The sequence below is a fragment of the Schistocerca cancellata genome, chromosome 3 (assembly GCF_023864275.1).
Source record: "Schistocerca cancellata isolate TAMUIC-IGC-003103 chromosome 3, iqSchCanc2.1, whole genome shotgun sequence".
Lineage (NCBI taxonomy): Eukaryota > Metazoa > Arthropoda > Insecta > Orthoptera > Acrididae > Schistocerca > Schistocerca cancellata.
The window spans coordinates 960,138,010-960,210,098 of NC_064628.1; positions in this window are offsets into that span (position 1 = coordinate 960,138,010).

The window sequence follows — 72,089 nt, forward strand, 5'->3', positions numbered from 1 at the left end:
AATGTATTGAATCGGGACGCAATTTGAGTGATCCATCGTCATTAGGTGGCCCTGAACGTTACAATTCATTATCAGTTTTTCGTCCGATTCGAAAATCTTTGACTCACAGCAGAACGGCCATAAGGTGCCCGAGGCAGCAATAGACCCATGGAGACAAGTCTGCTGGAGGACGATGTATTGAATCAGAACGCAATTTGAGTGTTCCATCGTCATTAGGAGGCCCTGAACGTTACAATTCACTATCAGTTTTTCGTCCGATTCGAAAATCTTTGACTTACAGCAGAACGGCCATAAGGTGCCCGAGGCAGCAATAGACCCATGGAGACAAGTTGGCTGGAGGACGATGTATTGAATCGGGACGCAATTTGAGTGATCCATCGTCATTAGGTGGCCCTGAACGTTACAATTCACTATCAGTTTTTCGTCCCATTCGATAAACTAGACTCACAGCAGAACGGCCATAAGATGCCCGAGGCAGCAATAGACCCATGGAGTCAAGTCGGCTGGACGACGATGTATTGAATCGGGACGCAATTTGTGTGGTCCATCGTCATTAGGTGGCCCTGAATGTTACAATTCACTATCAGCTTTTCGTCAGATTCGAAACTCTTTGAGTCACAGCAGAACGGCCATAAGGTGCCCGAGGCAGCAATAGACCCATGGAGACAAGTCTGCTGGAGGACGATGTATTGAATCGGGACGCAATTTGAGTGTTCCATCGTCATTAGGAGGACCTGAACGTTACAATTCACTATCAGTTTTTCGTCCGATTCGAAAATCTTTGACTCACAGCAGAACGGCCATAAGGTGCCCGAGGCAGCAATAGACCCATGGAGACAAGTCTGCTGGAGGACGATGTATTGAATCGGGACGCAATTTGAGTGTTCCATCGTCATTAGGAGGACCTGAACGTTACAATTCACTATCAGTTTTTCGTCCGATTCGAAAATCTTTGACTCACAGCAGAACGGCCATAAGGTGCCCGAGGCAGCAATAGACCCATGGAGACAAGTCGGCTGGAGGGCGATGTATTGAATCGGGACGCAATTTGAGTGATCCATCGTCATTACGTGGCCCTGAACGTTACAATTCACTATCAGTTTTTCCTCAGATTCGAAAATCTTTGACTCACACCAGAACGACCATAAGTAGCCCGTGGCAGCAATAGACCCATGGAGACAAGTCTGCTGGAGGACGATGTATTGAATCGGGACGCAATTTGAGTGATTCATCGTCATTAGGTGGCCGTGAACGTTACAATTCACTATCAGTTTTTCGTCCGATTCGAAAATCTTTGTCTCACAGCAGAACGGCCATAAGGTGCCCGAGGCAGCAATAGACCCATGGAGGCAAGTCGGCTGGAGGACGATGTATTGAATCGGGACGCAATTTGAGTGTTACATCGTCATTAGGAGGCCCTGAACGTTACAATTCACTATCAGTTTTTCGTCCGATTCAAAAATCTTTGACTCACAGCAGAACGGCCATAAGGTGCCCGAGGCAGCAATAGACCCATGGAGACAAGTTGGCTGGAGGACGATGTATTGAATCGGGACGCAATTTGAGTGATCCATCGTCATTATGTGGCCCTGAACGTTACAATTAACTATCAGTTTTTCGTCCCATTCGATAATCTAGACTCACAGCAGAACGGCCATAAGGTGCCCGAGGCAGCAATAGACCCATGGAGACAAGTCTGCTGGAGGACGATGTATTGAACCGGGACGCAATTTGAGTGTTCCATCGTCATTAGGAGGCCCTGAACGTTACAATTCACTATCAGTTTTTCGTCCGATTCGAAAATCTTTGACTCACAGCAGAACGGCCATAATGTGCCCGAGGCAGCAATCGACCCATGGAAACAAGTCTGCTGGAGGACGATGTATTGAATCGGGACGCAATTTGAGTGATCCATCGTCATTAGGTGGCCCTGAATGTTACAATTCACTATCAGTTTTTCGTCCGATTCGAAAATCTTTGACTCACAGCAGAACGGCCATAAGGTGTCCGAGGCAGCAATAGACCCATGAAGACACGTCTGCTGGAGGACGATGTATTGAATCGGGACGCAATTTGAGTGATCCATCGTCATTAGGAGGCCCTGAACGTTACAAATCACTATCAGCTTATCGTCCGATTCGAAAATCTTTGACTCACAGCAGAACGGCCATAAGGTGCCCGAGGCAGCAATAGACCCATGGAGACAAGTCGGCTGGAGGACGATGTATTGAATCGGGACGCAATTTGAGTGATCCATCGTCATTAGGTGGCGCTGAATGTTACAATTCACTATCAGTTATTCGTCAGTTTCGAAAATCTTTGACTCACAGCAGAACGGCCATTGGGTGCCCGAGGCAGCAATAGACCCATGGAGACAAGTCGGCTGGAGGACGATGTATTGAATCGGGACGCAATTTGAGTGATCCATCGTCATTAGGTGGCGCTGAATGTTACAATTCACTATCAGTTATTCGTCAGTTTCGAAAATCTTTGACTCACAGCAGAACGGCCATAAGGTGCCCGAGTCAGCAATAGACCCATGGAGACAAGTCGGCTGGAGGACGATGTATTGAATCGGGACGCAATTTGAGTGATCCATCGTCATTACGTGGCCCTGAATGTTACAATTCACTATCAGTTTTTCCTCAGATTCTGAAATCTTTGACTCACACCAGAACGGCCTTAAGGTGCCCGAGGCAGCAATAGACCCATGGAGACAAGTCTGCTGGAGGAGGATGTATTGAATCGGGACGCAATTTGAGTGATTCATCGTCATTAGGTGGCCGTGAACGTTACAATTCACTATCAGTTTTTCGTGCGATTCGAAAATCTTTGACTCACAGCAGAACGGCCATAAGGTGCCCGAGGCAGCAATAGACCCATGGAGACAAGTCGGCTGGAGGACGATGTATTGAATCGGGACGCAATTTGAGTGTTCCATCGTCATTAGGAGGCCCTGAACGTTACAATTCACTATCACTTTTTCGTCCGATTCGAAAATATTTGACTCACAGCAGAACGGCCATAAGGTGCCCGAGGCAGCAATAGACCCATGGAGACAAGTGTGCTGGAGGACGATGTATTGAATCGGGACGCAATTTGAGTGATCCCTCGTCATTAGGTGGCCCTGAACGTTACAATTCACTATCAGTTTTTCGTCCGATTCTAAAATCTTTGACTCACAGCAGAACGGCCATAAGGTGACCGAGGCAGCAATAGACCCATGGAGACAAGTCTGCTGGCGGACGATGTATTGAATCGGGACGCAAATTGAGTGTTCCATCGTCATTAGGAGGCCCTGAACGTTACAATTCACTATCAGTTTTTCGTCCGATTCGAAAATCTTTGACTTACAGCAGAACGGCCATAAGGTGCCCGAGGCAGCAATATACCCATGGAGTCAAGTCGGCTGGAGGACGATGTATTGAATCGGGACGCAATTTGTGTGTTCCATCGTCATTAGGTGGCACTGAATGTTACAATTCACTATCAGTTTTTCGTCCGGTTCGAAAATCTTTGACTCACAGCAGAACGGCCATAAGGTGCCCGAGGCAGCAATAGACCCATGGAGACAAGTCTGCAGGAGGACGATGTATTGAATTGGGACGCAATTTGAGTGTTCCATCGTCATTAGGAGGCCCTGAACGTTACAATTCACTATCAGCTTTTCGTCAGATTCGAAAATCTTTGAGTCACAGCAGAACGGCCATAAGGTGCCCGAGGCAGCAATAGACCCATGGAGACAAGTCTGCTGGAGGACGATGTATTGAATCGGGACGCAATTTGAGTGTTCCATCGTCATTAGGAGGCCCTGAACGTTACAATTCACTATCAGTTTTTCGTCCGATTCGAAAATCTTTGACTCACAGCAGAACGGCCTTAAGGTGCCCGAGGCAGCAATAGACCCATGGAGACAAGTCTGCTGGAGGAGAATGTATTGAATCGGGACGCAATCTGAGTGAGCCATCGTCATTAGGTGGCTCTGAACGTTACAATTCACTATCAGTTTTTCGTCCGATTCGAAAATCTTTGACTCACAGCAGAACGGCCATAAGGTGCCCGAGGCAGCAATAGACCCATGGAGGCAAGTTGGCTGGAGGACGATGTATTGAATCGGGACGCAATTTGAGTGATCCATCGTCATTAGGTGGCCCTGAACGTTACAATTCACTATCAGTTTTTTGTCCCATTCGATAAACTAGACTCACAGCAGAACGGCCATAAGATGCCCGAGACAGCAATAGACCCATGGAGTCAAGTCGGCTGGAGGACGATGTATTGAATCGGGACGCAATTTGTGTGGTCCATCGGTATTAGGTGGCCCTGAATGTTACAATTCACTATCAGTTTTTCGTCCGATTCGAAAATCTTTGACTCACAGCAGAACGGCCATAAGGTGCCCGAGGCAGCAATAGACCCATGGAGACAAGTCTGCAGGAGGACGATGTATTGAATCGGGACGCAATTTGAGTGTTCCATCGTCATTAGGAGGCCCTGAACGTTACAATTCACTATCAGTTTTTCGTCCGATTCGAAAATCTTTGACTTACAGCAGAACGGCCATAAGGTGCCCGAGGCAGCAATAGACCCATGGAGGCAAGTTGGCTGGAGGACGATGTATTGAATCGGGACGCAATTTGAGTGATCCATCGTCATTAGGTGGCCCTGAACGTTACAATTCACTATCAGTTTTTTGTCCCATTCGATAAACTAGACTCACAGCAGAACGGCCATAAGATGCCCGATTCAGCAATAGACCCATGGAGTCAAGTCGGCTGGAGGACGATGTATTGAATCGGGACGCAATTTGTGTGGTCCATCGTCATTAGGTGGCCCTGAATGTTACAATTCACTATCAGTTTTTCGTCCGATTCGAAAATCTTTGACTCACAGCAGAACGGCCATAAGGTGCCCGAGGCAGCAATAGACCCATGGAGACAAGTCTGCAGGAGGACGATGTATTGAATCGGGACGCAATTTGAGTGTTCCATCGTCATTAGGAGGCCCTGAACGTTACAATTCACTATCAGCTTTTCGTCAGATTCGAAAATCTTTGAGTCACAGCAGAACGGCCATAAGGTGCCCGAGGCAGCAATAGACCCATGGAGACAAGTCTGCTGGAGGACGATGTATTGAATCGGGACGCAATTTGAGTGTTCCATCGTCATTAGGAGGCCCTGAACGTTACAATTCACTATCAGTTTTTCGTCCGATTCGAAAATCTTTGACTCACAGCAGAACGGCCTTAAGGTGCCCGAGGCAGCAATAGACCCATGGAGACAAGTCTGCTGGAGGAGGATGTATTGAATCGGGACGCAATCTGAGTGAGCCATCGTCATTAGGTGGCTCTGAACGTTACAATTCACTATCAGTTTTTCGTCCGATTCGAAAATCTTTGACTCACAGCAGAACGGCCATAAGGTGCCCGAGGTAGCAATAGACCCATGGAGACAAGTCGGCTGGAGGACGATGTATTGAATCGGGACGCAATTTGAGTGATCCATCGTCATTACGTGGCCCTGAATGTTACAATTCACTATCAGTTTTTCCTCAGATTCGAAAATCTTTGACTCACACCAGAACGGCCTTAAGGTGCCCGAGGCAGCAATAGACCCATGGAGACAAGTCTGCTGGAGGAGGATGTATTGAATCGGGACGCAATTTGAGTGATTCATCGTCATTAGGTGGCCGTGAACGTTACAATTCACTATCAGTTTTTCGTCCGATTCGAAAATCTTTGACTCACAGCAGAACGGCCATAAGGTGCCCGAGGCAGCAATAGACCCATGGAGACAAGTCGGCTGGAGGACGATGTATTGAATCGGGACGCAATTTGAGTGATCCATCGTCATTAGGTGGCCCTGAATGTTACAATTCACTATCAGTTTTTCGTCAGATTCGAAAATCTTTGACTCACAGCAGAACGGCCATAAGGTGCCCGAGGCAGCAATAGACTCATGGAGACAAGTCTGCTGGAGGACGATGTATTGAATCGGGTCGCAATTTGAGTGATCCATCGTCATTAGGTGGCCCTGAACGTTACAATTCTCTATCAGTTTTTCGTCCCATTCGATAATCTAGACTCACAGCAGAACGGCCATAAGGTGCCCGAGGCAGCAATAGACCCATGGAGACAAGTCTGCTGGAGGACGATGTATTGAATCGGGACGCAATTTGAGTGATCCATCGTCATTAGGTGGCCCTGAACGTTACAATTCACTATCAGTTTTTCGTCCGATTCTAAAATCTTTGACTCACAGCAGAACGGCCATAAGGTGCCCGAGGCAGCAATAGGCCCATGGAGACAAGTCTGCTGGCGGACGATTTATTGAATCGGGACGCAATTTGAGTGTTCCATCGTCATTAGGAGGCCCTGAACGTTACAATTCACTATCAGCTTTTCGTCCGATTCGAAAATCTTTGACTCACAGCAGAACGGCCATAAGATGCCCGAGGCAGCAATAGACCCATGGAGACAAGTCGGCTGGAGGTCGATGTATTGAATCGTGACGCAATTTGAGTGATCCATCGTCATTAGGTGGCCCTGAAAGTTACAATTCGCTATCAGTTTTTTGTCAGATTAGAAAATCTTTGACTCACAGCATAACGGCCATAAGGTGCCCGAGGCAGCAATAGACCCATGGAGACAAGTCTGCTGGAGGACAATGTATTGAATCGGGACGCAATTTGAGTGATCCATCGTCATTAGGTGGCCCTGAACGTTACAATCCATTATCAGTTTTTCGTCCGATTCGAAAATCTTTGACTCACAGCAGAACGGCCATAAGGTGCCCGAGGCAGCAATAGACCCATGGAGACAAGTCGGCTGGAGGACGATGTATTGAATCGGGACGCAATTTGAGTGTTCCATCGTCATTAGGAGGCCCTGAACGTTACAATTCACTGTCAGTTTTTCGTCCGATTCGAAAATCTTTGACTTACAGCAGAACGGCCATAACGTGCCCGAGGCAGCAATAGACCCATGGAGACAAGTTGGCTGGAGGACGATGTATTGAATCGGGACGGAATTTGAGTGATCCATCGTCATTAGGTGGCCCTGAACGTTACAATTCACTATCAGTTTTTAGTCCCATTCGATAAACTAGACTCACAGCAGAACGGCCATAAGATGCCCGAGGCAGCAATAGACCCATGGAGTCAAGTCGGCTGGAGGACGATGTATTGAATCGGGACGCAATTTGTGTGGTCCATCGTCATTAGGTGGCCCTGAATGTTACAATTCACTATCAGTTTTTCGTCCGATTCGAAAATCTTTGACTCACAGCAGAACGGCCATAAGGTGCCCGAGGCAGCAATAGACCCATGGAGACAAGTCTGCAGGAGGACGATGTATTGAATCGGGACGCAATTTGAGTGTTCCATCGTCATTAGGAGGCCCTGAACGTTACAATTCACTATCAGCTTTTCGTCAGATTCGAATATCTTTGAGTCACAGCAGAACGGCCATAAGGTGCCCGAGGTAGCAATAGACCCATGGAGACAAGTCTGCTGGAGGACGATGTATTGAATCGGGACGCAATTTGAGTGTTCCATCGTCATTAGGAGGCCCTGAACGTTACAATTCACTATCAGTTTTTCGTCCGATTCGAAAATCTTTGACTCACAGCAGAACGGCCATAAGGTGCCCGAGGCAGCAATAGACCCATGGAGACAAGTCGGCTGGAGGACGATGTATTGAATCGGAACGCAATTTGAGTGATCCATCGTCATTACGTGGCCCTGAATGTTACAATTCACTATCAGTTTTTCCTCAGATTCGAAAATCTTTGACTCACACCAGAACGGCCTTAAGGTGCCCGAGGCAGCAATAGACCCATGGAGACAAGTCTGCTGGAGGAGGATGTATTGAATCGGGACGCAATTTGAGTGATTCATCGTCATTAGGTGGCCGTGAACGTTACAATTCACTATCAGTTTTTCGTCCGATTCGAAAATCTTTGACTCACAGCAGAACGGCCATAAGGTGCCCGAGGCAGCAATAGACCCATGGAGACAAGTCGGCTGGAGGACGATGTATTGAATCGGGACGCAATTTGAGTGATCCATCGTCATTAGGTGGCCCTGAACGTTACAATTCACTATCAGTTTTTCGTCCGATTCTAAAATATTTGACTCACAGCAGAACGGCCATAAGGTGCCCGAGGCAGCAATAGACCCATGGAGACAAGTCTGCTGGCGGACGATGTATTGAATCGGGACGCAATTTGAGTGTTCCATCGTCATTAGGAGGCCCTGAACGTTACAATTCACTATCAGTTTTTCGTCCGATTCGAAAATCTTTGACTCACAGCAGAACGGCCATAAGATGCCCGAGGCAGCAATAGACCCATGGAGACAAGTCGGCTGGAGGTCGATGTATTGAATCGTGACGCAATTTGAGTGATCCATCGTTATTAGGTGGCCCTGAAAGTTACAATTCACTATCAGTTTTTTGTCAGATTAGAAAATCTTTGACTCACAGCATAACGGCCATAAGGTGCCCGAGGCAGCAATAGACCCATGGAGACAAGTCTGCTGGAGGACAATGTATTGAATCGGGATGCAATTTGAGTGATCCATCGTCATTAGGTGGCCCTGAACGTTACAATTCATTATCAGTTTTTCGTCCGATTCGAAAATCTTTGACTCACAGCAGAACGGCCATAAGGTGCCCGAGGCAGCAATAGACCCATGGAGACAAGTCTGCTGGAGGACGATGTATTGAATCGGGACGCAATTTGAGTGCTCCATCGTCATTAGGAGGCCCTGAACAATACAATTCACTATCAGTTTTTCGTCCGATTCGAAAATCTTTGACTTACAGCAGAATGGCCATAAGGTGCCCGAGGCAGCAATAGACCCATGGAGGCAAGTTGGCTGGAGGACGATGTATTGAATCGGGACGCAATTAGAGTGATCCATCGTCATTAGGTGGCCCTGAACGTTACAATTCACTATCAGTTTTTCGTCCCATTCGATAAACTAGACTCACAGCAGAACGGCCATAAGATGCCCGAGGCAGCAATAGACCCATGGAGTCAAGTCGGCTGGAGGACGATGTATTGAATCGGGACGCAATTTGTGTGTCCATCGTCATTAGGTGGCCCTGAATGTTACAATTCACTATCAGTTTTTCGTCCGATTCGAAAATCTTTGACTCACAGCAGAACGGCCATAAGGTGCCCGAGGCAGCAATAGACCCATGGAGACAAGTCTGCAGGAGGACGATGTATTGAATCGGGACGCAATTTGAGTGTTCCATCGTCATTAGGAGGCCCTGAACGTTACAATTCACTATCAGCTTTTCGTCAGATTCGAAAATCTTTGACTCACAGCAGAACGGCCATATAGTGCCCGAGGCAGCAATAGACCCATGGAGACAAGTCTGCTGGAGGACGATGTATTGAATCGGGACGCAATTTGAGTGTTCCATCGTCATTAGGAGGCCCTGAACGTTACAATTCACTGTCAGTTTTTCGTCCGATTCGAAAATCTTTGACTCACAGCAGAACGGCCTTAAGGTGCCCGAGGCAGCAATAGACCCATGGAGACAAGTCTGCTGGAGGAGGATGTATTGAATCGGGACGCAATTTGAGTGATCCATCGTCATTAGGTGGCTCTGAACGTTACAATTCACTATCAGTTTTTCGTCCGATTCGAAAATCTTTGACTCACAGCAGAACGGCCATAAGGTGCCCGAGGCAGCAATAGACCCATGGAGACAAGTCGGCTGGAGGACGATGTATTGAATCGGGACGCAATTTGAGTGATCCATCGTCATTACGTGGCCCTGAAAGTTACAATTCACTATCAGTTTTTCGTCTGATTCGAAAATCTTTGACTCACACCAGAACGGCCTTAAGGTGCCCGAGGCAGCAATAGACCCATGGAGACAAGTTGGCTGGAGGACGATGTATTGAATCGGGACGCAATTTGAGTGATCCATCGTTATTACGTGGCCCTGAATGTTACAATTCACTATCAGTTTTTCCTCAGATTCGAAAATCTTTGACTCACAGCAGAACGGCCATAAGGTGCCCGAGGCAGCAATAGACCCATGGAGACAAGTCGGCTGGAGGACGATGTATTGAATCGTTACGCAATTTGAGTGATCCATCGTCATTAGGTGGCACTGTATGTTACAATTCACTATCAGTTTTTCGTCAGTTTCGAAAATCTTTGACTCACAGCAGAACGGCCATAAGGAGCCCGAGGCAGCAATAGACCCATGGAGACAAATCTGCTGGAGGATGATGTATTGAATCGGGACGCAATTTGAGTGTTCCATCGTCATTAGGAGGCCCTGAACGTTACAATTCACTATCAGTTTTTCGTCCGATTCGAAAATCTTTGACTCACAGCAAAACGGCCATAAGGTGCCCGAGGCGGCAATAGACCCATGAAGACAAGTCGGCTGGAGGACGATGTATTGAATCGGGACGCAATTTGAGTGATCCATCGTCATTACGTGGCCCTGAACGTTACAATTCACTATCAGTTTTTCGTCCGATTCGAAAATCTTTGACTCACAGCAGAACGGCCATAAGGTGCCCGAGGCAGCAATAGACCCATGGAGACAAGTCGGCTGGAAGACGATGTATTGAATCGGGACGCAATTTGAGTGATCCATCGTCATTAGGTGGCCCTGAAAGTTACAATTCATTATCAGTTTTTCGTCAGATTCGAAAATCTTTGACTCACAGCAGAACGGCAATTGGGTGCCCGAGGCAGAAATAGACCCATGGAGACAAGTCTGCTGGAGGACGATGTATTGAATCGGGACGCAATTTGAGTGATCCATCGTCATTAGGTGGCCCTGAACGTAACAATTCACTATCAGTTTTTCGTCCGATTCGAAAATCTTTGTCTCACAGCAGAACGGCCATAAGGTGCCCGAGGCAGCAATAGACCCATGGAGACAAGTCTGCTGGAGGACGAGGTATTGAATCGGGACGCAATTTGAGTGATTCATCGTCATTAGGTGGCCGTGAACGTTACAATTCACAATCAGTTTTTCATCCGATTCGAAAATCTTTGACTCACAGCAGAACGGCCATAAGGTGCCCGAGGCAGCAATAGACCCATGGAGACAAGTTGGCTGGAGGACGATGTATTGAATCGGGACGCAATTTGAGTGATCCATCGTCATTAAGTGGCCCTGAACGTTACAATTCACTATCAGTTTTTCGTCCGATTCGATAATCTAGACTCACAGCAGAACGGCCATAAGGTGCCCGAGGCAGCAATAGACCCATGGAGACAAGTCTGCTGGAGGACGATGTATTGAATCGGTACGCAATTTGAATGTTCCATCGTCATTAGGAGTCCCTGAACGTTACAATTCACTATCAGTTTTTCGTCCGATTCGAAAATCTTTGACTCACAGCAGAACGGCCATAAGGTGCCCGAGGCAGCAATAGACCCATGAAGACAAGTCTGCTGGAGGACGATGTATTGAATCGGGACGCAATTTGAGTGATCCATCGTCATTAGGAGGCCCTGAACGTTACAAATCACTATCAGCTTTTCGTCAGATTCGAAAATCTTTGACTCACAGCAGAGCGGCCGTAAGGTGCCCGAGGCAGCAATAGACCCATGGAGACAAGTCGGCTGGAGGACGATGTATTGAATCGGGACGCAATTTGAGTGATCCATCGTCATCAGGTGGCCCTGAATGTTACAATTCACTATCAGTTTTTCGTCAGATTCGAAAATCTTTGACTCACAGCAGAACGGCCATAAGGTGCCCGAGGCAGCAATAGACCCATGGAGACAAGTCTGCTGGAGGACGATGTATTGAATCGGGACGTAATTTGAGTGATCCATCGTCATTAGGTGGCCCTGAACGTTACAATTCACTATCAGTTTTTCGTCCGATTCGAAAATCTTTGACTCACAGCAGAACGGCCATAAGGTGCCCGAGGCAGCAATAGACCCATGGAGACAAGTCTGCTGGAGGAGGATGTATTGAATCGGGACGCAATTTGAGTGATCCATCGTCATTAGGTGGCCCTGATCGTTACAATTCACTATCAGTTTTTCGTCCGATTCGAAAATCTTTGACTCACAGCAGAACGGCCATAAGGTGCCCGAGGCAGCAATAGACCCATGGAGACAAGTCTGCTGGAGGACGATGTATTGAATCCGGACGCAATTTGAGTGTTCCATCGTCATTAGGAGGCCCTGAACCTTACAATTCACTATCAGTTTTTCGTCCGATTCGAAAATCTTTGACTCACAGCAAAACGGCCATAAGGTGCCCGAGGCGGCAATTGACTCATGGAGACAAGTCGGCTGGAGGACGATATATTGAATCGGGACGCAATTTGAGTGATCCATCGTCATTACGTGGCCCTGAATGTTACAATTCACTATCAGTTTTTCATCAGATTCGAAAATCTTTGACTCACAGCAGAACGGCCATAAGGTGTCCGAGGCAGCAATAGACCCATGGAGACAAGTCTGCTGGAGGACGATGTATTGAATCGGGACGCAATTTGAGTGATCCCTCGTCATTAGGTGGCCCTGAACGTTACAATTCACTATCAGTTTTTCGTCCGATTCGAAAATCTTTGACTCACAGCAGAACGGCCATAAGGTGCCCGAGGCAGCAATAGACCCATGGAGACAAGACTGCTGGAAGACGATGTATTGAATCGGGACGCAATTTGAGTGTTCCATCGTCATTAGGAGGCCCTGAACGTTACAATTCACTATCAGTTTTTCGTCCGATTCGAAAATCTTTGACTCACAGCAGAACGGCCATTAGGTGCCCGAGGCAGCAATAGACCCATGGAGACAAGTCGGCTGGAAGACGATGTATTGAATCGGGACGCAATTTGAGTGATCCATCGTCATTAGGTGGCCCTGAAAGTTACAATTCATTATCAGTTTTTCGTCAGATTCGAAAATCTTTGACTCACAGCAGAACGGCCATTGGGTGCCCGAGGCAGAAATAGACCCATGGAGACAAGTCTGCTGGAGGACGATGTATTGAATCGGGACGCAATTTGAGTGTTCCATCGTCATTAGGTGGCCCTGAATGTTACAATTAACTATCAGTTTTTCGTCAGATTCGAAAATCTTTGACTCACAGCAGAACGGCCATTGGGTGCCCGAGGCAGCAATAGACCCATGGAGACAAGTCTGCTGGAGGACGATGTATTGAATCGGGACGCAATTTGAGTGATCCATCGTCATTAGGAGGCCCTGAACGTTACAATTCACTATCAGTTTTTCGTCCTATTCGAAAATCTTTGACTCACAGCAGAACGGCCATAAGGTGCCCGAGGCAGCATTAGACCCATGAAGACAAGTCTGCTGGAGGACGATGTATTGAATCGGGACGCAATTTGAGTGATCCATCGTCATTAGGAGGCCCTGAAAGTTACAAATCACTATCAGCTTTTCGTCCGATTCGAAAATCTTTGACTCACAGCAGAGCGGCCATAAGGTGCCCGAGGCAGCAATAGACCCATGGAGACAAGTCGGCTGGAGGACGATGTATTGAATCGGGACGCAATTTGAGTGATCCATCGTCATTAGGTGGCCCTGAATGTTACAATTCACTATCAGTTTTTCGTCAGATTCGAAAATCTTTGACTCACAGCAGAACGGCCATAAGGTGCCCGAGGCAGCAATAGACCCATGGAGACAAGTCTGCTGGAGGACGATGTATTGAATCGGGACGTAATTTGAGTGATCCATCGTGGCCCTGAACGTTACAATTCACTATCAGTTTTTCGTCCGATTCGAAAATCTTTAACTCACAGCAGAACGGCCATAAGGTGCCCGAGGCAGCAATAGACCCATGGAGACAAGTCTGCTGGAGGAGGATGTATTGAATCGGGACGCAATTAGAGTGATCCATCGTCATTAGGTGGCCCTGAACGTTACAATTCACTATCAGTTTTTCGTCCGATTCGAAAATCTTTGACTCACAGCAGAACGGCCATAAGGTGCCCGAGGCAGCAATAGACCCATGGAGACAAGTCTGCTGGAGGAGGATGTATTGAATCGGGACGCAATTTGAGTGATCCATCGTCATTAGGTGGCCCTGATCGTTACAATTCACTATCAGTTTTTCGTCCGATTCGAAAATCTTTGACTCACAGCAGAACGGCCATAAGGTGCCCGAGGCAGCAATAGACCCATGGAGACAAGTCTGCTGGAGGACGATGTATTGAATCCGGACGCAATTTGAGTGTTCCATCGTCATTAGGAGGCCCTGAACCTTACAATTCACTATCAGTTTTTCGTCCGATTCGAAAATCTTTGACTCACAGCAAAACGGCCATAAGGTGCCCGAGGCGGCAATTGACTCATGGAGACAAGTCGGCTGGAGGACGATATATTGAATCGGGACGCAATTTGAGTGATCCATCGTCATTACGTGGCCCTGAATGTTACAATTCACTATCAGTTTTTCATCAGATTCGAAAATCTTTGACTCACAGCAGAACGGCCATAAGGTGTCCGAGGCAGCAATAGACCCATGGAGACAAGTCTGCTGGAGGACGATGTATTGAATCGGGACGCAATTTGAGTGATCCCTCGTCATTAGGTGGCCCTGAACGTTACAATTCACTATCAGTTTTTCGTCCGATTCGAAAATCTTTGACTCACAGCAGAACGGCCATAAGGTGCCCGAGGCAGCAATAGACCCATGGAGACAAGACTGCTGGAAGACGATGTATTGAATCGGGACGCAATTTGAGTGTTCCATCGTCATTAGGAGGCCCTGAACGTTACAATTCACTATCAGTTTTTCGTCCGATTCGAAAATCTTTGACTCACAGCAGAACGGCCATTAGGTGCCCGAGGCAGCAATAGACCCATGGAGACAAGTCGGCTGGAAGACGATGTATTGAATCGGGACGCAATTTGAGTGATCCATCGTCATTAGGTGGCCCTGAAAGTTACAATTCATTATCAGTTTTTCGTCAGATTCGAAAATCTTTGACTCACAGCAGAACGGCCATTGGGTGCCCGAGGCAGAAATAGACCCATGGAGACAAGTCTGCTGGAGGACGATGTATTGAATCGGGACGCAATTTGAGTGTTCCATCGTCATTAGGTGGCCCTGAATGTTACAATTAACTATCAGTTTTTCGTCAGATTCGAAAATCTTTGACTCACAGCAGAACGGCCATTGGGTGCCCGAGGCAGCAATAGACCCATGGAGACAAGTCTGCTGGAGGACGATGTATTGAATCGGGACGCAATTTGAGTGATCCATCGTCATTAGGAGGCCCTGAACGTTACAATTCACTATCAGTTTTTCGTCCTATTCGAAAATCTTTGACTCACAGCAGAACGGCCATAAGGTGCCCGAGGCAGCATTAGACCCATGAAGACAAGTCTGCTGGAGGACGATGTATTGAATCGGGACGCAATTTGAGTGATCCATCGTCATTAGGAGGCCCTGAAAGTTACAAATCACTATCAGCTTTTCGTCCGATTCGAAAATCTTTGACTCACAGCAGAGCGGCCATAAGGTGCCCGAGGCAGCAATAGACCCATGGAGACAAGTCGGCTGGAGGACGATGTATTGAATCGGGACGCAATTTGAGTGATCCATCGTCATTAGGTGGCCCTGAATGTTACAATTCACTATCAGTTTTTCGTCAGATTCGAAAATCTTTGACTCACAGCAGAACGGCCATAAGGTGCCCGAGGCAGCAATAGACCCATGGAGACAAGTCTGCTGGAGGACGATGTATTGAATCGGGACGTAATTTGAGTGATCCATCGTGGCCCTGAACGTTACAATTCACTATCAGTTTTTCGTCCGATTCGAAAATCTTTAACTCACAGCAGAACGGCCATAAGGTGCCCGAGGCAGCAATAGACCCATGGAGACAAGTCTGCTGGAGGAGGATGTATTGAATCGGGACGCAATTAGAGTGATCCATCGTCATTAGGTGGCCCTGAACGTTACAATTCACTATCAGTTTTTCGTCCGATTCGAAAATCTTTGACTCACAGCAGAACGGCCATAAGGTGCCCGAGGAAGCAATAGACCCATGAAGACAAGTCTGCTGGAGGACGATGTATTGAATCGGGACGCAATTTGAGTGTTCCATCGTCATTAGGAGGCCCTGAACGTTACAATTCACTATCAGTTTTTCGTCTGATTCAAAAATCTTTGACTCACAGCAGAACGGCCATAAGGTGCCCGAGGCAGCAATAGACCCATGGAGACAAGTTGGCTGGAGGACGATGTATTGAATCGGGACGCAATTTGAGTGATCCATCGTCATTAGGTGGCCCTGAACGTTACAATTCACTATCAGTTTTTCATCAGATTCGAAAATCTTTGACTCACAGCAGAACGGCCATTGGGTGTCCGAGGCAGCAATAGACCCATGGAGACAAGTCTGCTGGAGGACGATGTATTGAATCGGGACGCAATTTGAGTGATCCCTCGTCATTAGGTGGCCCTGAACGTTACAATTCACTATCAGTTTTTCGTCCGATTCGAAAATCTTTGACTCACAGCAGAACGGCCATAAGGTGCCCGAGGCAGCAATAGACCCATGGAGACAAGACTGCTGGAAGACGATGTATTGAATCGGGACGCAATTTGAGTGTTCCATCGTCATTAGGAGGCCCTGAACGTTACAATTCACTATCAGTTTTTCGTCCGATTCGAAAATCTTTGACTCACAGCACAACGGCCATAAGGTGCCCGAGGCAGCAATAGACCCATGGAGACAAGTCGGCTGGAAGACGATGTATTGAATCGGGACGCAATTTGAGTGATCCATCGTCATTAGGTGGCCCTGAAAGTTACAATTAATTATCAGTTTTTCGTCAGATTCGAAAATCTTTGACTCACAGCAGAACGGCCATTGGGTGCCCGAGGCAGAAATAGACCCATGGAGACAAGTCTGCTGGAGGACGATGTATTGAATCGGGACGCAATTTGAGTGTTCCATCGTCATTAGGTGGCCCTGAATGTTACAATTAACTATCAGTTTTTCGTCAGATTCGAAAATCTTTGACTCACAGCAGAACGGCCATTGGGTGCCCGAGGCAGCAATAGACCCATGGAGACAAGTCTGCTGGAGGACGATGTATTGAATCGGGACGCAATTTGAGTGATCCATCGTCATTAGGAGGCCCTGAACGTTACAATTCACTATCAGTTTTTCGTCCTATTCGAAAATCTTTGACTCACAGCAGAACGGCCATAAGGTGCCCGAGGCAGCAATAGACCCATGAAGACAAGTCTGCTGGAGGACGATGTATTGAATCGGGACGCAATTTGAGTGATCCATCGTCATTAGGAGGCCCTGAAAGTTACAAATCACTATCAGCTTTTCGTCCGATTCGAAAATCTTTGACTCACAGCAGAGCGGCCATAAGGTGCCCGAGGCAGCAATAGACCCATGGAGACAAGTCGGCTGGAGGACGAAGTATTGAATCGGGACGCAATTTGAGTGATCCATGGTCATTAGGTGGCCCTGAATGTTACAATTCACTATCAGTTTTTCGTCAGATTCGAAAATCTTTGACTCACAGCAGAACGGCCATTAGGTGCCCGAGGCAGCAATAGACCCATGGAGACAAGTCTGCTGGAGGACGATGTATTGAATCGGGACGTAATTTGAGTGATCCATCGTGGCCCTGAACGTTACAATTCACTATCAGTTTTTCGTCCGATTCGAAAATCTTTAACTCACAGCAGAACGGCCATAAGGTGCCCGAGGCAGCAATAGACCCATGGAGACAAGTCTGCTGGAGGAGGATGTATTGAATCGGGACGCAATTAGAGTGATCCATCGTCATTAGGTGGCCCTGAACGTTACAATTCACTATCAGTTTTTCGTCCGATTCGAAAATCTTTGACTCACAGCAGAACGGCCATAAGGTGCCCGAGGAAGCAATAGACCCATGAAGACAAGTCTGCTGGAGGACGATGTATTGAATCGGGACGCAATTTGAGTGTTCCATCGTCATTAGGAGGCCCTGAACGTTACAATTCACTATCAGTTTTTCGTCTGATTCAAAAATCTTTGACTCACAGCAGAACGGCCATAAGGTGCCCGAGGCAGCAATAGACCCATGGAGACAAGTTGGCTGGAGGACGATGTATTGAATCGGGACGCAATTTGAGTGATCCATCGTCATTAGGTGGCCCTGAACGTTACAATTCACTATCAGTTTTTCGTCCCATTCGATAATCTAGACTCACAGCAGAACGGCCATAAGGTGCCCGAGGCAGCAATAGACCCATGGAGACAAGTCTGCTGGAGGACGATGTATTGAATCGGGACGCAATTTGAGTGTTCCATCGTCATTAGGAGGCCCTGAACGTTACAATTCACTATCAGTTTTTCGTCTGAACCGAAAATCTTTGACTCACAGCAGAACGGCCATAATGCGCCCGAGGCAGCAATAGACCAATGGAAACAAGTCAGCTGGAGGACGATGTATTGAATCGGGACGCAATTTGAGTGATCCATCGTCATTAGGTGGCCCTGAACATTACAATTCACTATCAGTTATTCGTCCGATTCGAAAATCTTTGACTCACAGCAGAACGGCCATAAGGTGCCCGAGGCAGCAATAGACCCATGAAGACAAGTCTGCTGGAGGACGATGTATTGAATCGGGACGCAATTTGAGTGATCCATCGTCATTAGGAGGCCCTGAACGTTACAAATCACTATCAGCTTATCGTCCGATTCGAAAATCTTTGACTCACAGCAGAACGGCCATAAGGTGCCCGAGGCAGCAATAGACCCATGGAGACAAGTCGGCTGGAGGACGATGTATTGAATCGGGACGCAATTTGAGTGATCCATCGTCATTACGTGGCCCTGAATGTTACAATTCACTATCAGTTTTTCGTCAGATTCGAAAATCTTTGACTCACAGCAGAACGGCCATAAGGTGCCCGAGGCAGCAATAGACCCATGGAGACAAGTCTGCTGGAGGACGATGTATTGAATCGGGACGCAATTTGAGTGATCCATCGTCATTAGGTGGCCCTGAACGTTACAATTCACTATCAGTTTTTCGTCCGATTCGAAAATCTTTGACTCACAGCAGAACGGCTATAAGGTGCCCGAGGCAGCAATAGACCCATGGAGACAAGTCTGCTGGAGGACGATGTATTGATCGGGACGCAATTTGAGTGTTCCATCGTCATTAGGAGGCCCTGAACGTTACAATTCACTATCAGTTTTTCGTCCGATTCGAAAATCTTTGACTCACAGCAGAACGGCCATAAGGTGCCCGAGGCAGCAATAGACCCATGGAGACAAGTCGGCTGGAAGACGATGTATTGAATCGGGACGCAATTTGAGTGATCCATCGTCATTAGGTGGCCGTGAAAGTTACAATTCATTATCAGTTTTTCGTCAGATTCGATAATCTTTGACTCACAGCAGAACGGCCATTGGGTGCCCGAGGCAGAAATAGACCCATGGAGACAAGTCTGCTGGAGGACGATGTATTGAATCGGGACGCAATTTGAGTGATCCATCGTCATTAGGTGGCCCTGAACGTAACAATTCACTATCAGTTTTTCGTCCGATTCGAAAATCTTTGTCTCACAGCAGAACGGCCATAAGGTGCCCGAGGCCGCAATAGACCCATGGAGACAAGTCTGCTGGAGGACGAGGTATTGAATCGGGACGCAATTTGAGTGATTCATCGTCATTAGGTGGCCGTGAACGTTACAATTCACAATCAGTTTTTCGACCGATTCGAAAATCTTTGACTCACAGCAGAACGGCCATAAGGTGCCCGAGGCAGCAATAGACCCATGGAGACAAGTTGGCTGGAGGACGATGTATTGAATCGGGACGCAATTTGAGTGATCCATCGTCATTAAGTGGCCCTGAACGTTAAAATTCACTATCAGTTTTTCGTCCGATTCGATAATCTAGACTCACAGCAGAACGGCCATAAGGTGCCCGAGGCAGCAATAGACCCATGGAGACAAGTCTGCTGGAGGACGATGTATTGAGTCGGTACGCAATTTGAATGTTCCATCGTCATTAGGAGGCCCTGAACGTTACAATTCACTATCAGTTTTTCGTCCGATTCGAAAATCTTTGACTCACAGCAGAACGGCTATAAGGTGCCCGAGGCAGCAATAGACCCATGGAGACAAGACTGCTGGAAGACGATGTGTTGAATCGGGACGCAATTTGAGTGTTCCATCGTCATTAGGAGGCGCTGAACGTTACAATTCACTATCAGTTTTTCGTCCGATTCGAAAATCTTTGACTCACAGCAGAACGGCCATAAGGTGCCCGAGGCAGAAATAGACCCATGGAGACAAGTCTGCTGGAGGACGATGTATTGAATCGGGACGCAATTTGAGTGTTCCATCGTCATTAGGTGGCCCTGAATGTTACAATTAACTATCAGTTTTTCGTCAGATTCGAAAATCTTTGACTCACAGCAGAACGGCCATTGGGTGCCCGAGACAGCAATAGACCCATGGAGACAAGTCTGCTGGAGGACGATGTATTGAATCGGGACGCAATTTGAGTGATCCATCGTCATTAGGAGGCCCTGAACGTTACAATTCACTATCAGTTTTTCGTCCTATTCGAAAATCTTTGACTCACAGCAGAACGGCCATAAGGTGCCCGAGGCAGCAATAGACCCATGAAGACAAGTCTGCTGGAGGACGATGTATTGAATCGGGACGCAATTTGAGTGATCCATCGTCATTAGGAGGCCCTGAAAGTTTCAAATCACTATCAGCTTTTCGTCCGATTCGAAAATCTTTGACTCACAGCAGAGCGGCCATAAGGTGCCCGAGGCAGCAATAGACCCATGGAGACAAGTCGGCTGGAGGACGATGTATTGAATCGGGACGCAATTTGAGTGATCCATCGTCATTAGGTGGCCCTGAATGTTACAATTCACTATCAGTTTTTCGTCAGATTCGAAAATCTTTGACTCACAGCAGAACGGCCATAAGGTGCCCGAGGCAGCAATAGACCCATGGAGACAAGTCTGCTGGAGGACGATGTATTGAATCGGGACGTAATTTGAGTGATCCATCGTCATTAGGTGGCCCTGAACGTTACAATTCACTATCAGTTTTTCGTCCGATTCGAAATTCTTTGACTCACAGCAGAACGGCCATAAGGTGCCCGAGGCAGCAATAGACCCATGGAGACAAGTCTGCTGGAGGAGGATGTATTGAATCGGGACGCAATTAGAGTGATCCATCGTCATTAGGTGGCCCTGAACGTTACAATTCACTATGTTTTTCGTCCGATTCGAAAATCTTTGACTCACAGCAGAACGGCCATAAGGTGCCCGAGGAAGCAATAGACCCATGAAGACAAGTCTGCTGGAGGACGATGTATTGAATCGGGACGCAATTTGAGTGTTCCATCGTCATTAGGAGGCCCTGAACCTTACAATTCACTATCAGTTTTTCGTCTGATTCAAAAATCTTTGACTCACAGCAGAACGGCCATAAGGTGCCCGAGGCAGCAATAGACCCATGGAGACAAGTTGGCTGGAGGACGATGTATTGAATCGGGACGCAATTTGAGTGATCCATCGTCATTAGGTGGCCCTGAACGTTACAATTCACTATCAGTTTTTCGTCCCATTCGATAATCTAGACTCACAGCAGAACGGCCATAAGGTGCCCGAGGCAGCAATAGACCCATGGAGACAAGTCTGCTGGAGGACGATGTATTGAATCGGGACGCAATTTGAGTGTTCCATCGTCATTAGGAGGCCCTGAACGTTACAATTCACTATCAGTTTTTCGTCTGAACCGAAAATCTTTGACTCACAGCAGAACGGCCATAATGCGCCCGAGGCAGCAATAGACCCATGGAAACAAGTCAGCTGGAGGACGATGTATTGAATCGGGACGCAATTTGAGTGATCCATCGTCATTAGGTGGCCCTGAACATTACAATTCACTATCAGTTATTCGTCCGATTCGAAAATCTTTGACTCACAGCAGAACGGCCATAAGGTGCCCGAGGCAGCAATAGACCCATGAAGACAAGTCTGCTGGAGGACGATGTATTGAATCGGGACGCAATTTGAGTGATCCATCGTCATTAGGAGGCCCTGAACATTACAAATCACTATCAGCTTATCGTCCGATTCGAAAATCTTTGACTCACAGCAGAACGGCCATAAGGTGCCCGAGGCAGCAATAGACCCATGGAGACAAGTCGGCTGGAGGACGATGTATTGAATCGGGACGCAATTTGAGTGATCCATCGTCATTAGGTGGCACTGTATGTTACAATTCTCTATCAGTTATTCGTCAGTTTCGAAAATCTTTGACTCACAGCAGAACGGCCATTGGGTGCCCGAGGCAGCAATAGACCCATGGAGACAAGTCTGCTGGAGGACGATATATTGAATCGGGACGTAATTTGAGTGATCCATCCTCATTAGGTGGCCCTGAACGTTACAATTCACTATCATTTTTTCGTCCGATTCGAAAATCTTTGACTCACAGCAGAACGGCCATAAGGTGCCCGAGGCAGCAATAGACCCATGGAGACAAGTCCGCTGGAGGAGGATGTATTGAATCGGGACGCAATTTGAGTGATCCATCGTCATTAGGTGGCTCTGAACGTTACAATTCACTATCAGTTTTTCGTCCGATTTGAAAATCTTTGACTCACAGCAGAACGGCCATAAGGTGCCCGAGGCAGCAATAGACCCATGGAGACAAGTCTGCTGGAGGATGATGTATAGAATCGGGACGCAATTTGAGTGTTCCATCGTCATTAGGAGGCCCTGAACGTTACAATTCACTTTCAGTTTTTCGTCCGATTCGAAAATCTTTGACTCACAGTAAAACGGCCATAAGGTGCCCGAGGCGGCAATAGACCCATGGAGACAAGTCGGCTGGAGGACGATGTATTGAATCGGGACGCAATTTGAGTGATCCATCGTCATTACGTGGCCCTGAATGTTACAATTCACTATCAGTTTTTCGTCAGATTCGAAAATCTTTGACTCACAGCAGAACGGCCATAAGGTGCCCGAGGCAGCAATAGACCCATGGAGACAAGTCTGCTGGAGGACGATGTATTGAATCGGGACGCAATTTGAGTGATCCATCGTCATTAGGTGGCCCTGAACGTTACAATTCACTATCAGTTTTTCGTCCGATTCGAAAATCTTTGACTCACAGCAGAACGGCCATAAGGTGCCCGAGGCAGCAATAGACCCATGGAGACAAGTCTGCTGGAGGATGATGTATAGAATCGGGACGCAATTTGAGTGTTCCATCGTCATTAGGAGGCCCTGAACGTTACAATTCACTTTCAGTTTTTCGTCCGATTCGAAAATCTTTGACTCACAGTAAAACGGCCATAAGGTGCCCGAGGCGGCAATAGACCCATGGAGACAAGTCGGCTGGAGGACGATGTATTGAATCGGGACGCAATTTGAGTGATCCATCGTCATTACGTGGCCCTGAATGTTACAATTCACTATCAGTTTTTCGTCAGATTCGAAAATCTTTGACTCACAGCAGAACGGCCATAAGGTGCCCGAGGCAGCAATAGACCCATGGAGACAAGTCTGCTGGAGGACGATGTATTGAATCGGGACGCAATTTGAGTGATCCATCGTCATTAGGTGGCCCTGAACGTTACAATTCACTATCAGTTTTTCGTCCGATTCGAAAATCTTTGACTCACAGCAGAACGGCCATAAGGTGCCCGAGGCAGCAATAGACCCATGGAGACAAGTCTGCTGGAGGACGATGTATTGATCGGGACGCAATTTGAGTGTTCCATCGTCATTAGGAGGCCCTGAACGTTACAATTCACTATCAGTTTTTCGTCCGATTCGAAAATCTTTGACTCACAGCAGAACGGCCATAAGGTGCCCGAGGCAGCAATAGACCCATGGAGTCAAGTTGGCTGGAGGACGATGTATTGAATCGGGACGCAATTTGAGTGATCCATCGTCATTAAGTGGCCCTGAACGTTAAAATTCACTATCAGTTTTTCGTCCGATTCGATAATCTAGACTCACAGCAGAACGGCCATAAGGTGCCCGAGGCAGCAATAGACCCATGGAGACAAGTCTGCTGGAGGACGATGTATTGAGTCGGTACGCAATTTGAATGTTCCATCGTCATTAGGAGGCCCTGAACGTTACAATTCACTATCAGTTTTTCGTCCGATTCGAAAATCTTTGACTCACAGCAGAACGGCTATAAGGTGCCCGAGGCAGCAATAGACCCATGGAGACAAGACTGCTGGAAGACGATGTGTTGAATCGGGACGCAATTTGAGTGTTCCATCGTCATTAGGAGGCGCTGAACGTTACAATTCACTATCAGTTTTTCGTCCGATTCAAAAATCTTTGACTCACAGCAGAACGGCCATAAGGTGCCCGAGGCAGAAATAGACCCATGGAGACAAGTCTGCTGGAGGACGATGTATTGAATCGGGACGCAATTTGAGTGTTCCATCGTCATTAGGTGGCCCTGAATGTTACAATTAACTATCAGTTTTTCGTCAGATTCGAAAATCTTTGACTCACAGCAGAACGGCCATTGGGTGCCCGAGGCAGCAATAGACCCATGGAGACAAGTCTGCTGGAGGACGATGTATTGAATCGGGACGCAATTTGAGTGGTCCATCGTCATTAGGAGGCCCTGAACGTTACAATTCACTATCAGTTTTTCGTCCTATTCGAAAATCTTTGACTCACAGCAGAACGGCCATAAGGTGCCCGAGGCAGCAATAGACCCATGAAGACAAGTCTGCTGGAGGACGATGTATTGAATCGGGACGCAATTTGAGTGATCCATCGTCATTAGGAGGCCCTGAAAGTTCCAAATCACTATCAGCTTTTCGTCCGATTCGAAAATCTTTGACTCACAGCAGAGCGGCCATAAGGTGCCCGAGGCAGCAATAGACCCATGGAGACAAGTCGGCTGGAGGACGATGTATTGAATCGGGACGCAATTTGAGTGATCCATCGTCATTAGGTGGCCCTGAATGTTACAATTCACTATCAGTTTTTCGTCAGATTCGAAAATCTTTGACTCACAGCAGAACGGCCATAAGGTGCCCGAGGCAGCAATAGACCCATGGAGACAAGTCTGCTGGAGGACGATGTATTGAATCGGGACGTAATTTGAGTGATCCATCGTCATTAGGTGGCCCTGAACGTTACAATTCACTATCAGTTTTTCGTCCGATTCGAAAATCTTTGACTCACAGCAGAACGGCCATAAGGTGCCCGAGGCAGCAATAGACCCATGGAGACAAGTCTGCTGGAGGAGGATGTATTGAATCGGGACGCAATTAGAGTGATCCATCGTCATTAGGTGGCCCTGAACGTTACAATTCACTATGTTTTTCGTCCGATTCGAAAATCTTTGACTCACAGCAGAACGGCCATAAGGTGCCCGAGGCAGCAATAGACCCATGGAGACAAGTCTGCTGGAGGACGATGTATTGAATCGAGACGCAATTTGAGTGTTCCATCGTCATTAGGAGGCCCTGAACCTTACTATTCACTATCAGTTTTTCGTCCGATTCGAAAATCTTTGACTCACAGCAAAACGGCCATAAGGTGCCCGAGGCGGCAATAGACCCGTGGAGACAAGTCGGCTGGAGGACGATGTATTGAATCGGGACGCAAATTGAGTGATCCATCGTCATTAGGTGGCGCTGAACGTTACAATTCACTATCAGTTTTTCGTCCGATTCGAAAATCTTTGACTCACAGCAGAACGGCCATAAGGTGCCCGAGGCAGCAATAGACCCATGGAGACAAGTCTGCTGGAGGAGGATGTATTGAATCGGGACGCAATTTGAGTGATCCATCGTCATTAGGTGGCCCTGAACGTCACAATTCACTATCAGTTTTTCGTCCGATTCGAAAATCTTTGACTCACAGCAGAACGGCCATAAGGTGCCCGAGGCAGCAATAGACCCATGGAGACAAGTCTGCTGGAGGACGATGTATTGAATCCGGACGCAATTTGAGTGTTCCATCGTCATTAGGAGGCCCTGAACCTTACAATTCACTATCAGTTTTTCGTCCGATTCGAAAATCTTTTACTCACAGCAAAACGGCCATAAGGTGCCCGAGGCGGCAATAGACCCATGGAGACAAGTCGGCTGGAGGACGATGTATTGAATCGGGACGCAATTTGAGTGATCCATCGTCATTACGTGGCCCTGAATGTTACAATTCACTATCAGTTTTGCATCAGATTCGAAAATCTTTGACTCACAGCAGAACGGCCATAGGTGTCCGAGGCAGCAATAGACCCATGGAGACAAGTCTGCTGGAGGACGATGTATTGAATCGGGACGCAATTTGAGTGATCCCTCGTCATTAGGTGGCCCTGAACGTTACAATTCACTATCAGTTTTTCGTCCGATTCGAAAATCTTTGACTCACAGCAGAACGGCCATAAGGTGCCCGAGGCAGCAATAGACCCATGGAGACAAGTCTGCTGGAAGACGATGTATTGAATCGGGACGCAATTTGAGTGTTACATCGTCATTAGGAGGCCCTGAACGTTACAATTCACTATCAGTTTATCGTCCGATTCGAAAATCTTTGACTCACAGCAGAACGGCCATAAGGTGCCCGAGGCAGCAATAGACCCATGGAGACAAGTCGGCGGGAAGACGATGTATTGAATCGGGACGCAATTTGAGTGATCCATCGTCATTAGGTGGCCCTGAAAGTTACAATTCATTATCAGTTTTTCGTCAGATTCGAAAATCTTTGACCCACAGCAGAACGGCCATTGGGTGCCCGAGGCAGAAATAGACCCATGGAGACAAGTCTGCTGGAGGACGATGTATTGAATCGGGACGCAATTTGAGTGTTCCATCGTCATTAGGTGGCCCTGAATGTTACAATTAACTATCAGTTTTTCGTCAGATTCGAAAATCTTTGACTCACAGCAGAACGGCCATTGGGTGCCGGAGGCAGCAATAGACCCATGGAGACAAGTCTGCTGGAGGACGATGTCTTGAATCGGGACGCAATTTGAGTGATCCATCGTCATTAGGAGGCCCTGAACGTTACAATTCACTATCAGTTTTTCGTCCGATTCGAAAATCTTTGACTCACAGCAGAACGGCTATAAGGTGCCCGAGGCAGCAATAGACCCATGAAGACAAGTCTGCTGGAGGACGATGTATTGAATCGGGACGTAATTTGAGTGATCCATCGTCATTAGGTGGCCCTGAACGTTACAATTCACTATCAGTTTTTCGTCCGATTCGAAAATCTTTGACTCACAGCAGAACGGCCATAAGGTGCCCGAGGCAGCAATAGACCCATGGAGACAAGTCTGCTGGAGGAGGATGTATTGAATCGGGACGCAATTTGAGTGATCCATCGTCATTAGGTGGCACTGAACGTTACAATTCACTATCAGTTTTTCGTCCGATTCGAAAATCTTTGACTCACAGCAGAACGGCCATAAGGTGCCCGAGGCAGCAATAGACCCATGGAGACAAGTCTGCTGGAGGACGATGTATTGAATCGGGACGCAATTTGAATGATCCATCGTCATTAGGAGGCCCTGAAAGTTACAATTCATTATCAGTTTTTCGTCAGATTCGAAAATCTTTGACCCACAGCAGAACGGCCATTGGGTGCCCGAGGCAGAAATAGACCCATGGAGACAAGTCTGCTGGAGGACGATGTATTGAATCGGGACGCAATTTGAGTGTTCCATCGTCATTAGGTGGCCCTGAATGTTACAATTAACTATCAGTTTTTCGTCAGATTCGAAAATCTTTGACTCACAGCAGAACGGCCATTGGGTGCCGGAGGCAGCAATAGACCCATGGAGACAAGTCTGCTGGAGAACGATGTCTTGAATCGGGACGCAATTTGAGTGATCGATCGTCATTAGGAGGCCCTGAACGTTACAATTCACTATCAGTTTTTAGTCCGATTCGAAAATCTTTGACTCACAGCAGAACGGCTATAAGGTGCCCGAGGCAGCAATAGACCCATGAAGACAAGTCTGCTGGAGGACGATGTATTGAATCGGGACGCAATTTGAGTGATCCATCGTCATTAGGAGGCCCTGAAAGTTACAAATCACTATCAGCTTCTCGTCCGATTCGAAAATCTTTGACTCACAGCAGAGCGGCCATAAGGTGCCCGAGGCAGCAATAGACCCATGGAGACAAGTCTGCTGGAGGACGATGTATTGAATCGGGACGCAATTTGAGTGATCCATCGTCATTAGGTGGCCCTGAATGTTACAATTCACTATCAGTTTTTCGTCCGATTCGAAAATCTTTGACTCACAGCAGAACGGCCATAAGGTGCCCGAGGCAGCAATAGACCCATGGAGAAGAGTCTGCTGGAGGACGATGTATTGAATCGGGACGCAATTTGAGTGTTCCATCGTCATTAGGTGGCCCTGAATGTTACAATTAACTATCAGTTTTTCGTCAGATTCGAAAATCTTTGACTCACAGCAGAACGGCCATTGGGTGCCGGAGGCAGCAATAGACCCATGGAGACAAGTCTGCTGGAGGACGATGTCTTGAATCGGGACGCAATTTGAGTGATCCATCGTCATTAGGAGGCCCTGAACGTTACAATTCACTATCAGTTTTTCGTCCGATTCGAAAATCTTTGACTCACAGCAGAACGGCTATAAGGTGCCCGAGGCAGCAATAGACCCATGAAGACAAGTCTGCTGGAGGACGATGTATTGAATCGGGACGCAATTTGAGTGATCCATCGTCATTAGGAGGCCCTGAAAGTTACAAATCACTATCAGCTTTTCGTCCGATTCGAAAATCTTTGACTCACAGCAGAGCGGCCATAAGGTGCCCGAGGCAGCAATAGACCCATGGAGACAAGTCTGCTGGAGGACGATGTATTGAATCGGGACGCAATTTGAGTGATCCATCGTCATTAGGTGGCCCTGAATGTTACAATTCACTATCAGTTTTTCGTCCGATTCGAAAATCTTTGACTCACAGCAGAACGGCCATAAGGTGCCCGAGGCAGCAATAGACCCATGGAGACAAGTCTGCTGGAGGACGATGTATTGAATCGGGACGTAATTTGAGTGATCCATCGTCATTAGGTGGCCCTGAACGTTACAATTCACTATCAGTTTTTCGTCCGATTCGAAAATCTTTGACTCACAGCAGAACGGCCATAAGGTGCCCGAGGCAGCAATAGACCCATGGAGACAAGTCTGCTGGAGGAGGATGTATTGAATCGGGACGCAATTTGAGTGATCCATCGTCATTAGGTGGCACTGAACGTTACAATTCACTATCAGTTTTTCGTCCGATTCGAAAATCTTTGACTCACAGCAGAACGGCCATAAGGTGCCCGAGGCAGCAATAGACCCATGGAGACAAGTCTGCTGGAGGACGATGTATTGAATCGGGACGCAATTTGAATGATCCATCGTCATTAGGAGGCCCTGAACCTTACAATTCACTATCAGTTTTTCGTCCGATTCGAAAATCTTTGACTCACAGCAAAACGGCCATAAGGTGCCCGAGGCGGCAATAGACCCATGGAGACAAGTCGCCTGGAGGACGATGTATTGAATCGGGACGCAAATTGAGTGATCCATCGTCATTACGTGGCCCTGAATGTTACAATTCACTATCAGTTTTTCGTCAGATTCGAAAATCTTTGACTCACAGGAGAACGGCCATAAGGTGTCCGAGGCAGCAATAGACCCATGGAGACAAGTCTGCTGGAGGACGATGTATTGAATCGGGACGCAATTTGAGTGATCCCTCGTCATTAGGTGGCCCTGAACGTTACAATTCACTATCAGTTTTTCGTCCGATTCGAAAATCTTTGACTCACAGCAGAACGGCCATAAGGTGCCCGAGGCAGCAATAGACCCATGGAGACAAGTCTGCTGGAAGACGATGTATTGAATCGGGACGCAATTTGAGTGTTCCATCGTCATTAGGTGGCCCTGAACGTCACAATTCACTATCAGTTTTTCGTCCGATTCGAAAATCTTTGACTCACAGCATAACGGCCATAAGGTGCCCGAGGCAGCAATAGACCCATGGAGACAAGTCGGCTGGAGGACGATGTATTGAATCTAGACGCAATTTGAGTGTTCCATCGTCATTAGGTGGCCCTGAATGTTACAATTCACTATCAGTTTTTCGTCAGATTCGAAAATCTTTGACTCACATCAGAACGGCCATAAGGTGCCCGAGGCAGCAATAAACCCATGGAGACAAGTCTGCTGGAGGACGATGTATTGAATCGGGACGCAATTTGAGTGATCCATCGTCATTAGGTGGCCCTGAACGTTACAATTCACTATCAGTTTTTCGTCCGATTCGAAAATCTTTGGCTCACAGCAGAACGGCCATAAGGTGCCCGAGGCAGCAATAGACCCATGGAGACAAGTCGGCTGGAGGACGATGTATTGAATCGGGACGCAATTTGAGTGATCCATCGTCATTACGTGGCCCTGAATGTTACAATTCACTATCAGTTTTTCGTCAGATTCGAAAATCTTTGACTCACAGCAGAACGGCCATAAGGTGCCCGATGCAGGAATAGACCCATGGAGACAAGTCTGCTGGAGGACGATATATTGATTCGGGACGCAATTTGAGAGATCCATCGTCATTAGGAGGCCCTGAACGTTACAATTCACTATCAGTTTTTCGTCCGATTCGAAAATCTTTGACTCACAGCAGAACGGCCATAAGGTGCTCGAGGCAGCAATAGACCCATGGAGACAAGTCTGCTGGAGGACGATGTATTGAATCGGGACACAATTTGAGTGATCCATCGTCATTAGGTGGCCCTGAACGTTACAATTCACTATCAGTTTTTCGTCCCATTCGATAATCTAGACTCACAGCATAACGGCCATAAGGTGCCCGAGGCAGCAATAGACCCATGTAGACAAGTCGGCTGGAGGACGATGTATTGAATCGGGACGTTATTTGAGTGTTCCATCGTCATTAGGTGGCCCTGAATGTTACAATTAACTATCAGTTTTTCGTCAGATTCGAAAATCTTTGACTCACAGCAGAACGGCCATTGGGTGCCCGAGGCAGCAATAGACCCATGGAGACAAGTCTGCTGGAGGACGATGTATTGAATCGGGACGCAATTTGAGTGATCCATCGTCATTAGGTGGCCCTGAACGTAACAATTCACTATCAGTTTTTCGTCCGATTCGAAAATCTTTGACTCACAGCAGAACGGCCATAAGGTGCCCGAGGCAGCAATAGACCCATGGAGACAAGTCTGCTGGAGGACGATGTATTGAATCGGGACGCAATTTGAGTGTTCCATCGTCATTAGGAGACCCTGAACGTTACAATTCACTATCAGTTTTTCGTCCGGTCCGAAAATCTTTGACTCACAGCAGAACGGCCATAAGGCGCCCGAGGCAGCAATAGACCCATGGAGACAAGTCGACTGGAGGACGATGTATTGAATCGAGACGCAATTTGAGTGTTCCATCGTCATTAGGAGGCAATGAACCTTACAATTCACTATCAGTTTTTCGTCCGATTCGAAAATCTTTGACTCACAACAAAACGGCCATAAGGTGCCCGAGGCGGCAATAGACTCATGGAGACAAGTCGGCTGGAGGACGATATATTGAATCGGGACGCAATTTGAGTGATCCATCGTCATTACGTGGCCCTGAATGTTACAATTCACTATCAGTTTTTCATCAGATTCGAAAATCTTTGACTCACAGCAGAACGGCCATAAGGTGTCCGAGGCAGCAATAGACCCATGGAGACAAGTCTGCTGGAGGACGATGTATTGAATCGGGACGCAATTTGAGTGATCCCTCGTCATTAGGTGGCCTTGAACGTTACAATTCACTATCAGTTTTTCGTCCGATTCGAAAATCTTTGACTCACAGCAGAACGGCCATAAGGTGCCCGAGGCAGCAATAGACCCATGGAGACAAGACTGCTGGAAGACGATGTATTGAATCGGGACGCAATTTGAGTGTTCCATCGTCATTAGGAGGCCCTGAACGTTACAATTCACTATCAGTTTTTCGTCCGATTCGAAAATCTTTGACTCACAGCAGAACGGCCATAAGGTGCCCGAGGCAGCAATAGACCCATGGAGACAAGTCGGCTGGAAGACGATGTATTGAATCGGGACGCAATTTGAGTGATCCATCGTCATTAGGTGGCCCTGAAAGTTACAATTCATTATCAGTTTTTCGTCAGATTCGAAAATCTTTGACTCACAGCAGAACGGCCATTGGGTGCCCGAGGCAGAAATAGACCCATGGAGACAAGTCTGCTGGAGGACGATGTATTGAATCGGGACGCAATTTGAGTGTTCCATCGTCATTAGGTGGCCCTGAATGTTACAATTAACTATCAGTTTTTCGTCCGATTCGAAAATCTTTGACTCACAGCAGAACGGCCATTGGGTGCCCGAGGCAGCAATAGACCCATGGAGACAAGTTTGCTGGAGGACGATGTATTGAATCGGGACGCAATTTGAGTGATCCATCGTCATTAGGAGGCCCTGAACGTTACAATTCACTATCAGTTTTTCGTCCTATTCGAAAATCTTTGACTCACAGCAGAACGGCCATAAGGTGCCCGAGGCAGCAATAGACCCATGAAGACAAGTCTGCTGGAGGACGATGTATTGAATCGGGACGCAATTTGAGTGATCCATCGTCATTAGGAGGCCCTGAAAGTTTCAAATCACTATCAGCTTTTCGTCCGATTCGAAAATCTTTGACTCACAGCAGAGCGGCCATAAGGTGCCCGAGGCAGCAATAGACCCATGGAGACAAGTCGGCTGGAGGACGATGTATTGAATCGGGACGCAATTTGAGTGATCCATCGTCATTAGGTGGCCCTGAATGTTACAATTCACTATCAGTTTTTCGTCAGATTCGAAAATCTTTGACTCACAGCAGAACGGCCATAAGGTGCCCGAGGCAGCAATAGACCCATGGAGACAAGTCTGCTGGAGGACGATGTATTGAATCGGGACGTAATTTGAGTGATCCATCGTCATTAGGTGGCCCTGAACGTTACAATTCACTATCAGTTTTTCGTCCGATTCGAAAATCTTTGACTCACAGCAGAACGGCCATAAGGTGGCCGAGGCAGCAATAGACCCATGGAGACAAGTCTGCTGGAGGAGGATGTATTGAATCGGGACGCAATTAGAGTGATCCATCGTCATTAGGTGGCCCTGAACGTTACAATTCACTATCAGTTTTTCGTCCGATTCGAAAATCTTTGACTCACAGCAGAACGGCCATAAGGTGCCCGAGGCAGCAATAGACCCATGGAGTCAAGTCTGCTGGAGGACGATGTATTGAATCGAGACGCAATTTGAGTGTTCCATCGTCATTAGGAGGCCCTCAACCTTACTATTCACTATCAGTCTTTCGTCCGATTCGAAAATCTTTGACTCACAGCAAAACGGCCATAATGTGCCCGAGGCGGCAATAGACCCATGGAGACAAGTCGGCTGGAGGACGATGTATTGAATCGGGACGCAAATTGAGTGATCCATCGTCATTAGGTGGCCCTGAACGTTACAATTCACTATCAGTTTTTCGTCCGATTCGAAAATCTTTGACTCACAGCAGAACGGCCATAAGGTGCCCGAGGCAGCAATAGACCCATGGAGACAAGTCTGCTGGAGGAGGATGTATTGAATCGGGACGCAATTTGAGTGATCCATCGTCATTAGGTGGCCCTGAACGTTACAATTCACTATCAGTTTTTCGTCCGATTCGAAAATCTTTGACTCACAGCAGAACGGCCATAAGGTGCCCGAGGCAGCAATAGACCCATGGAGACAAGTCTGCTGGAGGACGATGTATTGAATCCGGACGCAATTTGAGTGTTCCATCGTCATTAGGAGGCCCTGAACCTTACAATTCACTATCAGTTTTTCGTCCGATTCGAAAATCTTTTACTCACAGCAAAACGGCCATAAGGTGCCCGAGGCGGCAATAGACCCATGGAGACAAGTCGGCTGGAGGACGATGTATTGAATCGGGACGCAATTTGAGTGATCCATCGTCATTACGTGGCCCTGAATGTTACAATTCACTATCAGTTTTGCATCAGATTCGAAAATCTTTGACTCACAGCAGAACGGCCATAGGTGTCCGAGGCAGCAATAGACCCATGGAGACAAGTCTGCTGGAGGACGATGTATTGAATCGGGACGCAATTTGAGTGATCCCTCGTCATTAGGTGGCCCTGAACGTTACAATTCACTATCAGTTTTTCGTCCGATTCGAAAATCTTTGACTCACAGCAGAACGGCCATAAGGTGCCCGAGGCAGCAATAGACCCATGGAGACAAGTCTGCTGGAAGACGATGTATTGAATCGGGACGCAATTTGAGTGTTCCATCGTCATTAGGAGGCCCTGAACGTTACAATTCACTATCAGTTTTTCGTCCGATTCGAAAATCTTTGACTCACAGCAGAACGGCCATAAGGTGCCCGAGGCAGCAATAGACCCATGGAGACAAGTCGGCTGGAAGACGATGTATTGAATCGGGACGCAATTTGAGTGATCCATCGTCATTAGGTGGCCCTGAAAGTTACAATTCATTATCAGTTTTTCGTCAGATTCGAAAATCTTTGACCCACAGCAGAACGGACATTGGGTGCCCGAGGCAGAAATAGACCCATGGAGACAAGTCTGCTGGAGGACGATGTATTGAATCGGGACGCAATTTGAGTGTTCCATCGTCATTAGGTGGCCCTGAATGTTACAATTAACTATCAGTTTTTCGTCAGATTCGAAAATCTTTGACTCACAGCAGAACGGCCATTGGGTGCCGGAGGCAGCAATAGACCCATGGAGACAAGTCTGCTGGAGGACGATGTATTGAATCGGGACGCAATTTGAGTGATCCATCGTCATTAGGAGGCCCTGAACGTTACAATTCACTATCAGTTTTTCGTCCGATTCGAAAATCTTTGACTCACAGCAGACGGCTATAAGGTGCCCGAGGCAGCAATAGACCCATGAAGACAAGTCTGCTGGAGGACGATGTATTGAATCGGGACGCAATTTGAGTGATCCATCGTCATTAGGAGGCCCTGAAAGTTACAAATCACTATCAGCTTTTCGTCCGATTCGAAAATCTTTGACTCACAGCAGAGCGGCCATAAGGTGCCCGAGGCAGCAATAGACCCATGGAGACAAGTCTGCTGGAGGACGATGTATTGAATCGGGACGCAATTTGAATGTTCCATCGTCATTAGGAGGCCCTGAACCTTACAATTCACTATCAGTTTTTCGTCCGATTCGAAAATCTTTGACTCACAGCAAAACGGCCATAAGGTGCCCGAGGCGGCAATAGACCCATGGAGACAAGTCGGCTGGAGGACGATGTATTGAATCGGGACGCAAATTGAGTGATCCATCGTCATTACGTGGCCCTGAATGTTACAATTCACTATCAGTTTTTCGTCAGATTCGAAAATCTTTGACTCACAGGAGAACGGCCATAAGGTGTCCGAGCCAGCAATAGACCCATGGAGACAAGTCTGCTGGAGGACGATGTATTGCATCGGGACGCAATTTGAGTGATCCCTCGTCATTAGGTGGCCCTGAACGTTACAATTCACTATCAGTTTTTCGTCCGATTCGAAAATCATTGACTCACAGCAGAACGGCCATAAGGTGCCCGAGGCAGCAATAGACCCATGGAGACAAGTCTGCTGGAAGACGATGTATTGAATCGGGACGCAATTTGAGTGTTCCATCGTCATTAGGTGGCCCTGAACGTTACAATTCACTATCAGTTTTTCGTCCGATTCGAAAATCTTTACTCACAGCATAACGGCCATAAGGTGCCCGAGGCAGCAATAGACCCATGGAGACAAGTCGGCTGGAGGACGATGTCTTGAATCTAGACGCAATTTGAGTGTTCCATCGTCATTAGGTGGCCCTGAATGTTACAATTCACTATCAGTTTTTCGTCAGATTCGAAAATCTTTGACTCACATCAGAACGGCCATAAGGTGCCCGAGGCAGCAATAGACCCATGGAGACAAGTCTGCTGGAGGACGATGTATTGAATCGGGACGCAATTTGAGTGATCCATCGTCATTAGGTGGCCCTGAACGTTACAATTCACTATCAGTTTTTCGTCCGATTCGAAAACTTTGGCTCACAGCAGAACGGCCATAAGGTGCCCGAGGCAGCAATAGACCCATGGAGACAAGTCGGCTGGAGGACGATGTATTGAATCGGGACGCAATTTGAGTGATCCATCGTCATTACGTGGCCCTGAATGTTACAATTCACTATCAGTTTTTCGTCAGATTCGAAAATCTTTGACTCACAGCAGAACGGCCATAAGGTGCCCGAGGCAGCAATAGACCCATGGAGACAAGTCTGCTGGAGGACGATGTATTGAATCGGGACGCAATTTGAATGTTCCATCGTCATTAGTAGGCCCTAAACTTTACAATTCACTATCAGTTTTTCGTCCGATTCGAAAATCTTTGACTCACAGCAAAACGGCCATAAGGTGCCCGAGGCGGCAATAGACCCATGGAGACAAGTCGGCTGGAGGACGATGTATTGAATCGGGACGCAAATTGAGTGATCCATCGTCATTACGTGGCCCTGAATGTTACAATTCACTATCAGTTTTTCGTCAGATTCGAAAATCTTTGACTCACAGGAGAACGGCCATAAGGTGTCCGAGGCAGCAATAGACCCATGGAGACAAGTCTGCTGGAGGACGATGTATTGCATCGGGACGCAATTTGAGTGATCCCTCGTCATTAGGTGGCCCTGAAAGTTACAATTCACTATCAGTTTTTCGTCCGATTCGAAAATCTTTGACTCACAGCAGAACGGCCATAAGGTGCCCGAGGCAGCAATAGACCCATGGAGACAAGTCTGCTGGAAGACGATGTATTGAATCGGGACGCAATTTGAGTGTTCCATCGTCATTAGGTGGCCCTGAACGTTACAATTCACTATCAGTTTTTCGTCCGATTCGAAAATCTTTGACTCACAGCATAACGGCCATAAGGTGCCCGAGGCAGCAATAGACCCATGGAGACAAGTCGGCTGGAGGACGATGTATTGAATCTAGACGCAATTTGAGTGTTCCATCGTCATTAGGTGGCCCTGAATGTTACAATTCACTATCAGTTTTTCGTCAGATTCGAAAATCTTTGACTCACATCAGAACGGCCATAAGGTGCCCGAGGCAGCAATAGACCCATGGAGACAAGTCTGCTGGAGGACGATGTATTGAAACGGGACGCAATTTGAGTGATCCATCGTCATTAGGTGGCCCTGAACGTTACAATTCACTATCAGTTTTTCGTCCGATTCGAAAATCTTTGGCTCACAGCAGAACGGCCATAAGGTGCCCGAGGCAGCAATAGACCCATGGAGACAAGTCGGCTGGAGGACGATGTATTGAATCGGGACGCAATTTGAGTGATCCATCGTCATTACGTGGCCCTGAATGTTACAATTCACTATCAGTTTTTCGTCAGATTCGAAAATCTTTGACTCACAGCAGAACGGCCATAAGGTGCCCGATGCAGGAATAGACCCATGGAGACAAGTCTGCTGGAGGACGATGTATTGAATCGGGACGCAATTTGAGTGATCCATCGTCATTAGGAGGCCCTGAACGTTACAATTCACTATCAGTTTTTCGTCCGATTCGAAAATCTTTGACTCACAGCAGAACGGCCATAAGGTGCTCGAGGCAGCAATAGACCCATGGAGACAAGTCTGCTGGAGGACGATGTATTGAATCGGGACACAATTTGAGTGATCCATCGTCATTAGGTGGCCCTGAACGTTACAATTCACTATCAGTTTTTCGTCCCATTCGATAATCTAGACTCACAGCATAACGGCCATAAGGTGCCCGAGGCAGCAATAGACCCATGGAGACAAGTCGGCTGGAGGACGATGTATTGAATCGGGACGTTATTTGAGTGTTCCATCGTCATTAGGTGGCCCTGAATGTTACAATTAACTATCAGTTTTTCGTCAGATTCGAAAATCTCTGACTCACAGCAGAACGGCCATTGGGTGTCCGAGGCAGCAATAGACCCATGGAGACAAGTCTGCTGGAGGACGATGTATTGAATCGGGACGCAATTTGAGTGATCCATCGTCATTAGGTGGCCCTGAACGTAACAATTCACTATCAGTTTTTCGTCCGATTCGAAAATCTTTGACTCACAGCAGAACTGCCTTAAGGTGCCCGAGGCAGCAATAGACCCATGGAGACAAGTCTGCTGGAGGACGATGTATTGAATCGGGACGCAATTTGAGTGTTCCATCGTCATTAGGAGACCCTGAACGTTACAATTCACTATCAGTTTTTCGTCCGGTCCGAAAATCTTTGACTCACAGCAGAACGGCCATAAGGCGCCCGAGGCAGCAATAGACCCATGGAGACAAGTCGACTGGAGGACGATGTATTGAATCGAGACGCAATTTGAGTGTTCCATCGTCATTAGGTGGCCCTGAATGTAACAATTCACTATCAGTTTTTCGTTCGATTCGAAAATCTTTGACTCACAGCAGAACGGCCATAAGGTGCCCGAGGCAGCAATAGACCCATGGAGACAAGTCTGCAGGAGGACGATGTATTGAATCAAGACGCAATTTGCGTGATCCATCGTCATTAGGTGGCCATGAACGTTACAATTCACTATCAGTTTTTCGTCCGATTCGAAAATCTTTGACTCACAGCAGAACGGCCATAAGGTGCCCGAGGCAGCAATAGACCCATGGAAACAAGTCTGCTGGAGGACGATGTATTGAATCGGGACGCAATTTGTGTGTTCCATCGTCATTAGGAGGCCCTGAACGTTACAATTCACTATCACTTTTTCGTCCGATTCGAAAATATTTGACTCACAGCAGAACGGCCATAAGGTGCCCGAGGCAGCAATAGACCCATGGAGACAAGTCTGCTGGAGGACGATGTATTGAATCGGGACGCAATTTGAGTGTTCCATCGTCATTAGGAGGCCCTGAACGTTACAATTCACTATCAGTTTTTCGTCCGATTCGAAAATCTTTGACTCACAGCAGAACGGCCATAAGGTGCCCGAGGCAGCAATAGACCCATGGAGACAAGTCGGCTGGAAGACGATGTATTGAATCGGGGCGCAATTTGAGTGATCCATCGTCATTAGGTGACCCTGAAAGTCACAATTCATTATCAGTTTTTCGTCCGATTCGGAAATCTTTGACTCACAGCAGAACGGCCATAAGGTGCTCGAGGCAGCAATAGACCCATGGAGACAAGTCTGCTGGAGGACGATGTATTGAATCGGGACACAATTTGAGTGATCCATCGTCATTAGGTGGCCCTGAACGTTACAATTCACTATCCGTTTTTCGTCCAATTCGATAATCTAACCTCACAGCATAACGGCCATAAGGTGCCCGAGGCAGCAATAGACCCATGGAGACAAGTCTGCTGGAGGACGATGTATTGAATCGGGACGCAATTTGAGTGTTCCATCGTCATGAGGTGGCCCTGAATGTTACAATTAACTATCAGTTTTTCGTCAGATTCGAAAATCTTTGACTCACAGCAGAACGGCCATTGGGTGCCCGAGGCAGCAATATACCCATGGAGACAAGTCTGCTGGAGGACGATGTATTGAATCGGGACGCAATTTGAGTGATCCATCGTCATTAGGTGGCCCTGAACGTAACAATTCACTATCAGTTTTTCGTCCGATTCGAAAATCTTTGACTCACAGCAGAACGGCCATAAGGTGCCCGAGGCAGCAACAGACCCATGGAGACAAGTCTGCTGGAGGACGATGTATTGAATCGGTACGCAATTTGAGTGTTCCATCGTCATTAGGAGGCCCTGAAAGTTACAATTCACTATCAGTTTTTCGTCCGATTCGAAAATCTTTGACTCACAGCAGAACGGTCATAAGGTGCCCGAGGCAGCAATAGACCCATGGAGACAAGTCGGCTGGAGGACGATATATTGAATCCAGACGCAATTTGAGTGTTCCATCGTCATTAGGTGGCCCTGAATGTTACAATTCACTATCAGTTTTTCGTCAGATTCGAAAATCTTTGACTAACAGCAGAACGGCCATAAGGTGCCCGAGGCAGCAATAGACCCATGGAGACAAGTCTGCTGGAATACGATGCATTGAATCAAGACGCAATTTGAGTGATCCATCGTCATTAGGTGGCCATGAACGTTACAATTCACTATCAGTTTTTCGTCCGATTCGAAAATCTTTGACTCACAGCAGAACGGCCATAAGGTGCCCGAGGCAGCAATAGACCCATGGAGACAAGTCTGCTGGAAGACGATGTATTGAATCAAGACGCATTTGAGTGTTCCATCGTCATTAGGAGGCCCTGAACGTTACAATTCACTATCAGTTTTTCGTCCGAATCGAAAATCTTTGACTCACAGCAGAACGGCCATAAGGTGCCCGAGGCAGCAATAGACCCATGGAGACAAGTCTGCTGGAGGACGATGTATAGAATCGGGACGCAATTTGAGTGATCCATCGTCATTTGGTGGCCCTGAACGTTACAATTCACTATCAGTTTTTCGTCAGATTCGAAAATCTTTGACTCACAGCAGAACGGCCATTGGGTGCCCGAGGCAGCAATAGACCCATGGAGACAAGTCTGCTGAGGACGATGTATTGAATCGCGACGCAATTTGAGTGATCCATCGTCATTAGGTGGCCCTGAACGTAACAATTCATTATCAGTTTTTCTTCCGATTCGAAAATCTTTGACTCACAGCAGAACGGCCATAAGGTGCCCGAGGCAACAATAGACCCATGGAGACAAGTCGGCTGGAGGACGATGTATTGAATCGAGACGCAATTTGAGTGTTCCATCGTCATTAGGTGGCCCTGAATGTTACAATTCACTATCAGTTTTTCGTCAGATTCGAAAATCTTTGACTCACATCTGAACGGCCATAAGGTGCCCGAGGCAGCAATAGACCCATGGAGACAAGTCTGCTGGAGGATGATGTATTGAATCGGGACGCAAATTGAGTGATCCATCGTCATTAGGTGGCCCTGAACGTTACAATTCACTATCAGTTTTTCGTCCGATTCGAAAATCTTTGACTCACAGCAGAACGGCCATAAGGTGCCCGAGGCAGCAATAGACCCATGGAGACAAGTCTGCTGGAGGACGATGTATTGAATCGGGACGCAATTTGAGTGATCCATCGTCATTACGTGGCCATGAATGTTACAATTCACTATCAGTTTTTCGTCAGATTCGAAAATCTTTGACTCACAGCAGAACGGCCATAAGGTGCCCGATGCAGGAATAGACCCATGGAGACAAGTCTGCTGGAGGACGATGTATTGAATCGGGACGCAATTTTATTGATCCATCGTCATTAGGAGGCCCTGAACGTTACAATTCATTATCAGTTTTTCGTCCGATTCGGAAATCTTTGACTCACAGCAGAACGGCCATAAGGTGCTCGAGGCAGCAATAGACCCATGGAGACAAGTCTGCTGGAGGACGATGTATTGAATCGGGACACAATTTGAGTGATCCATCGTCATTAGGTGGCCTTGAATGTTACAATTCACTATCAGTTTTTCGTCCCATTCGATAATCTAGACTCACAGCATAACGGCCATAAGGTGCCCGAGGCAGCAATAGACCCATGGAGACAAGTCGGCTGGAGGACGATGTATTGAATCGGGACGCTATTTGAGTGTTCCATCGTGATTAGGTGGCCCTGAATGTTACAATTAACTATCAGTTTTTCGTCAGATTCGAAAATCTTTGACTCGAAGCCGAACGGCCATTGGGTGCCCGAGGCAGCAATAGACCCATGGAGACAAGTCTGCTGGAGGACGATGTATTGAATCGGGACGCAATTTGAGTGATCCATCGTCATTAGGTGGCCCTGAACGTAACAATTCACTATCAGTTTTTCGTCCGATTCGAAAATCTTTGACTCACAGCAGAACGGCCATAAGGTGCCCGAGGCAGCAATAGACCCATGGAGACAAGTCTGCTGGAGGACGATGTATTGAATCGGGACGCAATTTGAGTGTTCCATCGTCATTAGGTGGCCATGAACGTCACAATTCACTATCAGTTTTTCGTCCGATTCGAAAATCTTTGACTCACAGCAGAACGGTCATAAGGTGCCCGAGGCAGCAATAGACCCATGGAGACAAGTCTGCTGGAGGACGATGTATTGAATCGGGACGCAATTTGAGTGTTCCATCGTCATTAGGAGGCCCTGAACGTTACAATTCACTATCAGTTTTTCGTCCCATTCGATAATCTAACCTCACAGCATAACGGCCATAAGGTGCCCGAGGCAGCAATAGACCCATGGAGACAAGTCGGCTGGAGGACGATGTATTGAATCGGGACGCAATTTGAGTGTTCCATCGTCATTAGGTGGCCCTGAATGTTACAATTAACTATCAGTTTTTCGTCAGATTCGAAAATCTTTGACTTACAGCAGAACGGCCATTGGGTGCCCGAGGCAGCAATAGACCCATGGAGACAAGTCTGCTGGAGGACGATGTATTGAATCGGGACGCAATTTGAGTGATCCATCGTCATTAGGTGGCCCTGAACGTAACAATTCACTATCAGTTTTTCGTCCGATTCGAAAATCTTTGACTCACAGCAGAACGGCCATAAGGTGCCCGAGGCAGCAATAGACCCATGGAGACAAGTCTGCTGGAGGACGATGTATTGAATCGGGACGCAATTTGAGTGTTCCATCGTCATTAGGAGGCCCTGAACGTTACAATTCACTATCAGTTTTTCCTCCGATTCGAAAATCTTTGACTCACAGCAGAACGGCCATAAGGTACTCGAGGCAGCAATAGACCCATGGAGACAAGTCGGCTGGAGGACGATATATTGAATCCAGACGCAATTTGAGTGTTCCATCGTCATTAGGTGGCCCTGAACGTTACAATTCAGTATCAGTTTTTCGTCCGATTCGAAAATCTTTGACTCACAGCAGAACGGCCATAAGGTGCCCGAGGCAGCAATAGACCCATGGAGACAAGTCTGCTGGAGGACGATGTATTGAATCAAGACGCAATTTGAGTGATCCATCGTCAATAGGTGGCCATGAACGTTACAATTCACTATCAGTTTTTCGTCCGATTCGAAAATCTTTGACTCACAGCAGAACGGCCATAAGGTGCCCGAGGCAGCAATAGACCCATGGAGACAAGTCTGCTGGAGGACGATGTATTGAATCGAGACGCAATTTGAGTGTTCCATCGTCATTAGGAGGCCCTGAACGTTACAATTCACTATCAGTTTTTCGTCCCATTCGATAATCTAACCTCACAGCATAACTGCCAAAAGGTGTTCGAGGCAGCAATAGACCCATGGAGACAAGTCGGCTGGAGGACGATGTATTGAATCGGGACGCAATTTGAGTGTTCCATCGTCATTAGGTGGCCCTGAATGTTACAATTAACTGTCAGTTTTTCGTCCGATTCGAAAATCTTTGACTCACAGCAGAACGGCCATAAGGTGCCCGAGCCAGCAATAGACCCATGGAGACAAGTCTGCTGGAGGACGATGTATTGAATCGGGACGCAATTTGAGTGATCCATCGTCATTTGGTGGCCCTGAACGTTACAATTCACTATCAGTTTTTCGTCCCATTCGATAATCTAGACTCACAGCAGAACGGCCATAAGGTGCCCGAGGCTGCAATAGACCCATGGAGACAAGTCTGCTGGAGGACGATGTATTGAATCGGGACGCAATTTGAGTGTTCCATCGTCATTAGGAGGCCCTGAACGTTACAATTCACTATCAGTTTTTCGTCCCATTCGATAATCTAACCTCACAGCATAACGGCCAAAAGGTGTTCGAGGCAGCAATAGACCCATGGAGACAAGTCGGCTGGAGGACGATGTATTGAACCGGGACGCAATTTGAGTGTTCCATTGTCATTAGGTGGCCCTGAATGTTACAATTAACTATCAGTTTTTCGTCCGATTCGAAAATCTTTGACTCACAGCAGAACGGCCATTGGGTGCCCGAGCCAGCAATAGACCCATGGAGACAAGTCTGCTGGAGGACGATGTATTGAATCGGGACGCAATTTGAGTGATCCATCGTCATTAGGTGGCCCTGAACGTAACAATTCACTATCAGTTTTTCGTCCGATTCGAAAATCTTTGACTCACAGCAGAACGGCCATAAGGTGCCCGAGGCAGCAATAGACCCATGGAGACAAGTCAGCTGGAGGACGATGTATTGTATCGGGACGCAATTTGAGAGTTCCATCGTTATTAGGAGGCCCTGAACGTTACAATTCACTATCAGTTTTTCGTCAGATTCGAAAATCTTTGACTCACAGCAGAACGGCCATAAGGAACCCGAGGCAGCAATAGACCCATGGAGACAAGTCGGCTGGAGGACGATATATTGAATCCAGACGCAATTTGAGTGTTCCATCGTCATTAGGTGGCCCTGAACGTTACAATTCACTATCAGTTTTTCGTCAGATTCGAAAATCTTTGACTCACAGCAGAACGGCCATAAGGTGCCCGAGGCAGCAATAGACCCATGGAGACAAGTCTGCTGGAGGACGATGTATTGAATCAAGACGCAATTTGAGTGATCCATCGTCATTAGGTGGCCATGAACGTTACAATTCACTATCAGTTTTTCGTCCGATTCGAAAATCTTTGACTCACAGCAGAACGGCCATAAGGTGCCCGAGGCAGCAATAGACCCATGGAGACAAGTCTGCTGGAGGACAATGTATTGAATCGGGACGCAATTTGAGTGTTCCATCGTCATTAGGAGGCCCTGAACGTTACAATTCACTATCAGTTTTTCGTCCGATTCGAAAATCTTTGACTCACAGCAGAACGGCCATAAGGTGCCCGAGGCAGCAATAGACCCATGGAGACAAGTTGGCTGGAGAACGATGTATAGAATCTGGACGCAGTTTGAGTGATCCATCGTCATTTGGTGGCGCTGAACGTTACAATTCACTATCAGTTTTTCGACCCATTCGATAATCTAGACTCACAGCAGAACGGCCATAAGGTGCCCGAGGCAGCAAAAGACCCATGGAGTCAAGTCGGCTGGAGGACGATGTATTGATTCGGGACGCAATTTGTGTGGTCCGTCGTCATTAGGTGGCCCTGAATGTTACAATTCACTATCAGTTTATCGTCCGATTCGAAAATGTTTGACTCACAGCAGAACGGCCATAAGGTGCCCGAGGCAGCAATAGACCCATGCAGACAAGTCTGCTGGAGGACGATGTATTGATTTGGGACGCAATTTGAGTGATCCATCGTCATTAGGTGGCCCTGAACGTTACAATTCACTATCAGTTTTTCGTCCGATTCGAAAATCTTTGACTCACAGCAGAACGGCCATAAGGTGCCCGAGGCAGCAATAGACCCATGGAGACAAGTCTGCTGGAGGACGATGTATTGAATCGAGACGCAATTTGAGTGTTCCATCGTCATTAGGAGGCCCTGAACGTTACAGATCACTATCAGTCTTTCGTCCGATTCGAAAATCTTTGACTCACTGCAGAACGGCCATAAGGTGCCCGAGGCAGCAATAGACCCATGGAGACAAGTCGGCTGGAAGACGATGTATTGAATCGGGACTCAATTTGAGTGATTCATCGTCATTAGGTGGCTGTGAACGTTACAATTCACTATCAGTTTTTCGTCCGATTCGAAAATCTTTGACTCACAGCAGAACGGCCATAAGGTGCCCGAGGCAGCAATAGACCCATGGAGACAAGTCTGCTGGAGGACGATGTATTGATTTGGGACGCAATTTGAGTGATCCATCGTCATTAGGTGGCCCTGAACGTTACAATTCACTATCAGTTTTTAATCCGATTCGAAAATCTTTGACTCACAGCAGAACGGCCATAAGGGGCCCGAGGCAGCAATAGACCCATGGAGGACGATGTATTGAATCGAGACGCAATTTGAGTGTTCCATCGTCATTAGGAGGCCCTGAACGTTACAGATCACTATCAGTCTTTCGTCCGATTCGAAAATCTTTGACTCACTGCAGAACGGCCATAAGGTGCCCGAGGCAGCAATAGACCCATGGAGACAAGTCGGCTGGAAGACGATGTATTGAATCGGGACTCAATTTGAGTGATTCATCGTCATTAGGTGGCTGTGAACGTTACAATTCACTATCAGTTTTTCGTCCGATTCGAAAATCTTTGACTCACAGCAGAACGGCCATAAGGTGCCCGAGGCAGCAATAGACCCATGGAGAAGAGTCATCTGGAAGACGATGTATTGAATCGGGACGCAAATTGAGTGATCCATCGTCATTAGGTGGCCCTGAACGTTACAATTCACTATCAATTTTTCGTCCGATTCGAAAATCTTTGATTCATAGCAGAACAGCCATAAGGTGCCCGAGCAGGCAATAGACCCATGGAGACAAGTCTGCTGGAGGACGATGTATTGAATCGGGACGCAATTTGAGTGTTCCATCGTCATTAGGAGGCCCTGAACGTTACAATTCAATATCAGTTTTTCGTCCGATTCGAAAATCTTTGACTCACAGCAGAACGGCCGTAAGGTGCCCGAGGCAGCAATATACCCATGGAGACAAGTCGGCTGGAGGACGATGTATTGAATCGAGACGTAATTTGAGTGTTCCATCGTCATTAGGTGGCCCTGAATGTTACAATTCACTATCAGTTTTTCGTCAGATTCGAAAATCTTTGACTCACAGCAGAACGGCCATAAGGTGCCCGAGGCAGCAATAGACCCATGGAGTCAAGTCGGCTGGAGGACGATGTATTGAATCGGGACGCAATTTGTGTGGTCCATCGTCATTAGGTGGCCCTGAATGTTACAATTCACTATCAGCTTTTCATCCGATTCGAAAATCTTTGACTCACAGCAGAACGGCCATAAGGTCCCCGAGGCAGCAATAGACCCATGGAGACAAGTCTGCTGGTGGACGATGTATTGAATCGGAACGCAATTTGAGTGTTCCATAGTCATTAGGAGGCCTTGAACGTTACAATTCACTATAAGTTTTTCGTCCGATTCGAAAATCTTTGAGTCACAGCAGAACGTCCATAATGTGCCAGATTCAGTAATAGACCCATGGAAACAAGTCTGCTGGAGGACGATGTATTGAATCGGGACGCAATTTGAGTGTTCCATCGTCATTAGGAGGCCCCGAACGTTACAATTCACTATCAGTTTTTCGTCCGATTCGAAAATCTTTGACTCACAGCAGAACGGCCATAAGGTGCCCGAGGCAGCAATAGACCCATGGAGACAAGTCTGCTGGAGGACGACGTATTGAATCGGGACGCAATTTGAGTGATCCATCGTCATTAGGTGGCCCTGAACGTTACAATTCACTATCAGTTTTTCGTCCCATTCGATAATCTAGACTCACAGCATAACGGCCATAAGGTGCCCGAGGCAGCAATAGACCCATGGAGACAAGTCGGCTGGAGGACGATGTATTGAATCGGGACGCAATTTGAGTGTTCCATCGTCATTAGGTGGCCCTGAATGTTACAATTCACTATGAGTTTTTCGTCCGATTCGAAAATCTTTGACTCACAGCAGAACGGCCATAAGGTGCCCGAGCAGGCAATAGACCCATGGAGACAAGTCTGCTGGAGGACGATGTATTGAATCGGGACGCAATTTGAGTGTTCCATCGTCATTAGGAGGCCCTGAACGTTACAATTCACTATCAGTTTTTCGTCCGATTCGAAAATCTTTGACTCACAGCAGAACGGCCATAAGGTGCCCGAGGCAGCAATAGACCCATGGAGACAAGTCGGCTGGAGGACGATGTATTGAATCGGGACGCAATTTCAGTGATCCATCGTCATTAGGTGGCCCTGAATGTTACAATTCACTATCAGTTTTTCGTCAGATTCGAAAATCTTTGACTCACAGCAGAACGGCCATAAGGTGCCCGAGGCAGCAATAGACCCATGGAGACAAGTCTGCTGGAGGACGATGTATTGAATCGGGACGCAATTTGAGTGATCCATCGTCATTAGGTGGCCCTGAACGTTACAATTCACTATCAGTTTTTCGTCCGATTCGAAAATCTTTGACTCACAGCAGAATGGCCATAAGGTGCCCGAGGCAGCAATAGACCCATGGAGACAAGTCTGCTGGAGGACGATGTATTGAATCGGGACGCAATTTGAGTGATCCATCGTCATTAGGTGGCCACGAACGTTACAATTCACTATCAGTTTTTCGTCCGATTCGAAAATCTTTGACTCACAGCAGAACGGCCATAAGGTGCCCGAGGCAGCAATAGACCCATGGAGACAAGTTTGCTGGAGGACGATGTATTGAATCGGGACGCAATTTGAGTGTTCCATCGTCATTAGGAGGCCCTGAACGTTACAATTCACTACCAGTTTTTCGTCCGATTCGAAAATCTTTGACACAGCAGAACGGCCATAAGGTGCCCGAGGCAGCAATAGACCCATGGAGACAAGTAGGCTGGAGGACGATGTATTGAATCGGGACGCAATTTGAGTGATCCATCGTCATTTGGTGGCCCTGAACGTTACAATTCACTATCAGTTTTTCGTCGGATTCGAAAATCTTTGACTCACAGCAGAACGGCCATAAGGTACCCGAGGCAGCAATAGGCCCATGGAGACAAGTCGGCTGGAGGACGATATATTGAATCCAGACGCAATTTGAGTGTTCCATCGTCATTAGGTGGCCCTGAATGTTACAATTCACTATTAGTTTTTCGTCAGAATCGAAAATCTTTGACTAACAGCAGAACGGCCATAAGGTGCCCGAGGCAGCAATAGACATGTGGAGACAAGTCTGCTGGAGGACGATGTATTGAATCAAGACGCAATTTGAGTGACCCATCGTCATTAGGTGGCCATGAACGTTACAATTCACTATCAGTTTTTCGTCCGATTCGAAAATCCTTGACTCACAGCAGAACGGCCATAAGGTGCCCGAGGCAGCAATAGACCCATGGAGACAAGTCTGCTGGAGGACGATGTATTGAATCGGGACGCAATTTGAGTGTTCCATCGTCATTAGGAGGCCCTGAACGTTACAATTCACTATCAGTTTTTCCTCCGATTCGAAAATCTTTGACTCACAGCAGAACGGCCATAAGGTACCCGAGGCAGCAATAGACCCATGGAGACAAGTCGGCTGGAGGACGATATATTGAATCCAGACGCAATTTGAGTGTTCCATCGTCATTAGGTGGCCCTGAACGTTACAATTCACTATCAGTTTTTCGTCAGATTCGAAAATCTTTGACTCACAGCAGAACGGCCATAAGGTGCCCGAGGCAGCAATAGACCCATGGAGACAAGTCTGCTGGAGGACGATGTATTGAATCAAGACGCAATTTGAGTGATCCATCGTCATTAGGTGGCCATGAACGTTACAATTCACTATCAGTTTTTCGTCCGATTCGAAAATATTTGACTCACAGCAGAACGGCCATAAGGTGCCCGAGGCAGCAATAGACCCATGGAGACAAGTCTGCTGGAGGACGATGTATTGAATCGAGACGCAATTTGAGTGTTCCATCGTCATTAGGAGGCCCTGAACGTTACAATTCACTATCACTTTTTCGTCCCATTCGATAATCTAACCTCACAGCATAACGGCCAAAAGGTGTTCGAGGCAGCAATAGACCCATGGAGACAAGTCGGCTGCAGGACGATGTATTGAATCGGGACGCAATTTGAGTGTTCCATCGTCATTAGGTGGCCCTGAATGTTACAATTAACCATCAGTTTTTCGTCCGATTCGAAAATCTTTGACTCACAGCAGAACGGCCATAAGGTGCCCGAGCCAGCAATAGACCCATGGAGACAAGTCTGCTGGAGGACGATGTATTGAATCGGGACGCAATTTGAGTGATCCATCGTCATTTGGTGGCCCTGAACGTTACAATTCACTATCAGTTTTTCGTCCCATTCGATAATCTAGACTCACAGCAGAACGGCCATAAGGTGCCCGAGGCTGCAATAGACCCATGGAGACAAGTCTGCTGGAGGACGATGTATTGAATCGGGACGCAATTTGAGTGTTCCATCGTCATTAGGAGGCCCTGAACGTTACAATTCACTATCAGTTTTTCGTCCCATTCGATAATCTAACCTCACAGCATAACGGCCACAAGGTGTTCGAGGCAGCAATAGACCCATGGAGACAAGTCGGCTGGAGGACGATGTATTGAATCGGGACGCAATTTGAGTGATCAATCGTCATTAGGTGGCCCTGAACGTAACAATTCACTATCAGTTTTTCGTCCGATTCGAAAATCTTTGACTCACAGCAGAACGGCCATAAGGTGCCCGAGGCAGCAATAGACCCATGGAGACAAGTCTGCTGGAGGACGATGTATTGAATCGGGACGCAATTTGAGAGTTCCATCGTTATTAGGAGGCCCTGAACGTTACAATTCACTATCAGTTTTTCGTCAGATTCGAAAATCTTTGACTCACAGCAGAACGGCCATAAGGTGCCCGAGGCAGCAATAGACCCATGGAGACACGTCGGCTGGAGGACGATGCATTGAATCGGGACGCAATTTGAGTGTTCCATCGTCATTAGGAGGCCCTGAACGTTACAATTCACTATCAGTTTTTCGTCCGATTCGAAAATCTTTGACTCACAGCAGAACGGCCATAAGGTGCCCGAGGCAGCAATAGACCCATGGAGACAAGTTGGCTGGAGGACGATGTATAGAATCTGGACGCAGTTTGGGTGATCCATCGTCATTTGGTGGCGCTGAACGTTACAATTCACTATCAGTTTTTCGTCCCATTCGATAATCTAGACTCACAGCAGAACGGCCATAAGGTGCCCGAGGCAGCAATAGACCCATGGAGTCAAGTCGGCTGGAGGACGATGTATTGAATCGGGACGCAATTTGTGTGGTCCATCGTCATTAGGTGGCCCTGAATGTTACAATTCACTATCAGTTTCTCGTCCGATTCGAAAATCTTTGACTCACAGCAGAACGGCCATAAGGTGCCCGAGGCAGCAATAGACCCATGGAGACAAGTCTGCTGGAGGACGATGTATTGATTTGGGACGCAATTTGAGTGATCCATCGTCATTAGGTGGCCCTGAACGTTACAATTCTCTATCAGTTTTTCGTCCGATTCGAAAATTTTTGACTCACAGCAGAACGGCCATAAGGTGCCCGAGGCAGCAATAGACCCATGGAGACAAGTCTGCTGGAGGACGATGTATTGAATCGAGACGCAATTTGAGTGTTCCATCGTCATTAGGAGGCCCTGAACGTTACAAATCACTATCAGTCTTTCGTCCGATTCGAAAATCTTTGACTCACTGCAGAACGGCCATAAGGTGCCCGAGGCAGCAATAGACCCATGGAGACAAGTCGGCTGGAAGACGATGTATTGAATCGGGACTCAATTTGAGTGATTCATCGTCATTAGGTGGCTGTGAACGTTACAATTCACTATCAGTTTTTCGTCCGATTCGAAAATCTTTGACTCACAGCAGAACGGCCATAAGGTGCCCGAGGCAGCAATAGACCCATGGAGAAGTGTCAGCTGGAAGACGATGTATTCAATCGGGACGCAATTTGAGTGATCCATCGTCATTAGGTGGCCCTGAAAGTTACAATACACTTACAGTTTTTCGTCCGATTCGAAAATCTTTGACTCACAGCAGAACGGCCATAAGGTGCCCGAGGCAGCAATAGACCCAAGGAGACAAGTCTGCAGGAGGACGATGTATTGAATCGGGACGCAATTTGAGTGATACATCGTCATTAGGTGGCCCTGAAAGTTACAATTCACTATCAGTTTTTCGTCCCATTCGATAATCTAGACTCACAGCATAACGGCCATAAGGTGCCCGAGGCAGCAATAGACCCATGGAGACAAGTCGGCTGGAGGACGATGTATTGAATCGGGACGCAATTTGAGTGTTCCATCGTCATTAGGTGGCCATGAATGTTACAATTCACTATCAGTTTTTCGTCAGATTCGAAAATCTTTGACTCACAGCAGAACGGCCATAAGGTCCCCGAGGCAGCAATAGACCCATGGAGACAAGTCTGCTGGAGGACGATGTATTGAATCGGGACGCAAATTGAGTGATCCATCGTCATTAGGTGGCCCTGAACGTTACAATTCACTATCAATTTTTCGTCCGATTCGAAAATCTTTGATTCACAGGAGAACAGCCATAAGGTGCCCGAGCAGGCAATAGACCCATGGAGACAAGTCTGCTGGAGGACGATGTATTGAATCGGGATGCAATTTGAGTGTTCCATCGTCATTAGGAGGCCCTGAACGTTACAATTCACTATCAGTTTTTCGTCCGATTCGAAAATCTTTGACTCACAGCAGAACGGCCATAAGGTGCCCGAGGCAGCAATAGACCCATGGAGACAAGTCTGCTGGAGGACGATGTATTGAATCGGGACGCAATTTGAGTGATCCATCGTCATTAGGTGGCCCTGAACGTTACAATTCACTATCAGTTTTTCGTCCCATTCGATAATCTAGACTCACAGCAGAACGGCCATAAGGTGCCCGAGGCAGCAATAGACCCATGGAGACAAGTCTGCTGGAGGACGATGTATTGAATCGGGACGCAATTTGAGTGATCCATCGTCATTAGGTGGCCCTGAACGTTACAATTCACTATCAGTTTTTCGTCCCATTCGATAATCTAGACTCACAGCATAACGGCCATAAGGTGCCCGAGGCAGCAATAGACCCATGGAGACAAGTCGGCTGGAGGACGATGTATTGAATCGGGACGCAATTTGAGTGTTCCATCGTCATTAGGTGGCCCTGAATGTTACAATTCACTATGAGTTTTTCGTCCGATTCGAAAATCTTTGACTCACAGCAGAACGGCCATAAGGTGCCCGAGCAGGCAATAGACCCATGGAGACAAGTCTGCTGGAGGACGATGTATTGAATCGGGACGCAATTTGAGTGTTCCAACGTCATTAGGAGGCCCTGAACGTTACAATTCACTATCAGTTTTTCGTCCGATTCGAAAATCTTTGACTCACAGCAGAACGGCCATAAGGTGCCCGAGGCAGCAATAGACCCATGGAGACAAGTCGGCTGGAGGACGATGTATTGAATCGGGACGCAATTTCAGTGATCCATCGTCATTAGGTGGCCCTGAATGTTACAATTCACTATCAGTTTTTCGTCCGATTCGAAAATCTTTGACTCACAGCAGAACGGCCATAAGGTGCCCGAGGCAGCAATAGACCCATGGAGACAAGTCTGCTGGAGGACGATGTATTGAATCGGGACGCAATTTGAGTGATCCATCGTCATTAGGTGGCCCTGAACGTTACAATTCACTATCAGTTTTTCGTCCGATTCGAAAATCTTTGACTCACAGCAGAATGGCCATAAGGTGCCCGAGGCAGCAATAGACCCATGGAGACAAGTCTCCTGGAGGACGATGTATTGAATCGGGACGCAATTTGAGTGATCCATCGTCATTAGGTGGCCATGAACGTTACAATTCACTATCAGTTTTTCGTCCGATTCGAAAATCTTTGACTCACAGCAGAACGGCCATAAGGTGCCCGAGGCAGCAATAGACCCATGGAGACAAGTTTGCTGGAGGACGATGTATTGAATCGGGACGCAATTTGAGTGTTCCATCGTCATTAGGAGGCCCTGAACGTTACAATTCACTACCAGTTTTTCGTCCGATTCGAAAATCTTTGACTCACAGCAGAACGGCCATAAGGTGCCCGAGGCAGCAATAGACCCATGGAGACAAGTTGGCTGGAGGACGATGTATTGAATCGGGACGCAATTTGAGTGATCCATCGTCATTTGGTGGCCCTGAACGTTACAATTCACTAACAGTTTTTCGTCCCATTCGATAATCTAGACTCACAGCAGAACGGCCATAAGGTGCCCGAGGCAGCAATAGACCCATGGAGACAAGTCTGCTGGAGGAGGATGTATTGAATCGGGACGCAATTTGAGTGATCCATCGTCATTAGGTGGCCCTGAACGTTACAATTCACTATCAGTTTTTCGTCCCATTCGATAATCTAGACTCACAGCATAACGGCCATAAGGTGCCCGAGGCAGCAATAGACCCATGGAGACAAGTCGGCTGGAGGACGATGAATTGAATCGGGACGCAATTTGAGTGTTCCATCGTCATTAGGTGGCCCTGAATGTTACAATTCACTATGAGTTTTTCGTCCGATTCGAAAATCTTTGACTCACAGCAGAACGGCCATAAGGTGCCCGAGCAGGCAATAGACCCATGGAGACAAGTCTGCTGGAGGACGATGTATTGAATCGGGACGCAATTTGAGTGTTCCATCGTCATTAGGAGGCCCTGAACGTTACAATTCACTATCAGTTTTTCGTCCGATTCGAAAATCTTTGACTCACAGGAGAACGGCCATAAGGTGCCCGAGGCAGCAATAGACCCATGGAGACAAGTCGGCTGGAGGACGATGTATTGAATCGGGACGCAATTTCAGTGATCCATCGTCATTAGGTGGCCCTGATTGTTACAATTCACTATCGGTTTTTCGTCAGATTCGAAAATCTTTGACTCACAGCAGAACGGCCATAAGGTGCCCGAGGCAGCAATAGACCCATGGAGACAAGTCTGCTGGAGGACGATGTATTGAATCGGGACGCAATTTGAGTGATCCATCGTCATTAGGTGGCCCTGAACGTTACATTTCACTATCAGTTTTTCGTCCGATTCGAAAATCTTTGACTCACAGCAGAATGGCCATAAGGTGCCCGAGGCAGCAATAGACCCATGGAGACAAGTCTGCTGGAGGACGATGTATTGAATCGGGACGCAATTTGAGTGATCCATCGTCATTAGGTGGCCATGAACGTTACAATTCACTATCAGTTTTTCGTCCGATTCGAAAATCTTTGACTCACAGCAGAACGGCCATAAGGTGCCCGAGGCAGCAATAGACCCATGGAGACAAGTTTGCTGGAGGACGATGTATTGAATCGGGACGCAATTTGAGTGTTCCATCGTCATTAGGAGGCCCTGAACGTTACAATTCACTACCAGTTTTTCGTCCGATTCGAAAATCTTTGACTCACAGCAGAACGGCCATAAGGTGCCCGAGGCAGCAATAGACCCATGGAGACAAGTTGGCTGGAGGACGATGTATTGAATCGGGACGCAATTTGAGTGATCCATCGTCATTTGGTGGCCCTGAACGTTACAATTCACTAACAGTTTTTCGTCCCATTCGATAATCTAGACTCACAGCAGAACGGCCATAAGGTGCTCGAGGCAGCAATAGACCCATGGAGTCATGTCGGCTGGAGGACGATGTATTGAATCGGGACGCAATTTGTGTGGTCCATCGTCATTAGGTGGCCCTGAATGTTACATTTCACTATATGTTTTTCGTCCGATTCGAAAATCTTTGACTCTAAGCAGAACGGCCATAAGGTGCCCGAGGCAGCAATAGACCCATGGAGACAAGTCTGCTGGAGGACGATGTATTGATTCGGGACGCAATTTGAGTGATCCATCGTCATTAGGTGGCCCTGAACGTTACAATTCACTATCAGTTTTTCGTCCGATTCGAAAATCTTTGACTCACAGCAGAACGGCCATAAGGTGCCCGAGGCAGCAATAGACCCATGGAGACAAGTCTGCTGGAGGACATTGTATTGAATCGGGACGCAATTTGAGTGTTCCATCGTCATTAGGAGGCCCTGAATGTTACAATTCACTATCAGTTTTTCGTCCGATTCGAAAATCTTTGACTCACAGCAGAACGGTCATAAGGTGCCCGAGGCAGCAATGGAGACAAGTTGGCTGGAGGACGATGTATAGAATCGGGACGCAATTTGAGTGATCCATCGTCATTTGGTGGCTCTGAACGTTACAATTCACTATCAGTTTTTCGTCCCTTTCGATAATCTAGACTCACAGCAGAACGGCCATAAGTTGCCCGAGGCAGCAATAGACCCATGGAGTCAAGTCGGCTGGAGGACGATGTATTGAATCGGGACGCAATTTGTGTGGTCCATCGTTATTAGGTGGCCCTGAAAGTTACAATTCACTATCAGTTTCTCGTCCGATTCGAAAATCTTTGACTCACAGCAGAACGGCCATAAGGTGCCCGAGGCAGCAATAGACCCATGGAGACAAGTCTGCTGGAGGACGATGTATTGAATCGAGACGCAATTTGAGTGTTACATCGTCATTAGGAGGCCCTGAACGTTACAAATCACTATCAGTCTTTCGTCCGATTCGAAAATCTTTGACTCACTGCAGAACGGCCATAAGGTGCCCGAGGCAGCAATAGACCGATGGAGACAAGTCGGCTGGAGGACGATGTATTGAATCGGGACTCGATTTGAGTGATTCATCGTCATTAGGTGGCTGTGAACGTTACAATTCACTATCAGTTTTTCGTCCGATTCGAAAATCTTTGACTCACAGCAGAACGGCCATAAGGTGCCCGAGGCAGCAATAGACCCATGGAGAAGAGTCGGCTGGAAGACGATGTATTGAATCGGGACGCAATTTGAGTGATCCATCGTCATTAGGTGGCACTGAAAGTTACAATACACTTACAATTTTTCGTCCGATTCGAAAATCTTTGACTCACAGCAGAACGGCCATAAGGTGCCCGAGGCAGCAATAGACCCAAGGAGACAAGTCTGCAGGAGGACGATGTATTGAATCGGGACGCAATTTGAGTGATACACCGTCATTAGGTGGCCCTGAAAGTTACAATTCACTATGAGTTTTTCGTCCCACTCGATAATCTAGACTCACAGCATAACGGCCATAAGGTGCCCGAGGCAGCAATAGACCCATGGAGACAAGTCTGCTGTAGGACGATGTATTGAATGGGGACGCAATTTGAGTGATCCATCGTCATTAGGTGGCCCTGAACGTTACAATTCACTATCAATTTTTCGTCCGATTCGAAAATCTTTGATTCACAGCAGAACAGCCATAAGGTGCCCGAGCAGGCAATAGACCCATGGAGACAAGTCTGCTGGAGGACGATGTATTGAATCGGGACGCAATTTGAGTGTTCCATCGTCATTAGGAGGCCCTGAACGTTACAATTCAATATCAGTTTTTCGTCCGATTCGAAAATCTTTGACTCACAGCAGAACGGCCATAAGGTGCCCGAGGCAGCAATAGACCCATGGAGACAAGTCGGCTGGAGGACGATGTATTGAATCGAGACGCAATTTGAGTGTTCCATCGTCATTAGGTGGCCCTGAATGTTACAAATCACTATCAGTTTTTCGTCAGATTCGAAAATCTTTGACTCACAGCAGAACGGCCATAAGGTGCCCGAGGCAGCAATAGACCCATGGAGTCAAGTCGGCTGGAGGACGATGTATTGAATCGGGACGCAATTTGTGTGGTCCATCGTCATTAGGTGGCCCTGAATGTTATAATTCACTATGAGCTTTTCGTCAGATTCGAAAATCTTTGACTCACAGCAGAACGGCCATAAGGTCCCCGAGGCAGCAATAGACCCATGGAGACAAGTCTGCTGGAGGACGATGTATTGAATCGGAACGCAATTTGAGTGTTCCATAGTCATTAGGAGGCCTTGAACGTTACAATTCACTATCAGTTTTTCGTCCGATTCGAAAATCTTTGAGTCACAGCAGAACGGCCATAATGTGCCCGAGGCAGCAATAGACCCATGGAACAAGTCTGCTGGAGGACGATGTATTGAATCGGGACGCAATGTGAGTGTTCCATCTTCATTAGGAGGCCCTGAACGTTACAATTCACTATCAGTTTTTCGTCCGATTCGAAAATCTTTGACTCACAGCAGAACGGCCATAACGTGCCCGAGGCAGCAATAGACCCATGGAGACAAGTCTGCTGGAGGACGATGTATTGAATCGGGACGCAATTTGAGTGATCCATCGTCATTAGGTGGCCCTGAAAGTTACAATTCACTATCAGTTTTTCGTCCCATTCGATAATCTAGACTCACAGCATAACGGCCATAAGGTGCCCGAGGCAGCAATAGACCCATGGAGACAAGTCGGCTGGAGGACGATGTATTGAATCGGGACGCAATTTGAGTGTTCCATCGTCATTAGGTGGCCCTGAATGTTACAATTCACTACGAGTTTTTCGTCCGATTCGAAAATCTTTGACTCACAGCAGAACGGCCATTAGGTGCCCGAGCAGGCAATAGACCCATGGAGACAAGTCTGCTGGAAGACGATGTATTGAATCGGGACGAAATTTGAGTGTTCCATCGTCATTAGGAGGCCCTGAACGTTACAATTCACTATCAGCTTTTCGTCCGATTCGAAAATCTTTGACTCACAGCAGAACGGCCATAAGGTGCCCGAGGCAGCAATAGACCCATGGAGACAAGTCGGCTGGAGGACGATGTATTGAATCGGGACGCAATTTCAGTGATCCATCGTCATTAGGTGGCCCTGAATGTTACAATTCACTATCAGTTTTTAGTCTGATTCGAAAATCTTTGACTCACAGCAGAACGGCCATAAGGTGCCCGAGGCAGCAATAGACCCATGGAGACAAGTCTGCTGGAGGACGATGTATTGAATCGGGACGCAATTTGAGTGATCCATCGTCATTAGGTGGCCCTGAACGTTACAATTCACTATCAGTTTTTCGTCCGATTCGAAAATCTTTGACTCACAGGAGAACGGCCATAAGGTGCCCGAGGCAGCAATAGACCCATGGAGACAAGTCTGCTGGAGGACGATGTATTGAATCGGGACGCAATTTGAGTGATCCATCGTCATTAGGTGGCCATGAACGTTACAATTCACTATCAGTTTTTCGTCCGATTCGAAAATCTTTGACTCACAGCAGAACGGCCATAAGGTGCCCGAGGCAGCAATAGACCCATGGAGACAAGTCTGCTGGAGGACGAAGTATTGAATCGGGACGCAATTTGAGTGTTCCATCGTCATTAGGAGGCCCTGAACGTTACAATTCACTACCAGTTTTTCGTCCGATTCGAAAATCTTTGACTCACAGCAGAACGGCCATAAGGTGCCCGAGGCAGCAATAGACCCATGGAGACAAGTTGGCTGGAGGACGATGTATTGAATCGGGACGCAATTTGAGTGATCCATCGTCATTTGGTGGCCCTGAAAGTTACAATTCACTATCAGTTTTTCGTCCTATTCGATAATCTAGACTCACAGCAGAACGGCCATAAGGTGCTCGAGGCAGCAATAGACCCATGGAGTCAAGTCGGCTGGAGGACGATGTATTGAATCGGGACGCAATTTGTGTGGTCCATCGTCATTAGGTGGCCCTGAATGTTACAATTCACTATATGTTTTTCGTCCGATTCGAAAATCTTTGACTCACAGCAGAACGGCCATAAGGTGCCCGAGGCAGCAATAGACCCATGGAGACAAGTCTGCTGGAGGACGATGTATTGATTCGGGACGCAATTTGAGTGATCCATCGTCATTAGGTGGCCCTGAACGTTACAATTCACTATCAGTTTTTCGTCCGATTCAAAAATCTTTGACTCACAGCAGAACGGCCATAAGTTGCCCGAGGCAGCAATAGACCCATGGAGACAAGTCTGCTGGAGGACGATGTATTGAATCGGGACGCAATTTGAGTGTTCCATCGTCATTAGGAAGCCCTGAATGTTACAATTCACTATCAGTTTTTCGTCCGATTCGAAAATCTTTGACTCACAGCAGAACGGCCATAAGGTGCCCGAGGCAGCAATAGACACATGGAGACAAGTTGGCTGGAGGACGATGTATTGAATCGGGACGCAATTTGAGTGATCCATCGTGATTTGTGGTCCTGAACGTTACAATTCACTATCAGTTTTTCGTCCCATTCGATAATCTTGACCCACAGCAGGACGGCCATAAGGTGCCCGAGGCAGCAATAGACCCATGGAGTCAAGTCGGCTGGAGGACGATGTATTGAATCGGGACGCAATTTGTGTGGTCCATCGTCATTAGGTGGCCCTGAATGTTACAATTCACTATCAGTTTTTCGTCCGATTCGAAAATCTTTGACTCACAGCAGAACGGCCATAAGGTGCCCGAGGCAGCAATAGACTCATGGAGACAAGTCTGCTGGACGACGATGTATTGAATCGGGACGCAATTTGAGTGATCCATCGTCATTAGGTGGCCCTGAACGTTACAATTCACTATCAGTTTTTCGTCCGATTCGGAAATCTTTGACTCACAGCAGAATGGCCATAAGGTGCCCGAGGCAGCAATAGAGGAGGACGATGTATTGAATTGGGACGCAATTTGAGTGTTCCATCGTCATTAGGAGGCCCTGAACGTTACAAATCTCTATCAGTTTTTCGTCAGATTCGAAAATCTTTGACTCACAGCAGAACGGCCATAAGGTGCCCGAGGCAGCAATAGACCCATGGAGACAAGTCTGCTGGAGGACGATGTATTGAATCGGGACGCAATTTCAGTGATTCATCGTAATTAGGTGGCCGTGAACGTTACAATTCAATATCAGTTTTTCGTCCGATTCGAAAATCTTTGACTCACAGCAGAACGGCAATAAGGTGCCCGAGGCAGCAATAGACCCATGGAAACAAGTCTGCTGGAGGACGATGTATTGAATCGGGACGCAATTTGAGTGATCCATCGTCATTAGGAGGCCCTGAACGTTACAATTCACTATCAGTTTTTCGTCCTATTCGAAAATCTTTGAGTCACAGCAGAAAGGCCATAAGGTGCCCGAGGCAGCAATAGACACATGGAGACAAGTCGGGTGGAGAACGATGTATTTAATCGAGACGCAATTTAAGTGTTCCAACGTTTTTAGGTGGCCCTGAATATTACAATTCACTATCAGTTTTTCGTCAGATTCGAAAATCTTTGACTCACAGCAGAACGGCCATAAGGTGCCCGAGGCAGCTATAGACCCATGGAGTCAAGTCGGCTGGAGGACGATGTATTGAATCGGGACGCAATTTGTATGGTCCATCGTCATTAGGTGGCCCTGAATGTTACAATTCACTATCAGTTTTTCGTCAGATTCGAAAATCCTTGACTCACAGCAGAACGGCCATAATGTGCCCGAGGCAGCAATAGACCCATGGAAACAAGTCTGCTGGAGGACGATGTATTGAATCGGGACGCAATTTGAGTGATCCATCGTCATTACGTGGCCCTGAACGTTACAATTCACTATCAGTTTTTCGTCCGATTCGAAAATCTTTGACTCACAGCAGAACGGCCGTAAGGTGCCCGAGGCAGCAATGGACCCATGAAGACAAGTCGGCTGGAGGACGATGTATTGAATCGGGACGCAATTTGAGTGATCCATCGTCATTAGGAGGCCGTGAATGTCACAATTCACTATCAGTTTTTCGTTAGATTCGAAAATCTTTGACTCACAGCAGAACGGCCATAGGGTGCCCGAGGCAGCAATAGGCCCATGGAGACAAGTCTGCTGGAGGACGATGTATTGAATCGGGACGCAATTTGAGTGATTCATCGTCATTAGGTGGCCGTGAACGTTACAATTCACTATCAGTTTTTCGTCCGATTCGAAATTCTTTGACTCACAGCAGAACGGCCATAAGGTGCCCGAGGCAGCAATAGACCCATGGAGACAAGTCGGCTGGAGAACGATGTATTTAATCGAGACGCAATTTGAGTGTTCCATCGTCATTAGGTGGCCCTGAATGTTACAATTCACTATCAGTTTTTCGTCAGATTCGAAAATCTTTGACTCACAGCAGAACGGCCATAAGGTGCCCGAGGCAGCAACAGACCCATGGAGTCAAGTCGGCTGGAGGACGATGTATTGAATCGGGACGCAATTTGTATGGTCCATCGTCATTAGGTGGCCCTGAATGTTACAATTCACTATCAGTTTTTCGTCCGATTCGAAAATCTCTGACTCACAGCAGAACGGCCATAAGATGCCCGAGGCAGCAATAGACCCATGGAGACAACTCTGCTGGAGGACTATGTATTGAATCGGGACGCAATTTGAGTGTTCCATCGTCATTAGGAGGCCCTGAACGTTACTATTCACTATCAGTTTCTCGTCCGATTCGAAAATCTTTGAGTCACAGCAGAACGGCCATAATGTGCCCGAGGCAGCAATAGACCCATGGAAACAAGTCTGCTGGAGGACGATGTATTGAATCGGGACGCAATTTGAGTGATCCATCGTCATTAGGAGGCCCTGAACGTTACAATTCACTATCAGCTTTTCGTCCGATTCGAAAATCTTTGACTCACAGCAGAACGGCCATAAGGTGCCCGAGGCAGCAATAGACCCATGGAGACAAGTCTGCTGGAGGACGATGTATTGAATCGGGACGCAATTTGTATGGTCCATCGTCATTAGGTGGCCCTGAATGTTACAATTCACTATCAGTTTTTCGTCAGATTCGAAAATCCTTGACTCACAGCAGAACGGCCATAATGTGCCCGAGGCAGCAATAGACCCATGGAAACAAGTCTGCTGGAGGACGATGTATTGAATCGGGACGCAATTTGAGTGATCCATCGTCATTACGTGGCCCTGAACGTTACAATTCACTATCAGTTTTTCGTCCGATTCGAAAATCTTTGAGTCACAGCAGAACGGCCGTAAGGTGCCCGAGGCAGCAATGGACCCATGAAGACAAGTCGGCTGGAGGACGATGTATTGAATCGGGACGCAATTTGTGTGATCCATCGTCATTAGGAGGCCGTGAATGTCACAATTCACTATCAGTTTTTCGTTAGATTCGAAAATCTTTGACTCACAGCAGAACGGCCATAGGGTGCCCGAGGCAGCAATAGGCCCATGGAGACAAGTCTGCTGGAGGACGATGTATTGAATCGGGACGCAATTTGAGTGATTCATCGTCATTAGGTGGCCGTGAACGTTACAATTCACTATCAGTTTTTCGTCCGATTCGAAATTCTTTGACTCACAGCAGAACGGCCATAAGGTGCCCGAGGCAGCAACAGACCCATGGAGTCAAGTCGGCTGGAGGACGATGTATTGAATCGGGACGCAATTTGTATGGTCCATCGTCATTAGGTGGCCCTGAATGTTACAATTCACTATCAGTTTTTCGTCCGATTCGAAAATCTCTGACTCACAGCAGAACGGCCATAAGATGCCCGAGGCAGCAATAGACCCATGGAGACAACTCTGCTGGAGGACTATGTATTGAATCGGGACGCAATTTGAGTGTTCCATCGTCATTAGGAGGCCCTGAACGTTACAATTCACTATCAGTTTTTCGTCCGATTCGAAAATCTTTGAGTCACAGCAGAACGGCCATAATGTGCCCGAGGCAGCAATACACCCATGGAAACAAGTCTGCTGGAGGACGATGTATTGAATCGGGACGCAATTTGAGTGATCCATCGTCATTAGGAGGCCCTGAACGTTACAATTCACTATCAGCTTTTCGTCCGATTCGAAAATCTTTGACTCACAGCAGAACGGCCATAAGGTGCCCGAGGCAGCAATAGACCCATGGAGACAAGTCTGCTGGAGGACGATGTATTGAATCGGGACGCAATTTGAGTGTTCCATCGTCATTAGGAAGCCATGAATGTTACAATTCACTATCAGTTTTTCGTCCGATTCGAAAATCTTTGACTCACAGCAGAACGGCCATAAGGTGCCCGAGGCAGCATCAGACCCATGGAGACAAGTCTGCTGGACGACGATGTATTGAATCGGTACGCAATTTGAGTGATCCATCGTCATTAGGTGGCCCTGAACGTTACAATTCACTATCAGTTTTTCGTCCGATTCGGAAATCTTTGACTCACAGCAGAACGGCCATAAGGTGCCCGAGGCAGCAATAGAGGAGGACGATGTATTGAATCGGGACGCAATTTGAGTGTTCCATCGTCATTAGGAAGCCATGAATGTTACAATTCACTATCAGTTTTTCGTCCGATTCGAAAATCTGTGACTCACAGCAGAACGGCCATAAGGTGCCCGAGGCAGCTATAGACCCATGGAGTCAAGTCGGCTGGAGGACGATGTATTGAATCGGGACGCAATTTGTATGGTCCATCGTCATTAGGTGGCCCTGAATGTTACAATTCACTATCAGTTTTTCGTCCGATTCGAAAATCTCTGACTCACAGCAGAACGGCCATAAGGTGCCCGAGGCAGCAATAGACCCATGGAGACAAGTCTGCTGGAGGACTATGTATTGAATTGGGACGCAATTTGAGTGTTCCATCGTCATTAGGAGGCCCTGAACGTTACAAATCACTATCAGTTTTTCGTCCGATTCGAAAATCCTTGACTCACAGCAGAACGGCCATAATGTGCCCGAGGCAGCAATAGACCCATGGAAACAAGTCTGCTGGAGGACGATGTATTGAATCGGGACGCAATTTGAGTGATCCATCGTCATTACGTGGCCCTGAACGTTACAATTCACTATCAGTTTTTCGTCCGATTCGAAAATCTTTGACTCACAGCAGAACGGCCATAAGGTGCCCGAGGCAGCAATGGACCCATGAAGACAAGTCAGCTGGAGGACGATGTATTGAATCGGGACGCAATTTGAGTGATCCATCGTCATTAGGAGGCCGTGAATGTCACAATTCACTATCAGTTTTTCGTTAGATTCGAAAATCTTTGACTCACAGCAGAACGGCCATAGGGTGCCCGAGGCAGCAATAGGCCCATGGATACAAGTCTGCTGGAGGACGATGTATTGAATCGGGACGCAATTTGAGTGATTCATCGTCATTAGGTGGCCGTGAACGTTACAATTCACTATCAGTTTTTCGTCCGATTCGAAATTCTTTGACTCACAGCAGAACGGCCATAAGGTGCCCGAGGCAGCAATAGACCCATGGAGACAAGTCGGCTGGAGAACGATGTATTTAATCGAGACGCAATTTGAGTGTTCCATCGTCATTAGGTGGCCCTGAATGTTACAATTCACTATCAGTTTTTCGTCAGATTCGAAAATCTTTGACTCACAGCAGAACGGCCATAAGGTGCCCGAGGCAGCAACAGACCCATGGAGTCAAGTCGGCTGGAGGACGATGTATTGAATCGGGACGCAATTTGTATGGTCCATCGTCATTAGGTGGCCCTGAATGTTACAATTCACTATCAGTTTTTCGTCCGATTCGAAAATCTCTGACTCACAGCAGAACGGCCATAAGGTGCCCGAGGCAGCAATAGACCCATGGAGACAACTCTGCTGGAGGACTATGTATTGAATCGGGACGCAATTTGAGTGTTCCATCGTCATTAGGAGGCCCTGAACGTTACAATTCACTATCAGTTTTTCGTCCGATTCGAAAATCTTTGAGTCACAGCAGAACGGCCATAATGTGCCCGAGGCAGCAATAGACCCATGGAAACAAGTCTGCTGGAGGACGATGTATTGAATCGGGACGCAATTTGAGTGATCCATCGTCATTAGGAGGCCCTGAACGTTACAATTCACTATCAGCTTTTCGTCCGATTCGAAAATCTTTGACTCACAGCAGAACGGCCATAAGGTGCCCGAGGCAGCAATAGACCCATGGAGACAAGTCTGCTGGAGGACGATGTATTGAATCGGGACGCAATTTGAGTGTTCCATCGTCATTAGGAAGCCATGAATGTTACAATTCACTATCAGTTTTTCGTCCGATTCGAAAATCTTTGACTCACAGCAGAACGGCCATAAGGTGCCCGAGGCAGCAATAGACCCATGGAGACAAGTCTGCTGGACGACGATGTATTGAATCGGGACGCAATTTGAGTGATCCATCGTCATTAGGTGGCCCTGAACGTTACAATTCACTATCAGTTTTTCGTCCGATTCGGAAATCTTTGACTCACAGCAGAACGGCCATAAGGTGCCCGAGGCAGCAATAGAGGAGGACGATGTATTGAATTGGGACGCAATTTGAATGTTCCATCGTCATTAGGAGGCCCTGAACGTTACAAATCTCTATCAGTTTTTCGTCAGATTCGAAAATCTATGACTCACAGCAGAACGGCCATAAGGTGCCCGAGGCAGCAATAGACCCATGGAGACAAGTCTGCTGGAGGACTATGTATTGAATCGGGACGCAATTTGAGTGTTCCATCGTCATTAGGAGGCCCTGAACGTTACAATTCACTATCAGTTTTTCGTCCGATTCGAAAATCTTTGAGTCACAGCAGAACGGCCATAAGGTGCCCGAGGCAGCAATAGACGCATGGAGACAAGTCGGCTGGAGGACGATGTAATGAATCGGGACGCAATTTGAGTGATCCATCGTCATTACGTGGCCCTGAATGTTACAATTCACTATCAGTTTTTCGTCAGATTCGAAATGCTTTGACTCACAGCAGAACGGCCATAAGGTGCCCGAGGCAGCAATAGACCCATGGAGACAAGTCTGCTGGAGGACGATGTATTGAATCGGGACGCAATTTGAGTGATTCATCGTAATAAGGTGGCCGTGAACGTTACAATTTACTATCAGTTTTTCGTCCGAATCGAAAATCATTGACTCACAGCAGAACGGCCATAAGGTGCCCGAGGCAGCAATAGACCCATGGAGACAAGTCGGCTGGAGGACGATGTATTGAATCGGGACGTAATTTGAGTGATCCATCGACATTAGGAGGCCCTGAACGTTACAATCCACTATCAGTTTTTCGTCCGATTCGAAAATCTTTGAGTCACAGCAGAAAGGCCATAAGGTGCCCGAGGCAGCAATAGACCCATGGAGACAAGTCTGCTGGAGGACTATGTATTGAATCGGGACGCAATTTGAGTGATTCATCGTCATTACGTGGCCGTGAACGTTACAATTCACTATCAGTTTTTCGTCCGATTCGAAAATCTTTGACTCACAGCAGAACGGCCATAAGGTGCCCGAGGCAGCAATAGACCCATGGAAACATGTCTGCTGGAGGACGATGTATTGAATCGGGACGCAATTTGAGTGATCCATCGTCATTACGTGGCCCTGAACGTTACAATTCGCTATTAGTTTTTCGTCCGATTCGAAAATCTTTGACTCACAGCAGAACGGCCATAAGGTGCCCGAGGCAGCAATGGACCCATGAAGACAAGTCGGCTGGAGGACGATGTATTGAATCGGGACGCAATTTGAGTGATCCATCGTCATTATTTGGCCGTGAATGTCACAATTCACTATCAGTTTTTCGTCAGATTCGAAAATCTTTGACACACAGCAGAACGGCCATAAGGTGCCCGAGGCAGCAATGGACCCATGAAGACAAGTCGGCTGGAGGACGATGTATTGAATCGGGACGCAATTTGAGTGATCCATCGTCATTAGGAGGCCGTGAATGTCACAATTCACTATCAGTTTTTCGTTAGATTCGAAAATCTTTGACTCACAGCAGAACGGCCATAGGGTGCCCGAGGCAGCAATAGGCCCATGGAGACAAGTCTGCTGGAGGACGATGTATTGAATCGGGACGCAATTTGAGTGATTCATCGTCATTAGGTGGCCGTGAACGTTACAATTCACTATCAGTTTTTCGTCCGATTCGAAATTCTTTGACTCACAGCAGAACGGCCATAAGGTGCCCGAGGCAGCAATAGACCCATGGAGACAAGTCGGCTGGAGAACGATGTATTTAATCGAGACGCAATTTGAGTGTTCCATCGTCATTAGGTGGCCCTGAATGTTACAATTCACTATCAGTTTTTCGTCAGATTCGAAAATCTTTGACTCACAGCAGAACGGCCATAAGGTGCCCGAGGCAGCAACAGACCCATGGAGTCAAGTCGGCTGGAGGATGATGTATTGAATCGGGACGCAATTTGTATGGTCCATCGTCATTAGGTGGCCCTGAATGTTACAATTCACTATCAGTTTTTCGTCCGATTCGAAAATCTCTGACTCACAGCAGAACGGCCATAAGGTGCCCGAGGCAGCAATAGACCCATGGAGACAACTCTGCTGGAGGACTATGTATTGAATCGGGACGCAATTTGAGTGTTCCATCGTCATTAGGAGGCCCTGAACGTTACAATTCACTATCAGTTTTTCGTCCGATTCGAAAATCTTTGAGTCACAGCAGAACGGCCATAATGTGCCCGAGGCAGCAATAGACCCATGGAAACAAGTCTGCTGGAGGACGATGTATTGAATCGGGACGCAATTTGAGTGATCCATCATCATTAGGAGGCGCTGAACGTTACAATTCACTATCAGCTTTTCGTCCGATTCGAAAATCTTTGACTCACAGCAGAACGGCCATAAGGTGCCCGAGGCAGCAATAGACCCATGGAGACAAGTCTGCTGGAGGACGATGTATTGAATCGGGACGCAATTTGAGTGTTCCATCGTCATTAGGAAGCCATGAATGTTACAATTCACTATCAGTTTTTCGTCCGATTCGAAAATCTTTGACTCACAGCAGAACGGCCATAAGGTGCCCGAGGCAGCAATAGACCCATGGAGACAAGTCTGCTGGACGACGATGTATTGAATCGGGACGCAATTTGAGTGATCCATCGTCATTAGGTGGCCCTGAACGTTACAATTCACTATCAGTTTTTCGTCCGATTCGGAAATCTTTGACTCACAGCAGAACGGCCATAAGGTGCCCGAGGCAGCAATAGAGGAGGACGATGTATTGAATCGGGACGCAATTTGAGTGTTCCATCGTCATTAGGAGGCCCTGAACGTTACAAATCTCTATCAGTTTTTCGTCAGATTCGAAAATCTATGACTCACAGCAGAACGGCCATAAGGTGCCCGAGGCAGCAATAGACCCATGGAGACAAGTCTGCTGGAGGACTATGTATTGAATCGGGACGCAATTTGAGTGTTCCATCGTCATTAGGAGGCCCTGAACGTTACAATTCACTATCAGTTTTTCGTCCGATTCGAAAATCTTTGAGTCACAGCAGAACGGCCATAAGGTGCCCGAGGCAGCAATAGACGCATGGAGACAAGTCGGCTGGAGGACGATGTAATGAATCGGGACGCAATTTGAGTGATCCATCGTCATTACGTGGCCCTGAATGTTACAATTCACTATCAGTTTTTCGTCAGATTCGAAAATCTTTTACTCACAGCAGAACGGCCATAAGGTGCCCGAGGCAGCAATAGACCCATGGAGACAAGTCTGCTGGAGGACGATGTATTGAATCGGGACGCAATTTGAGTGATTCATCGTAATTAGGTGGCCGTGAGCGTTACAATTCACTATCAGTTTTTCGTCCGAATCGAAAATCTTTGACTCACAGCAGAACGGCCATAAGGTGCCCGAGGCAGCAATAGACCCATGGAGACAAGTCGGCTGGAGGACGATGTATTGAATCGGGACGTAATTTGAGTGATCCATCGACATTAGGAGGCCCTGAACGTTACAATCCACTATCAGTTTTTCGTCCGATTCGAAAATCTTTGAGTCACAGCAGAAAGGCCATAAGGTGCCCGAGGCAGCAATGGACCCATGAAGACAAGTCGGCTGGAGGACGATGTATTGAATCGGGACGCAATTTGAGTGATCCATCGTCATTAGGTGGCCGTGAATGTCACAATTCACTATCAGTTTTTCGTCAGATTCGAAAATCTTTGACACACAACAGAACGGCCATAAGGTGCCCGAGGCAGCAATAGACCCATGGAGACAAGTCTGCTGGAGGACGATGTATTGAATCGGGACGCAATTTGAGTGATCCATCGTCATTTAGTGGCCCTGAACGCTACAATTCACTATCAGTTTTTCGTCCGATTCGAAAATCTTTGACTCACAGCAGAACGGCCATAAGGTGCCCGAGGCAGCAATAGACCCATGGAGACAAGTCGGCTGGAGGACGATGTATTGAATCGGGACGCAATTTGAGTGATCCATCGTCATTACGTGGCCCTGAAAGTTACAATTCACTATCAGTTTTTCGTTAGATTCGAAAAACTTTGACTCACAGCAGAACGGCCATAGGGTGCCCGAGGCAGCAATAGGCCCATGGAGACAAGTCTGCTGGAGGACGATGTATTGAATCGGGACGGAATTTGTATGGTCCATCGTCATTAGGTGGTCCTGAATGTTACAATTCACTATCAGTTTTTCGTCCGATTCGAAAATCTCTGACTCACAGCAGAACGGCCATAAGGTGCCCGAGGCAGCAATAGACCCATGGAGACAAGTCTGCTGGAGGACTATGTATTGAATCGGGACGCAATTTGAGTGTTCCATCGTCATTAGGAGGCCCTGAACGTTACAATTCACTATCAGTTTTTCGTCCGATTCGAAATTCTTTGACTCACAGCAGAACGGCCATAAGGTGCCCGAGGCAGCAATAGACCCATGGAGACAAGTCGGCTGGAGAACGATGTATTTAATCGAGACGCAATTTGAGTGTTCCATCGTCATTAGGTGGCCCTGAATGTTACAATTCACTATCAGTTTTTCGTCAGATTCGAAAATCTTTGACTCACAGCAGAACGGCCATAAGGTGCCCGAGGCAGCAATAGACCCATGGAGTCAAGTCGGCTGGAGGACGATGTATTGAATCGGGACGGAATTTGTATGGTCCATCGTCATTAGGTGGTCCTGAATGTTACAATTCACTATCAGTTTTTCGTCCGATTCGAAAATCTCTGACTCACAGCAGAACGGCCATAAGGTGCCCGAGGCAGCAATAGACCCATGGAGACAAGTCTGCTGGAGGACTATGTATTGAATCGGGACGCAATTTGAGTGTTCCATCGTCATTAGGAGGCCCTGAACGTTACAATTCACTATCAGTTTTTCGTCCGATTCGAAAATCTTTGAGTCACAGCAGAACGGCCATAATGTGCCCGAGGCAGCAATAGACCCATGGAAACAAGTCTGCTGGAGGACGATGTATTGAATCGGGACGCAATTTGAGTGATCGATCGTCATTAGGAGGCCCTGAACGTTACAATTCACTATCAGTTTTTCGTCCGATTCAAAAATCTTTGACTCACAGCAGAACGGCCATAAGGTGCCCGAGGCAGCAATAGACCCATGGAGTCAAGTCGGCTGGAGGACGATGTATTGAATCGGGACGCAATTTGTGTGGTCCATCGTCATTAGGTGGCCCTGAATGTTACAATTAACTATCAATTTTTCGTCCGATTCCAAAATCTTTGACTCACAGCAGAACGGCCATAAGGTGCCCGTGGCAGCAATAGACCCATGGAAAAAAGTCTGCTGGAGGACGATGTATTGAATCGGGACTCAATTTGAGTGTTCCATCGTCATTAGGAGGCCCTGAACGTTACAATTCACTATCAGTTTTTCGTCCGATTCAAAAATCTTCGAGTCACAGCAGAACGGCCTTAATGTGCCCGAGGCAGCAATAGACCCATGGAGACAAGTCGGCTGGAAGACGATGTATTGAATCAGGACGCAATTTGAGTGATCCATCGTCATTAGGTGGCCCTGAAAGTTACAATTCACTATCAGTTTTTCGTCCGATTCGGAAATCTTTGACTCACAGCAGAACGGCCATGAGGTGCTCGAGGCAGCAATAGACCTATGGAGACAAGTCTGCTGGAGGACGATGTATTGAATCGGGACGCAATTTGAGTGATCCATCGTCATTAGGTGGCCCTGAACGTAACAATTCACTATCAGTTTTTCGTCCGATTCAAAAATCTTTGACTCACAGCAGAACGGCCATAATGTGCCCGAGGCAGCAATAGACCCATGGAGACAAGTCTCCTTTAGGACGATGTATTGAATCGGGACGCAATTTGAGTGTTCCATTGTCATTAGGAGGCCTTGAACGTTAGAATTCACTACCAGTTTTTCGTCCGATTCGAAAATCTTTGACTCACAGCAGAACGGCCATAAGGTGCACGAGGCAGCAATAGACCCATGGAGACAAGTTGGCTGGAGGACGATGTATTGAATCGGGACGCAATTTGAGTGATCCATCGTCATTTGGTGGCCCTGAACGTTACAATTCACTATCAGTTTTTCGTCCCATTCGATAATCTAGACTCACAGCAGAACGGCCATAAGGTGCCCGAGGCAGCAATAGACCCATGGAGTCAAGTCGGCTGGAGGACGATGTATTGAATCGGGACGCAATTTGTGTGGTCCATCGTCATTAGGTGGCCCTGAATGTTACAATTCACTATCAGTTTTTCGTCCGATTCGAAAATCTTTGACTCACAGC